The sequence below is a fragment of the Passer montanus genome, unplaced genomic scaffold (genome assembly GCF_014805655.1).
Source record: "Passer montanus isolate IOZ18808 unplaced genomic scaffold, ASM1480565v1 scaffold20, whole genome shotgun sequence".
NCBI lineage: Eukaryota > Metazoa > Chordata > Aves > Passeriformes > Passeridae > Passer > Passer montanus.
The window spans coordinates 12524560-12594852 of NW_024366592.1; the positions used below are offsets into that span (position 1 = coordinate 12524560).

Consider the following 70293-nt stretch of genomic DNA (forward strand, 5'->3'; position numbering starts at 1 on the left):
ATTTATTATTTTCAAACTCTCATTTTACCATTTGGTTTGTTCTTTGTTGTAGTAGCTCCTTGTTAAAATTCATTCTCTCCTTCCATATAATCTTTTTGTTCCTCAGCACTTGCAGCACTGTACATTCACCCTTTTGATTCAAACACAGGCATCTCCATTACAGGCTCACAAGGCTGTCCCTCCTCCCACTGCAGAGACACTTTTCCCAAAAAGCCCTTTTAAGTGAGGGATACCTCAGACCTGGTCACTCCAACATATCTACTTCCAAAGAATTATGGAATGACTTGGGTTGGAAGGGACCTTAAAGATCACCAAATTCTAAGCCCTGCCATGGGCCGGGACCCCTTCCATTATCCCAGGTTGCTCAGGGCCCCATCCAGCCTGGCCTTGGACACTTCCAGGGATGGGGCAGCCACAGCTTCTCTGGGCAACCTGTGCTAGGGTCTCACCACCCTCACAGGGAACAGTTTCTTCCCAATACCCAATCTAACCCTCCTCTCCATGAGTGTGAAAGTTCCTGTCACTGCTGTTCCTACTGAAGAGGTCCCTTCAGACACCAGAAGGTTTCTATGAGGTCTCCACACAACCATCTCATCTCCAGGCTGAACTTTCTCAGCCTGTTTCTATAGGGGAAAGTCCCTGATAAGTCAGCTTTGTGGCCTCCTCTGGCCTGGATCCAGCAGCTTCCTGTCCTTCCTTTGTTGGGCCCCAGAGCTGAACACAGCCCTGCATCAGGGTCTCATCAGAGTGCGGCAGAGTGGCAGAATCCCCTCCTCTCCTGCTGCACTGAAGCCTTGGATGAGATTTCCAGGGTTTTCCAAGGTATTTTCAGGTGTAAGAGTTTAAACAGAACACTGTGAGCCTATCCAACACTGATGGCTGGTTCATTTCAGACCATTAGTGAGACACACAAATGTCCAAGAAATATGTGATTTTGTTTGCTCTCCTCTGACTGCTTAGGAGTTGGTGCCATTCTTTTCAAAGTGCCCTTTGGACCGTGGACTAAGGATGACACCATGTGAAAGCACTCCCAGTCATTGCTCATTTGGCAGGGAACTGTTTCATCTGGTTGTGCATCATGGAACACACCCTTCCCAGCAGCATTCCTTCTTCTGAGGACAGCCCAGCGTAACACAGGGTGCCCCCCCACGCCATGCCATAAGTCCAGTTTCTATCCAAAATACAGCATGGAAGCAATGATGGTGTGGCATGATAGGGTTGGTACATCTTTAGATATCTCCAGGGTAAGTGCATCATGAGGAATAGGCAGCAAGAGGTTCAGAAAACTGGGCTTAACCAGATAAATTTGACTAATTTCTGGATGGATTACACAATTAGGGGGTAGAGGGAATACAAGAGGCTACAATGTGCTTGGATTTTAACAAAATATTTAATCCTGTGTCCTCTGAAACCAACAGTGGAGAAATTTGTCCAAATTGGCTTGAGAAAAAAACCAAAGCAAAACAACTGGCATGTAGGCAGCAAACAGGCTGGAAGAAGAGAAACAAAGGGAAATTACAAAAAAAACCCAACCAAACAAACAAAAAAAACACCCCCACATATAGGAAAGGCTTTTTTAGTTCCATTCCTGAGGTGTGAAAATGATCAGTGTTAGTTCCTGTGTTATTAAATTGCATTCAAGAATGGATGAATGATTTGTGCATGAATGAAAGTTGCAGCTCATAATAAATTGGGAATAAATACAAATACAAATAGAATTAAAAAAAATAAAAAGGCAGAGGTATTTGGGAGTTTCTGGCAGGACCTGGAAAATTTGGGAGAAGAATCAGGTGGGAATCTGGATTAGAGCAGAGAAACTGAAGAAGACAACGGTCTTGAAGTGGGGAGTTAAAAGCAGATCTCATCCCAGGGGTGCAATTCAGAAAAATCCCTGAGCAGGTGCTTAACTTCAGGCATGTAAATTGTTACTGAGTCACTGAGAATGAAACTAGCCCCTTACAAGCTGTGCTGAACTGAGACCAGATTGCTCAGCACCTTGACTGAGCCCATCTATTCCCCAAATCTGACCACAATTTTCCCCCACGATGCATCCTTGATCTACTTTGGACTCATGGATGCTCCAAGGGCTCTTAAGGAAACATCCAGGAGCTGTTTATGGATTCCACTCACACAAAAGTATACAAGCATTTTGGAAGCCCAAATTCAGCTCAGCTTCAAGCAGAAAGGAGACAGAAAATTCCACACTTTTCCACAGAAAAAAATTACATTAGCAAATGTAAAGTTCTTCAGAACAGTCCTGAGCCTTTAGTTTCTGCTCAGATTTTCTTTGACAGATGGGTCACACAAACTGAATACAAACTCTCACTGAAAGAGTTTTTCAAAGACAAAAATGACACTATTTTATTTTTAAAATGATACTGGGCCTTTTCCTGAGTTTTCCTATACAGGATTTCAGAGAAACTGAAACCAGCTTACAAAAGAACTCATCATTTTAAAGGAATGCTATTTTCCAATGAAAACTATCTGATCTGTCCTTCCCTCCTTGTATTCACCCTTTTATCTTTGTGATAACAAATACTGATATGATATTACTGATATGATTGTCTGCATGCCTGTTACAAGAAACTCTCATTTTTTATTCTTGCCAGCAATTCCTGTGCTACTCTGTGGGTCTTTGATGATCCTTGTGGGTCCTTTCTAGCTCAGAATATTCTGATACTCAGTGAATACTATTCCTACTGCTGTCCAAGAAACTTGCAAACAGCCTTTCCCTTTACACCTCACTAGAAACTTCCCCTCCAGCTCTGCTTGGCAGTGAAAACTCTTTATTCACCACCTTTTTCTGAATATTTCTGCTGGGTCAATTGTTTGGGAGAAAAAATAAACCAACAAAACACCACAAAACAACAAACATAACAAAACAAAACAAACCAACAAACCATAAAGTTGGGAAGTTGTTGATGAAGAACCACTTTTAAGGAATAACAATGAAGTAAAACTAACAGTTAGGTCAGCAGGATCTGACCATCTCAGCAAGGTCCTTGATCTATCCACTTGCCCATGACACAGTTCTCCTATGCCTTTTTGGGTAGGTTTTCATGAAGGGTTTTCTTATGGAGTGCTGAAAAATCAACTGAGCTCTGCTGGGTTGTTGGAAATAAATGGTGGATGAACCCCTTTGAGCTCACTACCTTTGCTCAGTAGTCTGTGATTTGCAAAGGACTTGCCTTGGGGATGAGGGTGATTCCTTCTAATCCCATGCTAGTTTTTAGAGCAAAATTTTTGTTTCTATTGTGCACAAAGTACATCCCCATTAATAAGTTTTTATAGATAGTAATAATTCCTCAATGCAAAATATTAAGCCACTGTGTGAGCAATCCTTCCAAGAAACATTTATTTTCTTTAAGTCTTTAGCTAAAAGCCTTTATAGCAGTTGGATTGTCTCTGATACTGTGTTCCTTCACCTCAGCTCCTGGGTTTGCTCAGATTACTGCCAGATTTCTTAATTCCCCCTTGTGTTAGCAGAGATGGTGCAGTATCTCTGGGCCATTACCACGCTGCAGCCTGTCAAAATGTGATGGGAGATGGCCCTGAAGCCTCCCTGACTTAAACTGCAGCTGTCATTTTCCATCAGTCCCCACTGCTGGAGCTTAGCTCCTACTGGCACAGCACTCTAGGCACAGTTTAAGCTCTGCTTTTCCCTGCAGGTCTCCACTTTTCACACAACTGACACATTTTACTCTCTCCCCTTCTCCCCCTGCAAAATGCTTCCCCTTGTTCCTCTGACTTTTCTTCTCTGGCCCTGCTCCTTCTGTGCCTGAAGTCCCATATGCTTGCTTCCCCTCACTCACACCCCATCCATGCTTCCACCACGGTATTAAGACATAATTAGTAGGAATAGAAAACAAAAAGCTTCTAAGTAAGAAGTATTCTCCGTGTCAGATAAAGCATATTTGTAATAAGGGTAGGGTAAGCAACATGCCCCCAGCATGAGACCCCTCTCTTAGGATGACACTTCGTCCACACTGCCTGGAGAGCTCTGTCCCTGAGGGGCTGGAAAGCACAGCCCAGGCTCCCATTGTGTGCCTGGCCACACAGGTAGCAGGACAATGAGGGGCAGCAGGTGGGGCTGCAGTGGAGGGCAGGGAGCCCAGGGAAAAGATGAGCTGGGACATCCAGCATGCTGAGCAGCACTCACAGGACAACCGGGGCATCGCCGCTGCCAAGTCTCTGGAAGGCAGAGGGAGACAAGAGCAGCATGGAAAGGCTTGTGTGGCATGGTGAAGAGGCTCAGCACCTTCCTGTGCAAAGATCAGTACAGGGAAATGTGCACATTTTTTGGGAAGTGCACAATTGTTGGAAGTGCCAAAAGTGGACCAGCTGTATCCCAAATACCACTTAACCCTTCACACTTTTTTTCCTCAACCCACTCAGTTACAGGTGCTGAACTCACTGATGAGATGAAGGCAGGAAATAACTTTTCCAGAGCAGAAGTTGGCACTCTGGCTTTGTTGCAGATCATACGAGAGTTAACTCATGCAGACTACTGCATTTTTACCAGCTGACCACAGCATAAAGCTTCCACAAGCCTGACTCTTCTCTACCAGGCCATAGTGCCCAGAGGCCTGCCCCAACAGAGCAGTGCATCTGGGCAGGCTGACATTTACCCAGGGCAGACTGTGCTGTCTAAAGCTGCTAAAAAACATGTCATGCTTTCACTCTGCCCTTCTACCACCTGTAGGAGGAGAATGCCATGGAAGCCTTCATATATTTCATCACAGGTGTGTAACACTGGGGCTGCCCTAAGAGAAGTGGAGATGAGCCTGGGTCTCCTTGCTGGCACATGGGCAGCGTACCTCAGGTGTCTGACTATACCCAAACACAAATCAATGGCCCAAACTTTAACCTTGCAATCTCCCTTAAGACAAGAGACAGATGAAGCAAAGTGGGAAAACAAATGGACACAACTGAGCCAGTCCAGTCTAAGGATACACCTAACCCCATATTTTGTCTCCAGCTATTCTCAAATTTCTTTATTGCTTTCTTTTCATATTCCAGTGTGAGGCCTGAGTTTGGTGCTTCCCCTCCCTCTCCCCATGTTCACCCCAGAGCCCACCCCTGGCACTGTCCCAAGCAGCTGTGATACAGGAAGGCTGAGCAGAGCTGGCCATAACCCTTCTATCCTCCCTTGTCCATCTGTCTTTATTTGCCTCCCCCATCCTGAGCCCACACTCCACACACAAATGTCCATGCTGGCAAAGCCCCTTGGCAGAGAGGGCAAAGGGTGGCCAGCTCTGTGCCAAAGCCATTATTTAACACCTCTGCCTCTCATTTCCCTCCTCAAAGCACCCTTCTGTACTTTGTTTGGGGTGAGCTGGCCAGAGAATTCCCTGTGGTGCCCTTCCCATTGCACCAGGATCTATCTCTGTCCTTGTCCCACTGTGTGCAAAAGCGGACACGGGATGGTGGCAGCCAAATGGGTCAGTTGCTGCTGATTTGAAAACTTTTTTTTTCATATAAGTGGAACAATTACTACAAGAATGGAAAAAGAAGCTAAGGACACAGGAAAAACAAACAAATAAAGCTGCTGTCCCCAGGGTTCTCAGGCAGATCCCAAAGGAAACATGAGAGAGCTGCAGGAATGGGGCAAATGTCCATCCAACTTCCCCACACACGCTCCTGTTCCCATCTCCTCGGGAGACAATGGCAGCCACTGTGCCTGGCTGGGCCCAGCAGCTGAACAGCTGGCAAAGTGCACAGAGTCCAGCCTCAGAGCTGGACTAAGCTGGACTGTCCATCTCAGGGCTGAGATGGACATCCATCCAGAGAAGTGTATCTGCTTCCCTTGGAGGCACAGGGAAGCTCTGGGACTTGCACATGCCCAGTCTGGAGCTCCCAGGAAAGGCCTGATCCTCCCTGAAGCTCTGAAAACAGGGGCTCCCCTCAGAGGGTCCAAGTCAAATGGAAATAGAAAGGCAAGCATTAGGCTGGGAGATAGCACTTCCCTTTCTGTCACATGAAAGATGAGTCCATTAGGAAACATCCTCTCTGGAGCCTGTAGGGAAAAGCTTGGAAGCTCCCAGATAAAACAGCTTGAGTTATGTCTTCCTTGGCTTTCAGTGAGGACAAGCACAAGGATTTCCATTGTCCACACCATTAGCAACATTGCATCATCCAAAAGACCTTGTTAATTTATCAGCTTCCTTTAAAATCTTTTGTTCACAAGCTTGCTTGTGTGTGAACACAGAAAAAAATCCAGCTCTATCTAGTATCAACCTGCAGCTGTTCACTGACAGAAGGACTCAAAAGCTACAGATATGAACATGGGAAAATCCACCCAAAGCAGAAGGAAGACACAGTAAGCAACAGCTGCATGACAAGAATATGCTGTTTCTGTAGTGGGGGGGGGGGGGGGGGGGGGGGGGGGGGAAGCTACAGTTACAGTAAGCATCAGAAAGTTGTCTGCAAACATTATAACTACTATTCAGCTCGGAAGATAAACCAAATTACCTCTACTTCTAACTTTCTCGGGGAATCTGATGCTTTTCTGGACATATGCTCTAATTTCCAGCAGTGTTTGGAAATTCCAAGCCAACTTTGAACCATCTTCTAAGTGCTGGAGTCAGCAGATTTCAATCTGTCCCTGACCTTCACAGGAAAAAAGAACAAAATGAAAAAAACCCACCCAAACCTCTGTCCCCAAAACCTGCTGAATCCTCTCAAACCCCTACATATAGTATTTTGATTATCCATAACAGGGTTGTGTGTGGGACATAACAGATGGTTTTTATGCTGCTTTAAACCAAACGGATCCCAGGAACAGGAGTTTTCTAAGTGTGTTCTCAGGACACAGCTCCTCCCTGAATCTTCCTTCCTGAGACCCCACAGCCAGAAACAGAGATTAGTACCGGCTTTCCCAGCTCTCCAGGAGTTCCAACTTATATTTTTGTTTGCATCCCACCCTTGCGGGCTCTCTACTTTATAACTTACCACCTCAGGGATAAATAACTATTAAAATACATAGCAAAGCGATTGTGTAATGTTTGTAAAAATAATCACGCTTTACTTGAGATGTGCAAGAAAATCCATAGAGCCAAAGAATGCAACAGCAGGCCCTATCTGCACTTCCCTGCTTCTTGTTCTTTACTGTCCTTTGTCAGCCCTTTCCAAATCCTCTTAGGAGGACCCTTTTTTCACTCCTGGACAGGGTGTTGCAACATCAAATTTAAGCCTTTCTTCTGTATCTCCCCTTCACAGGTACTTGACTCATTAAAAAGGGTTCTCTTCTGCAGAGGTGTGTTTCCTTGATTTTTTACCTTCCCAAGCTTTCTTTGCAAATGGCTTCTTAGCCCTTCTTCTAAGAGAATGTTTATCCCTCAGTTCCCAGAGAATCTGCATAACCTGACCTTCTCCAGGATGGAGCAATTCCTTTGTTATCTGAAGATAACAAGCCCATTCAGGTGCCAACAGTCTCTAATAGTCCATCTATTCATAGACAGAGAAACCAGTTCCCCTCCCTTCTTTCCAGTGCAACATTTGTGAGATAGGGGCACAAGAGAAGGTGGTGGTAGAACACCAATGTGGAAACGATCTGTAAAATGAACCTTCACCTTCCTCTCTGATGAGGGAGGTGTTTCTCTCCAGGAACCGCTGGGACCCTGGAAAGGCAGTGCCTCTCCACGATGTGCCATGGAGCTCATATAAGAAGTTTCTCTACAGAACAGAGCCTCAGATATTTGTGAAACAGAAACGGTACTTTCCTGACCTGTGGGAAGCTTCCCTTCTGAGGATCATGATTGGCACCAATGAGCCTTATTAACAAAAATTTGAAACCCAAAAAAGAAACAGTTCATGTCTGGGCATGAGAACCCACTCAGGCAAAAGGACTTCCAGCCAGCAGACAGTACCTTGGGAAGAACTACAGGAAAGGATGAGGAGCTACCAACATCACTCCAGGAACCTGCTCCAAGAGGTTATTGTAATGTCAGGATGAGGTGAAAGGCCAGGGGAGAGTTTCAGCACACAGAGAAATGAGACAACAGCACAAGAGAGTTTTGCTTGGGTACAGATTTACACCACAAGGGAAGAAGAAGGACCAAGAACGGAGCCAAGGGAGGAGACAGTGCAGGAGATCTGGAGGTTTCAATGAAGGAGAGCAATGTGGGACAAGTGTTAGTGATTTTTTTAATTACTAAGGCAGTTTAATTCCATTCAACAAAAGCCACATTACAGATCCTGTATGCTACACCATAAGCTATGTATATGCAATTATGCCAGTGGCCAGCAAGCACCCACCACTGCTTCCTTCTGCTTCTCAGATAGTCAGGAAGTCAGGAGACTTCAAGAGGATGAACAAGAATTACAGCCAGGCAAACTCTGATCAGGCACAAGGGTTCTTAACAAAGAAACAGAAGTTAAATTCTTAAACTTTCTTAACAAAGTTTATTTACAAGGTTCTTTCACCTGATGCTGGTGTAGCAATGAGGCAGTACCCAGAGACTGGGATCTCCATCCTTGGTTGTTTTGGCTGCACAAGGCCCTGAGCAACCCAATCCAGCTTGAGAGGCGGCCCTGCTGTGAGCAGTGGACTGGACTAGATGAATTCCAACCTAGCTCTTTATAAGAGCAATGTTTCTCTCAGACCTGTGTCTATTTACAGGCAGTAAAACATCTGGAAGGCAGCATAAGGTCGTGCATAGGAAGCTGTGTCTGCCTGTTAACTCCAGCTCCAGATTCAGGGAAAACAGCAGTGGAGTAAGAGGGTGTCTTAGCTGAGAGTAATAAGCCAAATGCTTCTGGGGTGAGGTAGCAGAATGGCAGAGAGGGGAGGACATTTCCTTGGACACCCCTGGGGAGATGCAGCCCTTGAGAAAGCGCTCACCATTGCCCGGCTGCTGAAGTGTTTTGTCCCTGTGGAGTGATGGAGGAGCCTTGGAAGCTCTCCAGGGCAGCAGCAGCAGTGGATTTCACAGACACCTGTGAGAATTTCTTTCCACTTCACCAGGAGGGCAGCTATCACTTCACCAGCCCTCCTGACTCTGCCCAAACAACCTTCTCATCCACATCAGGAGCTTTGCCCAGACCAAACAAGAACCTCCTCAGAGTTTGGATGGAACTTAGACAAAGCAGACATGACTTTGACCATTCTTAACAACACACCTCAGTCAGCCAAAACCTGACTGTGTATAAATCCTGGGAGCTGAGATCTGAAATAGCTGAGGGCTGAGCTTGGAACAAAGATGTTTGTCACCCTCCTGCACAGAGGGACAGTGCCTGAGCTCCCGTTTGTCCATCACTCACTGAAACGTCCAGCAAAGCCTCACCATGGGCAGCAGCACTGACCAGAAGATTTGGGGAAGCCAGGGATGCTGAGGAGCTCATAGGAGACAGGGTTTACTCACTGCCTACACTGCCTGAATTCTCAATAAAGCCATTTACTCAAAAGCCATGTGGCACCTGGACAGTGACTGAGGTCTCTGGCTGTAAATGCCACTTGAAAAGGAGCAACACCTTTCAAAATGCTTCAATGTGACCACTATAAAATGCATAGTTTTGGGGCATACTGGTGCTGGAACATTCCCTGAAGAGAAGCAGAGAAAAAAGACGCAAACGATAGCACTGTATTCAGGTGGTCATTAATATTATATGCAATGTAGCATTTTAGGCTATTAATATTTTAAAAGCAATTAATTTTCCCAGGTGTAGATCTAATCGACACAGAGTAGAGTAGTAAAATATCCTGACTGATGATTCATGGGAATAGCTTTTAATTCAGCAGTTTTGGAGGAGGAAATTACAAGTAAAATAGTTTACCTCAATAGAGAGAATTTATTTACAACATTTTATTTTGTGATACTATTGTTTTGAGGGTTTTATGTGTTTGTCTCTCTGTCAGGCAATAAAGTTTATTCTGTTTGTTTGTCTGATCCTGTTAAGAAGACAAAAATCAGCAGATCTATGGAGTATTTAATTGTCCCTGGAATGCAAAGGGGACATCCAATATACTGGCTGAGAACCTTATATTTCTTCATGGACAATTTTTGATACTTTCACAGAGACAAGACGACAAGCCGTTCTTCCTCTATAAAATACACCTTTTTTTCAGAATTTGGATATGCACTACACATCTGCACACAATGAGAGGTCCACCTCATCCCCATCCCACACTCATTCACGTGGCTTCCAACCCAAAATCCCACCCTGATGAAGCTCTATATAAAATGTCTCATTCTTTGGCAGACAATAAATGTCGCATACGTTTCAGCAAACTATTCAATGTGGGAGTCTGTGTCAGGGTAATTTTGTCACTGCAGATTAACAGAATCATTGCACTTACCTTTCAAATACAGCTGCTCTCCTGGGAGCAAATACCGTGATTATTTACCAGTCCACAGCACTGTTAAGACAACTAAAATATGCCCTTCCCTAATCCCCATAAAAGGAGCAATTTTCTCTTAACATCTTGTTTTCCTATTCCTTGTTTGTATAGAGCTGGGCATGCTACACATGTGTATGTAATGTACAATCTTTGCCTCAGTGTAGACAGAAAGCAAATAAAATGGAACTGAAGGAAGGAAAGAGGGAAGGAGGGAGGGAAGGAGGGAAGGAACAGCAAGATGCTCTAAAAATCGGAGATCAGCTGCAGATTTGGGGACAGAAAGTCTTTTATTGATAAGTCTCAACAGTCTGAAAAAAAAATACTTGTGCATTTTATGTTGAAGCAATTCTTGAACTAAGGATTGATACAAACATGCCAGCAGTTAGGGAATGCAAGAGGTTAACGGCAAAGCCATTTTAAGAAGAAAAGTAAGCTGATTCATATGCAATGAGGAGAAGAGAAATAAAAAAGGGGGGGATTGTCACCTTGAGATTCTGTCATATTATTAGTTATGAAATAGATATCAGTGGTTCATACCTGTAATTTATCAGAACCGTGCTTGCTCTTTCAAGTATCTGCTTGAAAAGCAAAAAAAAAAAAAAAAAAAAAAAAAAAAAAAAAAGAAAAAAAAAAGCCCCAAAAAACCAAATAAAAAACCAAACCAACAAACAAAAAAACCCCAAAACCAAACCCAAGAAAAGAATGACAGCGTTTCTGTACAGTTCTGCATGCCAGGGTAAAAAATGTCACTTTCCATTGACTGCCTGGCGCGTGGGAGGCACCTGTTCCCCGTTCCATGTCCGAGTAAACGAACGCAGCCTTATCACCCTGCCCCCCCAGGAGAGGAGCACGGCGGCTGCAAAGGACGCGGCACTCCTGCCAGATAAGGCTGTAATGTCAGCCTGGGAATTCTTTGGGCTAAATGTGATTAATTTATCGAGTCTTCCAGCATAAAACATCAATCCCAGGTACATGACCATCCTTGAAGCTTTTTTTTGGACTCCTTTCCCATCTCACCTAATAAAGAAATCTGGCTGGAGTAATGCACTCTGCATAAAAACAGTTTCTAATTACTGCTCTGAAAAAGTTTGAACTGGGGAATGAGAAAGGTTAAAGAAGAAACTTTGCACAAAACAGAAAGGAGTAATTAATTAAAAATATATTAACCAATCACACAGAATCCATTAGTTAATGCTGTTAACTATTGAGCCTGCATAAAATCACCCTATAAAGTGAGAACAGTTTTACTACAGGGTATGTTTCACCTGCTCAATACTTACATTGTCTAATGTTAATCATAAAGTTGCCACCACACAGTTATTTAGAGTTGAAAACCACGCTGTATAATTTAAAAACTCCTTGAAAATACATGGATGATACCCAGAAGATCCTGTGCTATTCACATCCTTTCCCAGTCTTTCATCAAAAACTAGAGGAAATAAAAGATAATTTTTTATAATGTTTTTCCTATTGAATGTACAGCATGGAATTATGTGATTTACCTTTCAACAGCTGAAAATCAGATCATTTAACAAAAAAAAACCAAAACCAAAACAAAACAACCAAACAAACCCAAACTAGACTCCTTCCAGGGACTGAAGCTGGAATAATTTTATTTCAAATCTATTGTGCATTTTATTATGCATGGTATTTATTTGTTTTCGGGGCTTTCCTCAATTTGGACAGTGGAAACACGTTCATCTGTTTCTTTTTTGGCTTCCAGTCGGTTTCACTTTCAGATTCTCATGTTTCACACTCCAGCCTTTAGGTTTCAAGCACTGCAAAGGAACACTTATTCCATTTAAACAAACAAAAACCCCGCGGCCGCCGGACGCACTTACACCACGTCTATTGCTCTGCAGAGCTTGAGCCCATCCGGTCCCCTGCAGCATCTTCCTGATGGTTCTCTGAGATTTGCTGGGAAAATATAAATTAAATAAATAGGAATTATGACGAATTCAGGATTTATTAAAAAACCTCAAGAGCTCTGCAGCGCTCTCCAACAGAGGCCAATAAAATATCATTACATATTATCGATTACACGATAACCGCGCGTCAGGTTCGTGATGAGGAGCCGGACTTGGTGCCCCGCAGAAGTGTCCCAAGACGTAAATAATGCCGGCGGTGTTGCCACCCGGCGGCTGCGGTGGGGTTGGGAGCATCACAGCCCCCTTCTCTCGGGGCTGCAGGGATGGAAAGGAGGAGCGGCTGTCCCGGGAGCCCGGCTCCGCCGCGGCCGCGACGGCAGCTCCGCGGGAGCGCCCGCCCGGGGCTGGGCGCACATCCCCGCGACGTTTGATTTAATAATTTATTATTTTAAATAGGCGAGGCAGATCAGTAACAGAAGGGGAGTGAGTGCGAAAATGGTGGCTTTTGCTGCTATACTGTTGCATTATTTTTGGGGGGTATTTTTGCCTTTTTTTAGGGGGGTGGTGTTTTTTGGTGGTTTTGTTATTGTTTTGGGTTTGTTTTTTTTTTCTTTTGTTTGTTTTGTTTTGGTGTTTTTTGCGGAGGAAGGGTGGTATTTAACATATGGCACTCGGTAATCTCTACACGGAGGCTGTTAAAACATCTGCTGCCTCCAAACGCATGCGGCAGCGCCCGTGGGCACGGGGACAAGGCGAAGGGGCAGCTAGGGTACCCTGGCTTCCGAGGCCGCGGGTCCCTGGCTCCCTGCCTGCCGGCCGAGCTTCCCAGGGACGGTGTTTTCCCGCTGGAAACGGGCACCGAGCACATAAAAGCCGTCGCACCGGGAGAAAGTGTTTTGGTTGTTTTGGTAGGTGTGGGTTCTTTTTGGGTTTTTTGGGGGTCTTTTGGGGTTTTTTTTTTTTGGTTTTTTTTTTTTTTTTTTGTGGGGATATTTTTTTGGTTGGTTGGGGTTTTTTGGTTGTTTTTTTTTTTGTTTTTTTTTTGGGTTTTTTTTGCACGACTTTGTGCAGATCAGCCGCACCCCACCTCCGCTTGCAGAGCTGGCTCTCTTCCATTTATTATTGATTTAGGGAGGGAGGGGTTTTTTTTCCCTAACGGGACATCCCCACCAGCACCGTAGCCGGCTCGCGGTGCCCTCGGCTGCTCTCCCGGCTGCCGCCCTATCGCGGGGCACGGGGGACCCCGCATCCCTTCCCCGCCGTGCTCCAGACATCACCCCACTTCGGAAAGTCGCTGCTGGACAATCGGGACACCCGTTGTCCTCCCCCCCGAAACCCACATAAATCACAATCGCTGCATTGTCGGGCTACAAAGCCAGACGGGAGCGCTTATGAATTTAAGTTTGGAGAAGGAAAACGTGCGCTGACACAACACGCTCCCTGTTCGCAGGAGCAGCCAGGAAGGGGAAATGAGGTGGAAGTTAAAGAGCCTTTCATTGCGGAGCGCGCCGTAGCGGGTCCCGCTCGCCGCCCTCGCCGTGCGCCGGGCTGTGCCCCCTCCTCGCCGCCCGTCAAACGCGAGCCTTGCCTGGCACAGCTCTGCCCGGGTCCCGGTAACCCGCGGCTCGGCCGCCGGGGTCACACACTGTGCCCGGCGGCTCCCCACGTCTCGGCTGCGCCCAGGGGCTGCGCGCTCCGCGGACGGGACGAGGGGTGCGCAGGGATGAGTTTGTGGGGAGATGCTGCTCTCGGCTGTCCCCCGCTACAGGGGGATGGGGGCGGGCGACACTCCCGCTGGCTTTTTGCTGCCCAAGGAGCCCTTTGCTCCGACGGGCGGGTTTGCTGCGGGGGCCGTGTTCCAGGCAGCTTTTGCCAGTGCAGCCTTGCTGCTGGACTCCGGCGAGAGTCGGCACAGCTGTTCCCACCGCTCCCATCCGCTCTGATGCAAAGGGCGAGCGCTGGCGTGGGAGGGGGCGCCGGTGCCCACTCGCGGGCAACAACGGCCGCTCGCCCGCCTTGCCCCCGGTGCCGGCAGAGCCCGTGCGGCTGCCGGGTCCGGCGGTGCGCTCCGGTGAGAGGGCTCCCTCTCTCCCATCCCTCCCGGACTGCTCTCGATGCCCGGGCATCATGCGCCCTTAAAATATAATCTGCCCGGTAACAATCAGCGCGCAGCGGCGAGAGCCCCAGAGCTATTGGCTATGCAAATAGCGGGAGGGGAAGCGGCGCCCCAAAGTCCCCGCTCGCACTTTTAAGGCGGTATTTCCGTGCCCGCCGCCCCCAGCCCACCCTCCGCGCTGGCTGCCGCCGGAGAGCTAAGGGGCGGCCGCTGCGGGGACCCCGCTCCCCGCGGGGCTGCGGCCGCTGCGCGCCCGCCCCGGTAGCGCCTTCCCCTGCGGGAGCCTCCGCTCTGCCGCAGCCGGCAGACACTTCGGAAAGTTGTCGCGTTTTGCAGGCGGGGAGCGACTACCGGCGAAGTACGAGCCGAGTGGAAGTCACCCTGTGTGGGACATAACTCCTCTCACCACCCCCCTCCTCCCCAGCCAACCTTTCTCCCTCCTCCCTCCTTCGCTGCATTTCCTAGAAAGTTGTATCAGTGTGGCCATGCAACGCTAAGACGGTTCGCCTTCTCGAACCACGAATGTGTGCCGGAGGAAGTAGCGTGGTGGTTGTGAGATTTCACCTCGAGGACGCCGCGGAACGCCCACCCCTCAAGAGTTCTTGGGGGGTTTGCTGTTAGCGCGGAGCTCTGTCCCCGTCCGGCTGCACGTTTAAGGAGGTGCCGGAGCAGGGAGAGCGAGACATAGATCTGGCGCCCTGCTATGCCAGGGTATTTCATACGTCGCCCCCATCGTCTGGGTGGGTACCGAGGGGCGCCCACAGTTCCTTGCAATAAGAGAAGGGAGAAGGAAATTGATCGGGACGGGCTCCTTCAGAAGGCAAGTGTGGAACGAGTTTAATTTGGTTGCTGGAAGGAAGCAAAAGAGAAGCTGTCATTTGTGTCTGTGTGTCCCTATACGAGGGCCTCCTGGTTCCTTGTTAGCTTATAGAGGGGGAAAAAAAAAAAAAGCGTTTGATGTTACGTCTGACCAGCTGCTGTTCTCCATAATAACGAGAGAACTGCCTGCCCTGGCGAGTTGCGTCACTTCGCTTCAACTTTAGGCTAGAAATCAAGAGAGGGAGAGACAAGTTTCAAGGGAGGCAGGAGCGAGCTGGAAAGCCCTGCCGTCTTCCTCCCACCCACCTACCCCTCCTCCTTTACCCCTCTCCTATCCCCACCCCCTTCCCCCCCCCCAGGCGGCGCCCCCCCCCCCCCCCCCCCCTTTTCCCCCCCCCTTCCCCCCCCCCCCCCCCCCCCCCCCCAAAAAAAAAAAAAAAAAAGCTAAAAAAAAAAGAGGAAAAAACCTTTCCCATCAGAGAAAGAGGGAGATCTCTTTGGAAACATGGAGCTGCTGTGCTGCGAGGTGGATCCCATGAGGAGAGCTCTGCCTGACCCGAACTTGCTCTACGATGACCGCGTTTTGCACAACTTACTAACCATAGAGGAAAGGTATCTGCCCCAGTGCTCCTACTTCAAGTGCGTCCAGAAGGACATCCAGCCCTTCATGAGGAGGATGGTGGCCACTTGGATGCTGGAGGTTCGTACACCCCGGCCCCTCGGAGTGGGGGAGGGAGAGCGGCTGCGGGCAGCACCCCGGCCCCTCTCCCTCTGCAGCCCCATGCTCTTGTGATCACCGGGTGGCTTCTTATTGTCGATCCCCTCTCCTCCTTGTCCCCCTCCGGAGTTCAGCCGGTGCGGAAAGGGGCGCGGGGGACACCGACAGCCCGCGGGGGAAGTCGCCCCTTCCGGGGGGCTCCGGGAGCGGGGTGCAGGAGGGGAGGAAGCGCGGCGTGGTGGTGGGGGGGGAGAGTTGGAAAAGTCATTTGCAATTAAAAGCAAAGAAAATCCGCCTCCGGGAGCGCTTGTGATTGAGGCATTCCTGGGAAAAAGAAGCAGCACGCGAGGCAGGGCGAGGGTCGGGGGGTGCCCCGTGTGCCCCGCGTTCTGCCCGGCGAGGGTTCCGTGCCCACGTATGCAGTGGGGAGGACGTGTCTTCTTCTCGCCATGTTGCGCTGTATGCGGACTCTGCTCGCAGGCGCCGAGCCCGGCTGCCCCCGCTGCTTTCCGGGGGGCTCGGGAGTGCCCCCCGCCGCCGCGGAACGGGACCCCCGGTATGTCGGGGCTGTGGCGCTGAACCCCCTGTTCGCCCCGAGCTTCAGGCGCAGCGGCAGCGGGCCCGGAGCCCCGCGGACTCGCCTGCCTTGCGCTGGCCCCACCAGCCATCCTTTGCCCCTTCGGATCTCCTTTGGGGGGGACCTTTCCCGAGCCAAACTCCGTGGGCTGGAAAGCCCAGACTCCCTGCTTGGTTTTCATGTGCGATTTGTGCTTTTTCTCCGCGGCTCTGATTTTTTGTAAATTTTTAAAAGAATTTTGCTGCTCACTGTCTGCTAAAGGGATCCAGGCGGCTCGGGATCTCTCCACCCTACCTCGCCCTCGCTATGTCTCCCGTCCTTCCCCCATAACGCGGGATTGGGGGCGCAGGGCTGGGGGACACCCGGCGGGGGAATTTTTACTATTGTCGGAAACGATAGGGGAGCGTCCCATGATGCCATCAACCCCAAAATCGGGACCGCCGGGGAAGTTTTTATATTTTTTATCGATTTTTTGAAAATATGACGAAATAAAAAAAGAAAAATTGGGTCGCAAAGGGAAAAAAAAAAGTCTGAGGCTGCTCGCTTGCTGCTGGATGGGGCTTTTCGGCTCTCCCACATAGTGTCTTGAATTCATTTCTTACTGAATGAACTAAAGGAATGTGAAAGCCGATTGACAGCCTTCCCAGATCTCCCCCTCCCCCAAAATTTAGCTCCCCGGGAAACAAAAATAGGAGCAAAAGCAAGGGAAGTAGTGGTCTGTTTGGTGGGTTCACTAATTTATTTATTTTTTCCTTGTCTTCTTCTCGCTTCCCACCCCTGTTTCCCCCCGACCGCCCCATCGTTCCCTCCCCACGCTCCTCACTTGCAGGTCTGCGAAGAGCAGAAGTGCGAAGAAGAAGTTTTCCCTCTGGCCATGAATTACTTGGACAGATTCTTAGCTGTGGTGCCCACTCGGAAGTGCCATCTGCAGCTGCTGGGGGCGGTGTGCATGTTTTTGGCCTCCAAGCTGAAAGAGACAATCCCCCTCACAGCCGAGAAGCTGTGCATATACACGGACAATTCCATCAAACCCCAAGAGCTGCTGGTAAGCAGCCCCGTTCCTCCCTCCTCTCCGGGACAGCACTTTTCTCTATCTGGCACAGCACTCAGCACTTTGCCACCCAGCCCCCGCCTTTTAGAAAAACCCACGCTTTTCCCGCCTTTCTGAATGGCCAGAAAGTGTCGGGGGCCAACGCTGAGGGTGGGGGACACCCGCGGGGACATCCCTGTCCTCCGAAGCCGCCTGGCAGTGCCATGCGGCGCTCGGGCCGCTGCCCTCCTCGGGCGCTGCCGGGGGCTCTGGGCTGGCGGGGCTGGGGAGGCTCCGTCCCCGCCGTGTCCCCGCGGGGGACCTCGCGGCACCGACTGATGCCCAGGGAGTTCCACCTGAGCGCGAGGAACTTCTTCCCTGGGCAGTGACCGAGTCCTGAACAGATTGTCCAGAGCGGGTGTGGAGTATCCCTCACTGGGGTATTCCAGAATGGACACAATCTTGTGCCCTGTGCCCTAGGATGGCCCTGCTGGAGTGGGAGGTGACACCAGGTCCCACTGTGATGCCTTCCAGCCTGACCCATCCTGCGTGATAAGACTGAGTTAAATTACCTCGTGTCTGCTGCTTCTCTCAGTTCAGATGCAGTGGAAGCAAAGCAAATTTATAATTACTGAAGGAAATAAATTATGTATACATCACAATGTGGAGCACTGGACGTACACCAGGTCCCTTGGTGACATGGATGCTAGGTCAGAGAGAAGGCCATAGCCATCTGAGTTGTTGAAAAATTTTTCCTGTGAATCACTGGGAATTCCCCCTGGGGAGGGGCTGGGGTTGATAATCAAGCTCATGCTTCCACAGAGTTAAAGAGCCTTGCCCTCAAACCCTGCCCGGCTGTCAGGGCCACAAAGTGTCCCCTTGGTGGCACAGATGGGCAGGGGAAGTGCCGTACGGGGTCCCCAAGTGCAAATATGCAGAGCAGTGTCCCTACCTTCTTGTGCCATGTGGATTTAAGCATGTGTTTAAAGTGCTTCTTTGTATTTGGTCCTCTGGGTTGACTGTTGTCTCTCAAAACCTGTCACATCAGTAATGCTGGGAAGAGCAGGCCTTGAGTTCACATAATCGCCGTTATGTTCCAACATTTTACAGGATTTCTGGAGAAATTAAAAAATCCCGTCTGGTTTCTGTGGCCTTTTGCATATATGTGAGATTTTTCAGACCATGGAGGGCTCTGTCATAATCCAGCAGGAATGTCTGTAGGAAAGTAACTTGCTGTTAAAGTGGGCATCTATTCAGGGAAACGACTGCAGAAATGGCATTGTGGGGTCCATGTTTATGGTTTCTCAGCAACGCTGGTTGACGTCTCCGTGGCTGCAAAATTAAAGGACTTTTTTTTTTTTTTTTCTGACTTGCCAGCTCTGTCAGCTCAACTGGGGCTCCCCATCATACTGAGCTCCATCAGGCATCATCAGGACTCTGGAATCAGTGCATGGAATTTATTTAATAGCTAATAATTGATGCATGATACAAATGTGAGCTGGAGGGTTGAGCTTTGCTCGCTCTGTGGGGCACTGTAAGGTGTTCAGAACTCGATTTAAATGTTGAAACATGCAGGTCATGCACCCCATGGCTGGATCTGGCCATTGGGCGCTGTTTGCGCATGGAATCCCATTTCAGGGAATGGCTGGTAGTTATGTACACGCCCAAGCTTTCCTTTGATTGCAGTGGGAGTTTTGGGCGTGCAAAGAATCTGGGAACGGCTCCTACATGATTTACTGGCAGATAATTTACACAGGTTACTTCTTGGCTGTGTTGTGTGTGTTTCCTTTCTGCAGAGCCTCTCTTGGAGTAGTTTAAGCACCATCAGATTTATTTGCAGGACCATTGGAGTACAGTTTTGGGAGGCAGTGCCATCAAGCCAACTTCCCCAGTTTTGAAAAAATGGAATGTATATCTAAGTTATTTTTGTGCATGGCTGTCCATAGGGCTTTAAATGGCTATAAAGTAAAGACTATGGCCATTTAAAAGAAGTTACTAGGAAAGGACCACAGTGACCTTGGCAATATCTAATTGCAGTCTAAACTTTCTGGGTGGGCATTCAGCACTGGATTAAAAAAAAATAAAAATAGAACCTTGGCAGGAGCTGCCAGGTCTCATTATTTTCAGTAGAGCCTGATATTTCTGGTGTTCAAAAAAAAATCAAGTCAACAACTTCAAGCAGTAGAGGCATATGGAAAAAAGGGTTTGAACAAAACAAATTTAGCAGTGATAAAGTTATAATAAGAAATAAACAGAGGTTTTGCATAGGCTTGCTTATGGCTTTTCTTCTCTTTTGCTCTCCCTGTCCACCCTCTGCAGGAATGGGAGCTGGTGGTGCTGGGGAAGTTGAAGTGGAACCTTGCAGCCATCACCCCACATGATTTCATTGAACACATCCTAAGGAAGGTGCCTCTCCCTAAAGACAAGTTGCTTTTGATCCGGAAGCATGCACAAACCTTCATCGCCCTTTGTGCCACAGGTAGGCTCAGCTGCTCTGACTGCTGCTGCTGCTCACAGTGTGGTTGGAAGGGCAGATTTGTTTCTGATGGTGCTTCATCTCCTCCATCCTTACATAATGTGGGAAGGGGAGCTATATCCCATGGGTCTGTTTGCAAAGGGTGTTGTGAATCAGGCCAAAACTGTGCATTGGGCAGAATTCTTGTAGTAGTGATCCGTAGTGCAGCTGACATGTGTGGTGCTTTTGCAGTGAAGTCTTGTAAGACTGGATTAGAGAATCCTGGGTTTTATTTTTGCCCAGTCACTGTTTCTTTTAGAGGGCCACAGATAATTTGTAAGGACAGCTCCAAATACAGAAGCTGTTTTGGTACATTAGCCCAAAATGTCTTGAGCTAATGCATTGCATAAATGTGTTCATAAACTTTTCATTAACTGGATTATTTTCATTATTTGGATCCAGATAAAAGGCAAAATTGTGTATTTTAGCATTTATGTGATACTACCACATCCCTGAAGCACTGGGAATGATAGTTTAAAAGGTAATTACTCTTTAAAAATAATTGGATTTTTTTCCTAGCTTCATCCCAAGAAAGCAGTAAAACTACCGTGTTTCATAGGGAACCATTGCACTCCCTTTTTGTCACATGGCTGAATGCAGTTTCTGAAGATTTCTGTGAGAATAATTGCCTCTGTGGAAGAGAGGCTTTTTAATTTTGACCTGTCTGTAGAACTCTGGGTTTTTTTTTTTTGTGTGTGTTACTTTGTTCTTTGGATTTTTCTCCCTTCAGTTACTTGTACAAAATAGGTGTACTCTGAATTTTCATCCTTAGAAGCTAGACCTGGACTAAATAAACAGCATGCAGTGTTTTCCAGTCATTATCAAGTAGTGGATGGCTCAGTGTTTGAATTCACCAGTTTGATATACCTAGTCCTTTGTGGTAGGAACTGTTCTGCCTGTGTGTTTGCAGAGGGGAAGGGAAGACAGGGTGCAACTTCTGGGTTTGAATGCCTGCTTCTTATATATAAGATGTAGTGACTGCTTTTACAGTGTTGGCCAATTTTTCCTACCTCAGTTGATCTGTTTTAGAGACTTGTATATGGGCTGTGTTAGGGTTATTCTCATTGTAATTCTCAATCAAAACTCATGACTTTTTGGTTGCCATGATGCTCAGACCTTCCCTTCTTTTCCCACTGCTGCGTGATCCTTTTCAGACCAAAGACCACAGGACTCAATAGAAATTTTGCTCAAATTCTGCAGATCACTCTTGGTGATTTCTTTGCCTTCTCCCCTTACTTAGGATGCATTCACTGTTCTGCCTTGTGTGATATGAAAAAAATGGTCTTTCCCATGGACATTTCCCTGCATCTTCACACCATCAGCCATCAAACTCAAATACAGCTTCGTGGTGCCTTCCAAACAAGACAATCTTCCCACTCTTTTGTTGTTTTCACTTCCTCCAATAGTGTTTTGGTTTGTTTTCTTTTTTATCCAGTACATCATTTTCTTGAGAGCTCTAGAATTTCATTATGATTTGGCGTCTCAAATTCTGGTCCATAATCCTTTGCCTTTAAAGTTTTCCATATAACCAAAGCATTGCAAGATGGTGGTCCAAAGTCCATGGAGTTTCCAAAGTCCATGGTTTCTTTCCACTCCATGAATTCTTTGGTGGTTAGCTTCATGCTCTAGAAGTCCTTTTACTGAGATCCAGAGCAGTGCCCCCTTTGCAGCCTTCAGCCCAGTCATGCAGTTCCCTGGTGTGTGGCCTCCATGTGATCTGCTTCTCATGTTATATGTCTCCAATGCATGAAATGAGGTCCTTTGTGTAGAGTTTAAAGAGACAACAAATCAAGAATTTCTTCCCTTAAAATGAAAGCACAATTGCTGAGTACAGAGCTTTCCACAAATGGGGGCACTGTAGTGCTAGCTGGAGATTTCCTTTTCTTCTCATGCCATTGTCCACAGACCACTGTTTAGTTTTGAGGAGGACCCACAACACTTTTTCCTTTTTCCTTTTAAAAGCAGAGATCTTACCCAGGCACTCAATACCACATTCCCACATTACCTGTGAACTGCTACCTCAATTTCCATTGTGGAAATGTTGTTCGTACTACAGAATTTCCCTTTCAGTGCTACTCTTTGAAGAAAAGCCCCTTCTCATCAGACTTCCCTTCCAGATCCAGTTGTCATTTCCTTTTCTTGTCCTGTTTGTTGCTGAGCTCTCATCAGCCGCTCTGTTTCTTCTTTCTCTTTTTCCTTCAGAGCTGCTGCTGTCTGCCAGCTCGGGCTAAGCCTGGTGTTTTATTTCCCTGTTTGCCTCCTTTCAGCAACAGGCCTCCTCTGACATGTGGCTCCCTCTTCCCTTGCTCCCCATGTGTGCTTTTAGCCTGGGTTTGACTCTTTACTATTCCCAAAGCTGACCTGGCTGCCTGGCTAATAGCTCTGATCTGGAGCACAGCAGTGAATCTCTTTCTATTTCCTGATTCATCTCAGCACAGCTTTCTCTGCTTTCAAGTACTTTTCTTCTTGAAAGTATCATCCAAAATCTGGCATATTTTGAACTTCTTTCCCCCAGCCTTAGATCTTCTTCAGCAACTGCTCCATTTAATTTCCCAGCAAAAATGTTTTACCAGAAATTCCCAGGTGTTCCCTGCCTGTACAGAGCTGGCTTTTATCTCAGTCCTGCAGCACTTAGTGTCAGCAAATGAAGAGGGAAGCAGCCATGAACAATTACTGGGTGTTGTGCTGGATGTGTAGGATCATGGTGATACTCATCACTGTTCTCCTTTCCATCTGAACATTCCTCAAAAGGAGGTGATATTCCATTTTTCTACATATTCCTTTCAGTCGTGTTTGCTCACTTTGGCACGCTCTCTGTTTCTCGGCCTTTATTTTGAGCCCAGTTCCTGAATCTAGCTGCGTGGATATAAACCCACGGCCTCTCCCTAGTCCTTGCAGTGATTAATGATTCACATGAGCATGACTGGAACTTTAATGTTTCCCTCTTTGCCCTTGGTCCCATTGGAACATACAGCTGCGGAGCAGGACAGAAGCTTGTGTGTCTCCCTGAATAAAGTTTTCTCTTTCATTGCTCTGCACTCACAAAGGTTTCAGGAGTCTCCAGTTCCATTAGGAGGGCATGGAAGAGGCATTTTCCTCCAGCTGCCTTGTTCACTGTACAGTAAGAGTGCGTAAGAGGACACTATGGACTAGCATGGCCTGATCTGTCACCATGTCATTGTTTTCTCATTCCGCTGGTGGCTCCCTGTGCAAGCCAAAATATCCTTCAGAACACTTCTGGATTTTCAAGCCACCAAGAGGATGCATTTAAGGCCTGTAAGTGGTGCTTATGGCTTCTCTCGTATGAAGAGAGACTGAGGGAGCTGGGGTTGGTTAGTCTGGAGAAGAGAAGGCTGAGAGAGGGTGTCATTAATGCATAGAAATATCTTAAAGAGGGTGTCAGAGGATGGTGCCAGGCTCTTTTTAGTGATGGCCAGTGACAGGATGAGGAGCAGTGGCCATAAACTGAAGCACAAGTTCCACCTCAGCTTGAGGAAGAATTTCTGTATATTAAGAGTGGCAGCTGCCCAGGGAGGGCCTGGAGCCTCCTTCTCTGGAGAGATTCCAAACCCACCTGGACATGCTCCTGTGTCACCTGCTCCAGGGGACCCTGCCCTGGCAGGGGTGTGGACTGGGTGATCTCCAGAGGTCCCTTTCAGCCCTAATGATTCTGGGATTCTTCAGCATGGGACATTCCTGTTCAGCTGTGAGCCCAGTAGAGACCATCCTTGTTTTGCTCTTTGGGTTTGTGTTGCTTTTCAACCCTCCATCTCTTTACTGCTCTGCACCCTTTTTCCTCTGTCTCTTTGCACAGTGCTGCAGAGCTTGGAAATGTTCTGTCAGGGGTTGGCCATTTGCCTGTGCTGAGCTCCAAGCCAGGGAATCACTGCTGGAAGGACTGGGAGAGGACAGTGGTTACAGAGGTGTGTGCAGAGCCTGCCACGCTGCTGCTGGAAAGAGATCTGTGCATTATTTCCTTACACTTGGGTGTGCCCATCATTTTTTCTTGCAGCCTGTTCAGTGTCCCAGATGCACTTGTGTTACACTCTCCTCTCAGAGCCTGTATATGCCACAGTTTTGGTGCAGGATACCCCTTTTTATGTGAGAGCCTGTAAGGGAATGATTTTTGAGAGAGGGTGGCCTGTGCATGACAGGTTTTCAGAAAGAGGAGCTGTAATGGAGATACTCATCTCTGTGAGGAGCTTCACAGGATTTTAGTTGAGTGGCAACCAAAATTTGGAAGCAGAAGCTTTTGCAGACTTGCAGAGATAGAAGGCAGCTTGTGTGAAACCCTGGAAATCCTTTGCATGGTCTTTTCGATGCCTCAGCTGAGTCCGGTGGCAGGTAGGATGTGTCCATGGTGGATCCAGCATCTCAGGCCTCAGCGCCTGTGTCAGCGCAGAGGCCGAGAAAGAGCAGCAAAATGTCAGCTTTAAGTCAATCTCATACAGTGTGCCAAACCTCTGCCCACTGTTTCTGGGGCATTAATCATCTACACTTGAAAGCTGAGAAGGCTTTTTTTAACTTCTGGGCCAAATCCTGCATCCTTCTTCGGACAGACGTTCTGTGGAAGTCAATGGGAGTGTTGTCTGAGTGAGGACTGCAAGATGAGGTCTGCAACCCTGGTAGAGGTCTACAGGGTGACCACACAGAATGAGGCCTGTTTGCTCCTCAGCATTCCTGCTGGGCAATTCTACTCTGCATCCTCTTTTCATCCAGTGTAGGTTACTGGAGCCTGGAAAGTGTGATACAAGTTTTATTTGGGACCTGTTCTTTGCAGAGGGGAAGTATGAAGCCTGTAAAGGCTTCTTTATGTAGATGTCTTAAGAAAGAAAATACATATAAAGTGGCAGTGTTTGCAGGAACTTTGCATAGCAAAAGAAAGAATAATTTGCACTAATTTATTGATAGACAAAAGAAGAAGCTCTTGCGTATTCCAGCTCATATCAGTATATTGAGCTTTCCAGCCAATGGAGGAGCCACAAGAACCGAGTGCCATCAGCAAGTAGTCAGGGCCTCGGGAATGTTTCATGGCCAGTCAAGTCTGGCAAGAGGAGGTGGAAAGAAATAAAGAGAGCACGTGCTGATGCAAGCTGGCATCACTCTGGAGCTGCCAGAGGAACTGCCCTCCTTTCTACCAGCTGCAGGTCTGACGTTTTGGTGGTCCAGACATTAACATCATCCTAATCTTTGGTTAGGAAGGTGTAAAATAAGTGCAAATAAAAACCAGTGCAAACAGTTGTTCAGAAATAGTATTTACCATCAACTAATGAGCATGTTGTTGTGAGTGCTCCTACTTCGCATAGGTTGTTTAGCTTGTTTCCCTGTCTTTACCTCTCTTGGATGGTTGTGATGAAGCATTAACATTTAGGAGAATTCAGACCCATTTATATAAAGGCCAAAAGCTCTTTGCTTTACAAGAGAAACAGAATTAGATGTCTGCCCTCCCACCTATTCAAAGGATGAAAGCACTTCTGCATCCTGGTTTACTTGAAAGTTTTGTGTCTTTGGAGGGCTGAAGAGTCATCTGGTTTTGCCTTTAAAAGTAAAAATAGTTAATGTGGGGAAAATTTGCAGTGTCTTGGAGAAATACAAGAGGAAGAGAAAAAAATGGCCACTGCAGATACAACCAAACATATTAGAAAAAAAAAATAGTACCATACTGACTCTGGAATTGCATTTGAATCAAAGCAGACAAGAATTAAATTCACTACTTCCATTGTTTATCTTAGACTTTTCTTTTAAACTTAGATGGTTAAATATAGATCCATGCTTGTCTTCATAGTACAGGCATTGGCTGGGTGAAGTCTGAGGCTGGCTGTGACCATTATCTACATAATTTTAATGTATCATTACCTGCTTTTCTGATGGAGGTAACATACCTTTTTTTCCTCTCTTTTTCCCTCCTGCCATGGGAAGAATTACCTTCCTTATGACAGCAGTTTCCAACTCTGTAAATAAATATCTATCAAATTACAGAGATGAAAACTGGCTGCTGAAAAAAAGCCCAACCAGCAGCCAGATCAGTAAAATGGGTTGTTTTAAGTAAGTAGAGTTCCCCCCATCTGACTTTGACACACTGAGCATGTTCAGCCTGGGTATTTGTCAGTGCTCTTCTCCTTCCGACGGTTTTATTTGTTGGCTGCAAGTTAAGGCTTCCCCTTGCAGGACCTCTCTCGGTTCCTTCCTCCAGTTCCCTTCTGCTTTGGCCTGACTGTCAGCCTTGCATTTTCCTGGCTTGAAGGCAGTGAAGACCACTGGACTGGGAGAGAGCCAGCAAAACAGCTCAGCCGCGGTGCTCGCAGTCGTGGAACCTCGGCATGGATTACGTGTGTTCCACTGGCAGATAAACCTCCTCATGCCCTGGCTGTATCAGTTCCGGGCTGAAAGTGGGGGACAGGTTCAGGGTACCCTGAATTTGCTTGATGACTCTGGCTGGCTGGTCCACAGGTGGCTGTGTTTCAAAGGGTGCTCTTTCTTGCATTGCCTTTTTTTATTTCCAGCGCTGAAGTCAGTAGGGTTGTGCAGGGCTGGTCACTTGTTTTTGAGGTAATTTGGGAAATACGTGATATTAAAATGGGGATGGGGTGGTTTCTTGTGTATATTGCCTGGGAATAGAAAGTAAAACAAGTTTTGCTTTTTAACAACCCAGTGTCTCCCCTTGAAGTGTTCATGTGCTCAGATTCTCATGGACACGCGCTGTGGCCCTGCTTCTCTTAACTTATAATGAGACTCCTTTGTACTTTTCCCATGGAATGGCATAATCACAGAATCAATTAGGTTGGAAAAGACCTCTGAGATCATCGAGCTCAACTATAAACCTATAAATCACAACAAAGTTAGAGTCAGAGCCATGCTTTAGATGCAGGCTCTGGGTGTGTGTTAGTCACATTTGCACAGAGAAGGATTTAGCCCATAGCCTTGCTTCAGATGGGAAGTGCTATTTATATAATTCCAAGTGCCCAAGTGCACTTTATAGAAGTGCTTTCTATAAAATTTCCCCTGTAGTTCAGATTTTATCATCTCCTACAAGAATTTGCAGTAAATGCATATGTTTCAGCTCACATTTTTAGGTTCTCTCTCTGTGCCCCCAACCTTTTTTTTTTTTTTTTATCTTTTTTATCTCCGGGCAAATTTTTGACCTAATTTGGAGGGGGGACAGTTTTACCTGGGTGAAAACTGAGTGAGGATGGCAAGGCTTGTCTTGTTGTCAAGGTAGAAGCAGAGATAGAGGTTTATAATTGAAAATAACATGTAAAAACTTGTTTTGAATTTCTCAGTGGAATCTAAGAGACTGGGGGGGACTGTTCTGCATCCCCTCAGATACGGTACTTAATATTTATGCTTTCATTGCACCTTGACAAACATTCCACGTAGTTATTGCTTTGCTTGAATATGGAAATATGTTAATTATGGCTTTTATTGCGCTGCCTGCTCTTTTCCTCAGCCTTTTCTATTCAACCCTCTAGGTGGCCCAGCACAATGTGGCTTCTTTTCTTTCAATGAGCTCTTTCCACACTAATAGGGTCCAGGGTGATCTGGAGAACCATGTGCACAAAATTGGTGCACCACCCCCTATTCCTTTGTGGGCATGTCAGGTTAAATTCATATCAGCAGGGGGGTCACTGCCATGATTTTCAATAGCTCGAGATGAGGTGATGACTTCAGACAATGGTGCCACACTCTCCAGTTGGAGACACTTGCCTCACCAGTTGCAGTAGTTAATTAATATGCTAAAAATAGAAGCCAGTGATACAAATCGCTGCCTGTTGTACAACAAAGAGTGGGCATGTGTAGCTTTGATAGCCAAGTTTATGGTGCTTGTTATGGAGGGAAGTTAGTTTAGAGCTAGAGGCAATGTAAGACTTTCTGGATGCTGAGCTTTAGTCACTCTGGGCCTCTGGCCATTCGCTCGCTGTCTCATTTGCATTATGAATGACATTAAGGGAGCTAACAAGGTTATTGGGCATAGAAATGTTCGCATGTGACCCCACGTGGAAGCAGACCTACAGCAGTGCTAGCTGGCAGGGACACTGTGCCTCTTTATTCAGCTTCCTAGGAAGACAGTTTCTGGGAGTGGATCTAAAATCAGCCACGAGAACACCGGCGTTCGGGTAACGTGAAGATCGTGATGTGAGGCAAGGAATTTCAGAGAGCAGGTGGAGCTGTGTCTTTTGCTCAGCCGATTCTGCCTGGACATGGCACCTCCCTGCACCTTCTTTTTACTACATCCTACCTGAAACTCAGGACAAGTAGGGAAAATGATGGAAAATCAATTGCTACCTGTAGTTCCCATGCATAAGTAAGAGACGGTTTGGTACGTCCAAGTCAAACATGGAAGTTGCTTCCCAGCTTAGTGTGTGGTTATCCCTTATGTGTGTTTATATAAATCCATGTGAGGTAAACATGAACATGGTTTTGATCATCGAATTTCTAAGCTTGGAAAAGATCTCTAAGATAATGGGCTCCAACCCTAACCCAGCACTGCCGTGTTCACGGCTAAACCATGACTCCCAAGTGCCACACCTGCATGTTTTTTGAACTTTTCTGGGGATGGTGACTCCACCATTTCCTTGGGCAGCTGGTCCAGTGCCTGATCACCCTGAAGAAATCTTTCCTAATCTCCAATCTAAACCTCTTCTGGCACAACTTGAGGCTGCTTTATCTTGTGCTGTCCCTTGCTCCCTGGGAGCAGAGCCTGACCCACCTCTGGCTGCACCCTCCTGTCAGGGAGCAATAGTGAGCAATAAGGTCCCCCCGAGCCTCTTTTCCTCCGGGTTAAACACGCCCAGCTCCCTCAGCTGCTCCTCATGAGAATTTTGCTCCAGCCCCTTGCCCAGCTCCATTCCCTCCTCTAGACACACCCAGCCCCTCAATGTCCATCTTGCTGTGCCAGGCCCAGAACTGGACACAGCACTTGGGGTGAGGCCTCCCCAGTGCCCACGACAGGGGGACAGTCACTGCCCTGCTCCTGCTGGCCTCACCATTGCTGACCCAGCCCAGCAGCCATTGGCCTTCTTGCCCACCTGGGCACGCACCGTGGAGCAGCAGGCCCAGGCCCTTTCCTGCTGGGCTCTTCCCAGCTGCTCTTCCCCAGCCTGGAGCTGCTGGGGGTTGTTGTGATCCAAGGGCAGGACCCAGCACTTGGCCTTGTTGAGCCTTATCTCTCTGGCCTGTCCAGCCTGTCCAGATCTCTCTGCAGAGCCTTCCTGTCCTCAAGCAAATCAACACTCCTTCGCTCATCCAGGTCATTTATCAAAGAGAACTGGCCCCAGCCCTGAGCCCTGGGGAACACCACTGGTGACTGGCAGAAAGTGAAATCATGGAAGTGTAATTCCCATTCTCTTGCCATGTGCTGAGATCAGCATACTCAGGGCTGTGTCCTGCACTGAGAATTTGGGAGTCAAGGTTCTCCTGTTGTCTCACTCGTTAGTGGGGGGCCATATAATTTAATTTCCAAAAGTCAACTTTCCTATCTACAGCGGGTTCTTACTATTACAATAGTGCATAAATTACTATTTTTATAATAATGACATTCCATATTCCTTACTTCAGCCAGTGAGAATTTGCCCTTCCAAAGTGTCTGTCTGAGTGTGATGTCTGATAGGAAGCAGCATGTAGTGTTGGGCTTGCAGGTGGGAACCTCCTGGTGGCTTTGTGAGACAGAGAAATCCATGTCAGGGTTTCAACCCCTTCTTTTGTCTCCCCACTTCTAACACCCCCATTCTGGTCCACCTGGGTGAATGTTATGTCCCAAGTGCCTTCTTACTGACTGCTTCAGTCCCAGGGATATATTCCAGCCTGGAGAAGAACATGCTGTCTCCACAGCTATTGAAGTATGTGCCAGCTCTGAGTTTGGGAGGCTGAGAATCCATGTGTCTAAAACCTCACTGGTTACACAGACATCAGCAAGGTTACAGAATTTGTGAACAGAGGGGATTTGGAATCTGCAGCAGGACACTTTTCTGTAATCTGTTTCTATTGATGTAATGTATTGCTTGTAATTTGTTTTTTATTATGTATTACTTTGGTTTACTCTTCCTTCTGCTCCACTTCCCCCAGCTGAAAACTGGCAGAGAAAGGTTTGCTAATACTGAAAATTGGTAGAGAAAGGTTTGTCAATGAGTTATTGTTGAACCAAAGAACTTGCAAATCAAGTTTTGGGAACATATCAAGATGTGGGAGATCTGATATTTAGCAGGATAAACTAGTGCTGATAAACCAGTGTCTGTGGCAGTATCATAAACCATTAAATAGCATTATAAAGATGACAGGATTTTATTTTAATTTCTCTTCTGATCTGACAGATGTGTGAGAGGAAGTTCTGAAGTGTTTTTTCAGCTTGTTTATTAAGAAGTAGTAGTAATGACAAAAGCAATGTTTGTTCTTCGATTTCGTAGCTATGGGCTGTAAGTGTTCTCACTTCCTAATTGCTAAGGTAGTAAAGATGAACCGTTTACTAAAATCTCTTTCCCAGACAGGTCTTTAAATGCCCGAATTAATTTATTCTTTAAAAATTGACGTGACTAAAAAATCTCATTTTGGTCCTTTGTGATACCTTATTCCAGTTTTCTAGTTATACAGAGAGGTCTAATGTGACCAAGACCCAAATTTCTGACTTAAATTACAGGAAGTCTCCTTCTTCTCTTTCCTTTTCTTTAAAACTAAGGAAAGACTATTAAAAATTGTCCAGGTTTACTTTATGCATAAGTGAGAATAAAAGACTGCACCACATTTCCATTTTAATTTGCAGGTCTCTTTCCCCTCCTTTGACTGCTTGTGATGAGCAGTGTGACTAATGAGCTCCATGGGACCAAAAAGAGTGGCACTTTTCCCTTTCTTCTACTTCCCCGGGTTTTATTCTTGGGTGTGGTTTTTTTATGTTGCTTGCCTCTGATGTTTTGCAGCTTTTCTGGTCTGGGCTTGGACTAATTCCCAGATCTGTTCTTGCAGATTTTAACTTTGCCATGTACCCACCATCAATGATAGCAACTGGAAGTGTGGGAGCAGCCATCTGTGGCCTTCAGCTAGATGATGGGGACAGTCTCACGGACCTCCTGGCCAAGATCACAAACACAGATGTGGTAAGTGTTCCACATTCCTCTTCTCCTTTCACTTCCCAAGGTGTACTGGAGAACTGGGTCTGATCTTGAAGACTCAGTGGAGCAAAGGAAGGGTTTGCTTCTGCAGGGAGTGAGTTGCAGGTGTGGACCCACCACTTTGGTTTGAGTCTCCAAAGCTCATTGATTTCCTGATATTCAGTTTTTATTTAGGCTTGGTGGGGAGAGCCTGCTTTGCCTGCCCAGGCTGATGGTCCAGCAGGCTGAGCCTCCTCAGGAGCTCTGGGTGATAGGGTGAGCAGGCAGCATTCCCTGGGGCATAAAGCAAATCAGGAGGTGTTGTACTGCTGTTGGTCCTGTGCTTGCAACCTTGAAATGGCTCTTCTGGCTTCTCTCAGGAATCACCTAAAAATTCTTGGCTTGGAAGAAATGAATAATGAGCTAATTTCAAGACAGGATGTGAGACAAGCACAATTCCAGCTGTCCTTAACATGTACTAATTTATTGGTTTTGATTCACAGAGTAAATATATGGCATTATTGCATCTGTGATAGCACTGTTAAATTAAGATTTGGGTTTGTGATTTGGTTGAAAAGGAGTAAGTAGTCCAGGTTGCTTAAAAGGGGAGAATTTTGATATTTCTTTTTTTTTTTCCTTACAATCAGATTGATCCTAATTTTCACATGCAATTCTGGGGTTTCCCATTTATTTTAATTTGAATTGGATTTGCACAGAAAAAGGAATATTGCTAATTCAGAGTGCTTGAAGTCTAAACTGTAGAATGGCCTGGGTTGGAAGGGACATCTCATTCCAACCCTCCTGCCACAGGCAGGGACACCTGCCACTATCCCAGGTTGCTCAGAGCCCCATCCAGCCTGGCATTGGACACTTCCGGGGATGGGGCAGCCACAGCTTCCCTGGGCAGCCTGTGCCAGGGCCTTAGCACCCTCACAGGAAACAATTTCTTCTTCATATCCAGTCTGAATCTCCTCTCTGTCAGAGGGAAGCCATTCCCCCTTGTCCTGTCACTCCAGGCGCTTGTCAAGCATCTCTCTCCATCTTTCCTGTGGGTTCACTTCAGGCACTGGAAAGGCACAGTGAGGTGATCCCAAAGCCTTCTCTTCTCCAGGCTGAGCAGTCCCACTTCCCTCAGCCTTTCCTCCCAGCAGAGCTGCTCCATCCCTCTGATCCTCTGTATCCATCTGAGAGGAGGGAAACCTGTGCCTGAGAGAAATGTGTGTAAGCCCTATAAGGCCCTTTTGCTGCAATTTGGAAAGATTGCACTTTGGAAAGATTTTATCTACTGTGCTTTTCTATCCAGGTTATTTTAAGTTTGAAAGAAAATACTTACAAAAACATCTTAGTAGTTCTTAAGTGGTTAGAAGATGGGGTTTTAATTTTGCAATGAAAATGCCTTCACACCTTTTCTTTTAAATTTAGCAGGATTTTTTTGTCAAAAGCGTGCTTTTTGCCATCCTGATAAAAATCTTCCCAGATCTGACTGAGTCTACATTTCTTCAGAAGAAAATATTAATACTCTTCCCAAATAACAAAGAACTAGCAGTTTACTCTTCCTATCTTCTCTCCAAGAGTCTGTCAGCATTGGGTAGAGACCAGCTTCCTTCTCTTTGCTCCTGGTCTCAGCCCACAGCAGCACAAACTATAGAGAAGGGTTTCACTCATCCCCCAAATCAAAGCAAACTCACGACAAGAGGAGATTCAGGATAATTTAATTGCTAAAAAATATAAGCCTTTGCAGAAATTAGAGGTGCTTTTATTTTTTTCAAGGTGTTGTCCTTTGTGAGGAAGAAGTAGCCTTAACTCCCTGCAAGCTTTGAACCCTTAGCCTAACCAAAGGTTGCCACAATTTTTGAGTTTGGGCAAAATAGTGTATTTTTCATTAGCCTGCTGTTTGAGTTCGGGAGAAATATTTTGCTAGGTGTTTTCTCTGTGAGTTTTGCATTGGAAAAATACAAAAGGGGCCAGGACTGGGAACTTTCATCCCACATGAAAAAGCTTAAAAGAGAGAAAAGCAACTGAAAATGGGGCTGAGAGAAATATGGGGCAGGCTTAGCAATAGGTAGTACCAGCCTCATATGTAAAATGTATTGTTGGAAAAAACCTACTGTCTGGATTGTGTAAGAGTTGGCCCAAGGCTGTGTTAATAAAGAGTAAAGACTGTTGCAATACATTTTACACTGGGACTTAATTGAAGTTGAATGAAGAGCTTCAGTTCTCTCACTTCCGAATTTCTGATGCCTGAGAGCTGTTCCTGCAGTGGCGCAATTAATTCATTGTCACTGTGTGAATGATTTTGTTTTCCAGTGGGGGCTTTGGGAAGAAGGAAAAATGAGAGTTCCTGGTCTTTAGGACCATCATGCGGGAGAAAAGTGGGGAAGTCACAGAAATTAACAGTTCTGCAGAGGAAAACCTTCTGGCCTCCTGTGCCTTGTGGTAGCCCACAGGAACCATCAGGCAGCTGGGGAAGAGTCCTTCCCAGCCAGAGGGTGCCAGGGCTTCTGCTTCATTTTTGTTTTGGAGCATGTAATTGCTTAGCATGGAAACAGATGATAGGACTTTCCCATTGGCATTTCTCAAAAAATGTTACTGTCTGAGGTGAAGCATGAAAAATCTCAGCTTCAAAGCTGCAAGCAGATGAAAAGGAAGAATGGTAATGAAACCCTGATGCAACTTAAATGCAATGAGCTTTTCTGAACTTTCACTGTTTTATAGTGATAACTTAAGGGTGCAGTTTATTTGCTGGGAAATAGCAGCATTAACCAGGAGGCTGAAATCAATGGTGTTATTTTAGATAAACATTAGTGTAACTGAGACTGGAGTTTGGCATTTACAACTAAAATGAATGTTTTTAATGGATGTTTCATAAAGAATTAGACCAAAAATACATTATTGATAAACAACATGCAATTTAGAAACCAGCTGTTGGGTCAGCAGACAATCAGCACGAGTGTTTCTTTCAAAAACATGTTGGTGTTGGATATCCTTGCATGAATCCAGAGCAGTGCCCTAGACTTGAGATGGGGCTGTCCAAGGCATCCTGGACTGTTAATTTAGGGATAACAGTTAGTTCTGGTAAACAGCTGCCCTGGGCTGTTTGGTGAGGGTTGAATCACAGGCTGGAGAAGGTGTGACAACAGGGCCAGGCAAAGCCTGGTTTCATTACTCCTTCCACCGACCAAAATAAACAGCAGGGAGCTGCTCTTGGAGAAGCTCAGCAGCCTGAAGGGTAGTGAAAGTAGCTCTGTGTGCTGCATCTGAGCTGCCTTCTCTGATTGCTGCTGTCCCTAAGAGCCACTAAGAGCTAATCCCACACAACTGAGGGTGATGTTTCTCCCCCTCTACTCTGTTCTTGTGAGGCTCCACCTGAAATACTGCATGCAGTCCTGGTGCCCCCAACATAAGGAACTGTTGGAGCAAGTTCAGAGCAGGCCACAGAACTGATAAGGGGAACTGGAGCAGCTTCCCTGTGGGGGCAGGACAGGAGAGTTGAGGCTGTTCAGCTTGGAAAAGAGAAAGTTGTGTGGAGACCTCAGAGCATCCATTCCAGTATGAATGGACTACAGAAAAGCTGGAGAGGGACTTCTCATCAGGAACTGTAGTAACAGGACAAGGGGGAATGGCTTCAAATGGAAAGGGAGTAGGTTTACATAGGATATTAGGAAGGAATTAGAATTAGAATTAGAATTAGAATTAGAGAGGGTGTTGATGCCTTGGCACAGGTTTCCCAGAGAAACTGTGTCCTCTGCATCCTTGCATCAATGCCAGGCTGGATGAGACTCTGAGCAGCCTGGTCTAGAGCATGGTGTCCCTGTCCATGGCAGGGGGCTGGAACAAGATCACCTTTAAGGTGTGTTTGAACCCAAACCATTCTGTGCCTCTGATTCTAACTTCACACAGCTCTGAAGGATGGGGATTGCATGTTCCAGTTTGTTCCGTTGTCAGTGGCTGGGAACATTTCCTTTGTGGTTGCTTGCAGAGAGGCTGGTGAACAAAGAGTTAACAGATCTACTGGCAGGAAGCCTCAGAGCTCCCTGTGCATCTCTTGGTGGGTCATTGCAAAGGAAAAACAAACAACTCAGGAAGTCAGGAATTCCCATAGCATCCCAGACCAGCACTCCAGTTCGAGCAGTATCCTGTCCCTGGTGGAGCCAGGTGCTTTGGAGGAAGATACGAGCATCCCCGCTGTGCACAATTATGGGATGTGAGGAAGGATAGCTGCATGGGTAGGGCATGTTTTAAGACCTTGCAATCAATATTGTGCTTTGCTTGAGACCTTTCTTGGGTAAATCTATTCCCTCACCTCCTGGAAGAGCAGCCATCCAGGTTGCATCTGGATGACACATGGAGTTGGTCTCTCCAGCATCAGCAGCCAGGGAGAGTTTTTCAGGCAGAGCCAATGCCTGTATGTGGGCAGAAGTCATCTCTAAAAGTCTGCTCCCAGATGGTAACTGGTGTATATTGAACGGTTTGGAAAATCTAAAGCATACTTAAGGGCCTGAAGTAAAAAAAAAGCAAGGAACCAAGAATTTTTTAAAGGCTTGTCGAAGCAGCTGGCCTTGAGCCCTTAAAAATGTGGAGTGGGGCTGGTTTTGTAAATGGCATTTAAAATATCTCCACGTACACGTGCCACATATGTCAGTGCTGGAATTTTTTTTTTTATTCCCAAGATCAGAGACATCCCTTCATAAAGATCTGCAGATTTCTGCACAGAAATGGAAGTGAAGAACCACCATGCTCAAGAATTCAGAGCTGTAGTAAAAAAATTATGGAAATCTATCTTGAATGGATTGCATTTGAACATTGTCCCTAGAGCACATACACCATTTATCCTCTCTTTTGTAGTGTCTAGGGCCTGTGGTTTTGGAAGCAAGAAACAGGACTCGCTGTATCTTACCCTGCCTTATTTGTTGCAGACCGCATTTTGTATGCAAGGAAACAACAGGCGAAATAGCCTCCCAGAGAAAGGAAGAATGAGATAGTTTCCTAAGTTGTCTTTGCCTGAGTTGGCAGCTGCTCCATTTCATTCAGCTTTTTGTTCCCCAGTGAGTGCTGTGCGTGTGTAGCAACAATGGGGTGATGCAGTGACACTGCGGGCTCATGGCGGAGTTCCGTCAGGTCCATTGGCAGGCGCAGACACGGCCAGCGCGCCAAGGGGAGCCAGGCCCCCGAGGAACGGCTCTGCAGCCCCCAGAGCGGCTCCCGTGGATCAGCCACTCAGGCAGGGAATCCTTGCTTGGCTCCTGCAGCTCTGTGTAGTGCAGGCAGGTCCTCCCAGCTTTTTGAAAATCCCCTTTTTCACTAAACACTCAGAGCGTTTGTTACGACAGCATAAATCCCACACCTTTTCACGTTTTCAGCTTTCCACCTTTTCACCTTTTCACGTCTTCAAAGTATTACTTGGTAGAGATTGCCAGAAATCCCAAGTCACACTGAGCAAGGAGTATCATGGTTCTGCCCCTGCATCGCCCTGCTGGTGTGTTGGCTTTACTCTCTTTTCCCAGTTCTGAAAACATTGTTCTCTCCTGTTTGCAATGAGAAATACCAACAGCAGCAACAGGAAACCAGCAAACTGAGTGGTGAAGCAAACAGTGGAACTGAATCGAGAACGGACGCTGTTGAAACTGCTGAAATGACCAAAAAGTTGCAGAGAAAAATGCCCTATATTTCAGATTCTTAATGTTAGTCACCTTATTTATTGCATTATTGCAATAATGTGGCAACAGTAAGTGGAGAAGGTCTGGCATGAATTAGTTTCTTGCAGGTTTTTTTTGTTTGTCTTGTTTTTGAATGAGATGTCCTTGTTAGTCCACATGAGGTGTTCTTTGGAACAGCAAATTATTATTTTCTCTACTTCCAGTTGGAAAAAGAGACATAGACACATGTGATTGATGCTCTTTGTTACAGTAGCAAAAACATACATTCAGGAGGGAAAATAGTTCAGTTTTTTAACTGCATCCATGAAATGTGAGATCACTGGAAATACAGTAAATGGATAAGATATTCTCACAGCAGCTTTCCAGGCTCTTGCTTTGGAGAAGGTCAGTGAGGTAAAGGCCAGTGCTCAGCACACAAAGGCCCCACTTTGGGAAGGAATCCCTGTTTATGTCAACAATGAAGCATGTGCTTTGGAGAGGTCTGAATTGGGCTTAAATGTGAACCAGTGGAGAAATCCAGCTAGCTTTTGTGTGTAGGAGTACAGATGACATGTTCCACACTGGAATTTATGTAAATCCCAGCTCTTTAATGCATGTCTGATTGCTGCTTTCTTAGATTATCCAAGCAATGAACAGTACTGTAATTTTGGGTATTTCCAGCATCCTTTCCATTTATCAAACCAGATCCTGCACCTAAAAAAAGTCCTTTTCTGATTTTCCTTTTGCAATTAGTTTTAAGGAAGAAGAAGACATTTGGAGCCTTAACACTTACTTGTGAAGTAATTAATATATATGTGGAAAATTGGCCATTCTTCAACACAAAAATACCAGAAGGCTTTTTCAGTATTCCCAGCTTTGGGATTTTGGGCAGTGCAAAGCAAGAGCCTGGTGGTTGACTTGAGTTGGGTTGAGTGGCAGGCCTTCCCTCATAGTTTGCCAATGAACCATAAATGCCAGTTTAACACTGGAAGCTGGAGGCCAGTATAGGACGTACATATACCACAGAAATGTTGAAAAGTTCAATAAAGTGAAGTATGTGTAATATTCTGCAGAATCTTCCCTAGGGCTTGTGCTTTCTTTCAAGATTGTCATGAGTGGAAATTGAAATCTTTGGTGATTATTGACTTGAATAAGTAGCTCATGCCATAGAGCTGCTGATTCCTCCTTCCAGTTATTTTTACTGCCAGCATTTCTACCATAGACATGAGGCTGCCCCTCATCAGACACAGGAGAGTTTTCTTTTCCTTCAAATGCTTTTCAAATGTGCTAGTAAAACCACCTAGGGATGCAAGAGTTTCAGAATGAAAAAAAAAAAAAGAAACAAAGTTAATTGCCTTTTTAGTTCTGTACATGCTGAAGTATAAATAAAACTATGAAATGGAAAGTACCAGAACTATTTTAATCATTAAAACTACTAGACCGTATAGAAGAATGGGGAAGTTAATCCATGTGACACACACTTTAAAAAGTTTTTTATAAAAAAAACAAAGGCAAACCCTGCAGTATTCTGAGGGAATGGCTAGTCCTTGTATTGCAAAATCTGGAGTCATACTGCAGTGCATTATAGTGTTCTTTCAAGGAAGATCTGTTGAAAATAATGCAATTCATGGGGTTTTTTTTCTTTGATACATTCTTAAAACTTAATTCTCTGTCATCAGAGCCATCTAGAACTTGCAAAATGGAAGTCCACCAATAAAATATGTACACATGCAGCAAATCCCCATGAAACTTGGAGGGGTTAAAAATACTGTGTCATGGGAAGGCTGGGCTGTTTGTCCTGATGGGTTTTTAGTAATTTTTTTGTATCTTGTCCCTTAACTTTGTATTGACAGAAAGTTCCAATGATGCCATCATCTTTACTGACCTATCACACTGTGACAGTTGGGCTGATAAGATACTCTAAATTAGGTTTTTTTCCCTTTCACCTTTGAGATTTGACATCCAAGGAGGTTTAATATGCAAGTAGCAACACTTTTTTGGCAAACTGTTTCATGCTGAATGCAGTGGTCTGGTCATTTGTAGGTTTCTTTGTTTTAAAGAATTCAGTGTTTTTAAGCTCAAAAAGTCTTTCTCAAAAAGACCAGAGAAATAATACACAGTAGCCTGTGGATTCCCATATGAAATAAAATCCATGTGACAATTCCAGTCGAGGCCACATTATAGATTTTATGTACAAAATGAAGACACCAGAAATGACCCATTTCTCTATAGGGTTACCTGGAGATCTCAGCCTCTTCATACCTGAAATGAATCATCACACTACCCATCAGAAGTTTGCACAGTGATGGTGTAAATGACCATACATGAGGGTGTTTAGGAACAGACAAAGCTGACTCCAAATGCTTGAGCCACATGTTCCGCATGTCACCACCCTTCCTTCCCCAAGCCTGCCTGCAAGGAAATTGCCTCATTAAGCTTTTCAGACTGAAGCTGCTTAAAAAAAAAATCTGGCTTATTTTCAGAAGGACACAGTACTTTGAAACTGTGCTTTAAAACAGAAGGTTCTTACACCCAAAAAAGCACATTACAAGTGTTGTCTGTTACAAGAGTCTCCAAACTGGTGCCCCCACACCTGAAAATGCCTTGACCCACACAGTGATTTGTTGTCATTGCCCTCTTACACACAGGTGAATGCTTACAATGGACCTAAAGCCCTCCCTAGCTGATAATGGGGGATTTTTTTTTATCTGAGGACAGGATTTTGTAGCCAGCAGCTGCTGGCTAGTAGCCAAGAAAAGTGGGTGTTCATTACCTACCAGAGCCAATTGTGCCCATCACAAACATCAGCGTCACCAGCGGAACAGATCCTCTTCACCGGATGTGTTTTTCCCAGACCAGCTGGGATGACAAATCAGTCTTCCACGTATGAATATTTCAAACTCTCCCCAATAACCAGGTACTGTGTAGAAAAAGGAGGTGTGTTGGTCAGGGCCCAGCTCCTCAGTGTTACAGTCACATCCTTTAATGGGTTGACAAGTGCCTGTGGAACCCTGTGGAGGTCAGTGCCCCATTCTGGTCTTCAGCTCCCCTGCCTGACAGTAGGGATGGTGATGCTCAGTCTCACCACCCCAGCCAGATGGGGGCTCTGGTTAAAACACTGTGCTGTGAAAATCCTCCTGCCAAATCCTGTGTTGCTCTATTCCCTGAAGACTTCTGGAGACAGCCAGCTCTTAGGCAGGCTGAGGCCACAGGAAGTTTAGTTTTAGTGCCTTTTCCAGGACTCCTCAGGGCTGCCTTTAGAAAATGCCATCTCTTGTAGCACCACGTGTCCCCATGCACAGTGTCGGTTTGATACTCCCAATGCCAGCGCACTGAACGTGGTTGGCACTGTGTTCATACAGTCTCAGCTTGGATTTTATTTCTAAGTTTCTCCTATAACTCAGGGTTTGTCAAGGTTTTCTCACAATTTTTTTTCCTGGTTAAATAACCACATTATTTGGTCTTCCAGTGTATTATCAAGAGTGTGGAACATCCTGTAAGTATTTTAATAGTCTTCTTCATTGCTGTGTCTGGTTTAAATGGTGGTGAATCCTTCATATTTATTTCTGTATTTATACTTCATGTTTACTGTGGGACTCCTGCTGGACAGGCTCCCATATTTATGTTGCTGTACTGTACCCTGCTGTTTCCCTGAATGTTGTTAGTTTGTAATGCGGTGGTCTCTGCAAACCGGTTTTGTGTTCAGAAAATTATGGGACATGGCACTCATTGCTCTGGTTGTCAAGGTGGTATTTGCTCAAAGGTTGGACTCGATGATCTCAGAGGTCTTTTACAGCCTAAATGATTCTACAAAGATCAGTAAAATATTAAGATTTAGAGCCTTATCAATACAGCATGAACAACGTTTGACCCAGGGAGTTTGTACACTGTGATGATCTCTCAGAATTCAAGGTTGATTTGTGTCAGAGCAGGCACTTCTTAGAAACACCTGACTGATGCCCTTCCGACTTCTGCTAGCTCAGTGAGGAAAAAATAACCACCTTTTTCTTTACTAACAGATAAATTTGCTTTCTTTTCTGTAGGACTGCCTTAAAGCTTGTCAGGAACAGATCGAGGCGGTGCTTGTGAATAGCCTGCAGCAAGTCCGGCAGCAGCAGCAGCAGAGCAGCCCCTCCAAGACAGTGGATGAACTGGACCAGGCCAGCACTCCCACAGATGTGAGAGACATCAACCTGTGAGGACATCGGCACACAAAGTCACGCTTGCTCCCCCAGACCCTTTATTTTTGTTATTATTTTTAGAGTGAAATTTTTTTTAAACTGCTCCCACATAGAACATATTTAAAGCTCTTTTAGGTATAAAGAAAAACAAAAAAAAGTACAAAAACTGAATAATGAAAAAAAAAAAGCGTTTGGTACCTGTGATGTTCTACAGAAGGGAATCCCACGATATATTTGGTAATTGCTATTTGATTATGTATCAGTGATATTAAATGCTTATAAAAGCATATAAAGTAGCTAGATCAATGTAAGCCTGCATTTGTGGGAACAAAGTAGAGTATACCTGTCTGTGTATTACGAACTAGTGCATACACCCCTTTTTTAGATAAAAGAAAGGAATCGTGTGTGCGATTTTATGGCTTGACTAGATTGCAAAGCAATAGAATAAGGGGTTTAGGGCAAAGTGGGAAAAGATCCCTGAAGCAATTGAACCATTTTGAATGCAGAAGAGATTTGCTGATCTGTCACCTCTGTTATTAGTCAGAAGTGTTTGTTGGATCTCTGTATGTTAGTTTTGTTTACTCTTGCTGTCTGTGGTAGCTGCTACCTAAGAAAGAAGATGCTTTATTTTACCAGCCAGAAGAGCAGGTGTCTTTTGGGCTTTTTTTTTAGTTGATTTATTTTTCTTTTTTTCCCCCCCAACTTCCTCCTCTGCCCCTCTTGACTTTCTATCTACTTTTCCTTCCGAAATGGTTAATTCTAAACACAGCAGCATCTTTGGCATGAGGGCAATTCCTTTTATCCAGCCGTGGGCCAAGCCAAAGTTCCCAAGTGTTCACGGTCAGTGGGGGGAATGCACACATTAATGCCGACCTGTTGGCTGGGCAGACCACCTCCAACCTTTGGATTGCAAGGTGTGGTGGATCAGCTAGGAAAAGCATTATATTCCTTTACAGTGCTAATGCTTCACCTCCATGTTAATGTCTGGCAGTTTCTTTGCTTGGCCACAAAGACATTTAAATGATGCTCTGTCCATCTTCCCTTATAATAGCCCCTCACTGTGTTAAAGAAGATGGGGTTTGGTTTGCTCCCTCGTCTCTCTTTCCCCCCACTCCCCCTGCACACTTTTTCAGCATTTCATTAACTTTATTGATCCACAGTGAGCGTTTTTGTAAACCATTTCATTCGAAAAGCACTTTGAAAATTGTTCCTAAGGGATTAAATGAGATGGTTTATGACAATTTTGCCAAGGAAAGAAAAACAAAAAAACAAAAAAAAAAGAAAAAAAGGAAAAAAAAAGTCACAAAAGCAAGGCTTTGTATAACTTTTTATAGTCAATATTTTCCAGTATTTGTGTACTCGGTTAGCTGTGGTGTTGCTGGAAATACCAACACCTGCTTCAGATGACATTCCTGTCATGACATTCCGGATAAAAGCCTGACCATCTGTATTGTTCAGTGTCACAGAAGGATCTTAATACCACCTGTGTGTTTATCTATGGACAAGGAAAGAAAACTGCTGGTGCAACAGCCATGGTGTTAAACATCGAGGTGTGTGACTTGGAGTTTTATCACAAAGGTGTATTCAGTGTACTTGAATTTATTTTCCTGCTCCACCTGTAACGAAGAGGCATTTAGATGGCAAAGGAGTTGGAGCAACTTTGGGTTTTTTGGTTCTGTTTTTCTGGGGGTTTGTGTTGTTTGTTTTTTTGGTTTTTTTTTTTTTTTGCACAATTGTATTAACAGTTTGCAGACATCCAGTATGAAGCTGTTGGTTGAAATGTTAATGTTCGTATTTTTAACACAAAAATCCAGAAAGAACATGCTACTTCGAAGAACATTATATATATGGACTCAGCCTATTTGGCTAGATGAGGGTAGAAAATGGAGTAAGATTCTAAGGTTTTGTTGTTTTTTTTGTTTTGGGGGGGGTTTTTTGGTTGTTTTTTTTTTTTTTTTGCGCTGCTAAGAAGCTATGATTTGTTTCATTCTTATTCACATTAACAGTACTTAGCTGTATTGTTTCACTGAGTGTGCTGCTATTTTATAAACATTTTTATAATATATTATTTTACTGCTTAAATTTCAAATCCTGAAGTAGATGGTTAAGTGGAGATATGATGAGTTCTTTGATTTACTGGAAATGCCCTGTACAGGTTTTTTTCCCCTAATAGTGTGTTCATGATTTTTTTTTAAATTTTATTTTTTCCTTCTTTCTTCTTCCTTTTTTTTTTGTTTTAATCTTCTTCCTTCCTGATCACATCCTGCAAAGATGGTATACTTACCTCAGGTTTGCTGGACAAGAAATGGTTCCCATTTTCACAATACCTCACACAGTGACAGTTTGGTTGCCCCGGGGCCCACCCGGGAGAGGTTGCAAGCAGCCGAGGCGGGGCACTGGCTCCTTTTTGGTCTCTGGTATCCTTTTCATAGTGGAAAAAATGCATTGACTCTCCACTGGTGAGCAGGTCTCTTCTTTTCAAAGCTGCTGCTGGGCACAGCCTTGGCCTCACCTCCTGCCTCAATGTCCTGCATTGGGAGCACCCAGAATTCTGCAGCAGTGTCTCTGTCCTAGAGGAAAAAAATAGCTGGTATTGTTGAAGCAAGACTGCAGAGCCACAAGCAGATCTCCTTGGCAGCCCTGCCCCATGGCTTCATGGGGAGCTCTACCAGAAGGTCCGGAAGGTGGGGTGACCTCTCTGACCACTGGCACCATGTCCACCATGCTGGCATGACTTGCTCTGTGCCATAGGCAGGACCTGTGTTTAGGGTGCCCGCCCCTGCTCTTCATCCAGCCTCCTTCACACCCCAGTCCTGTTGTCATAATATCGCAAAAGTTCCATATTGTTGTCTCTTTATCACAGAAGTTTCGTACCTTCTTGGTGTGGTTTCATGGGCAGCTCTTCAGAGCACTGACTGTTCTTCAGAGTAGCCAACTGACTCCAGTTCCTCACAAAGTAGCCAACCCACTCTTTTATAACACTCTTCTTATTGGTTACAGCCGTGGCCTGTTAAAGTCAGGCCTGCTCCTAAATCTTTGATAATTGACCCTGCAACTCCTTAGGAGTGAGATTACTTTCTGCACTACCTTTTATTTTCTTATATTCTATCCCCCCACAATTCCCCCTTTTTTCTTTTAATTACAGAGTTGCAACATTTCTAGAAAGACATGTTCAAGTAAATTAACATTATGACAAATTCATATATTTCATTTAGAACTAATAGTTATACAAATGTTCAAACAACATATTACAGTACAAATATATATATATTTCTACATGTTGGTTTGGTTTTGCAGCTTTTCTCAGTTTACAAAGTACTTCAAAATCTTTTATACTCATACTTAACAAACATTAATAGCTGCAATTGATACATTTCACTAATCAATAAACACACTGTACTGAATAATAGAACTATTCTTTTTCCAGTTCTTACAGTTACTTTAGTAAATTCTCCCATCCTTCTTCCAGTTTTGTTGCTTTTCCTCATGCCCTTCTTTCTCATTTCCCTTTTGCGATGGTTCTCAGCTTCTTTTACTTGATATAGGAGTCCCATTTTTTTCCTCAAGCCACTTTTTCCTATCAGTTTGACACTTTGCCTCATTTTTCCTCCAGTTAGTATTTAAGTCCTTTTTCTGAATCCACAGGGCTATATAGTTTGGTATTTAAGTCCTTTTTCCCCAAATCCACAGGGTCACATAGTTTAGTATTTGAGTCCTTTTTCCCAAATCCATGGGGTCGTATAGTTTAGTATTTAAGTCCTTTTTCCCAAATCACATCAGGGTCACCAATTGTTGTCATAATATTGCAAAAGTTCTGTATTGTTGTCTCTATCACAAATGTTTCATACCTTCTTGGTGTGGTTTCATGGGCAGCTCTTCAGAGCACTGACTCTCTTCTTCACAGTAGCCAGCCAACTCCCAATTCCTCACAAAGTAGCCAACCCACTCTTTTATAACACTCTTCTTCTTATTGGTTACAGCTGTGGCCTGTTAAAGTCAGGCCTGCTTCTAGTCTTTAATAATTGGCCCAGCTGAAACTCCTTAGGGGTGATATTACTTTCTGCACTATCTTTTATTTTCTTATATTCTATCCCCCCACACAGTCCTACAGCAGCCATGGGATCACAGGGATGATCTCTGCTGTGGAACACCGGGGTGATTCCTGCTGTGGATCACAGGGCTGATCCCAGTGTCACCCCTCTGCAGAACTGAAGGGACAGGGGCTGAGGGCCACCTCCATGGTGGCTGCTCTGCAGCAGGGTGGAGGCGAGCTGTGCTGGAAGGGGCAGCACTATTCAGCATTCCCAGTCTCCGCAGGGTCCTGGTGGGTCTGTGTGTGTCCCCACCAGGGTGAGGAGTGTCCTTGGCTGTAGTGACATGCTCAACAAGTGCCAACCCTCTGGTTACAGCATACTGTATGTTTGAAGGCTGCCAGCCCTAAAATTTGAGAGCTTTCACAGTAGCTTTCTGAATAAAATGACTGCCTTGTACTCTCTTTTAACAGATGTTAAAGGAAGTGTGTTACTGCAAATGAGGTGTGAGATTTTCTCTCCCTGAATTGCAGAAATTGTAAGTCTCCCAGATGATTGATGAAAAAAGAATAGAAAATGTGTTGCTGATTCTGCCTTCCCAAGTGCCAAAGGATTGGTACAGTTGCTAAAAGCAGCTTCTTATTGATGGTACTTCGATGGTCTTCTCCTCCTTCCTGTTACTGTAGTGTAGGAGCACCTCAGAATGTATTTATTTGTATTTCCAACGTGCTTGTGAAAGAGAAAAATACCAATTAATCCCATGTCCAATTAATTCAATGTCTACGATTTATGCTTGAGTAATCGGACAGCTCTTAATTACTCAGCAAACTACCTGGCCACTGGATTTTTTCCACTATGTTTATTACCATGTTCTCATGTACCTCAGAAATCACTCTTAGTTGCACAGTTTCTGTTCTCAAACTTTTTTGGGTTTTTTTTTGTTTTGGTTTGGGTTTTTTTTTGTTTTTTTGTTTTGTTTTAGGTTTGTTTTTTTTTTTGCTTTATTGAGTGTGATGCCATATCAAGTCAACGTTATTCTCTCACAAATGTGCTCTTTAAGAGGTGTGGATGTTTATGTGGTCAGGGGATGCTAGAAAGTGTGGTAGTAGACATCAGTGTAAACAAAAGTATTTAGAAAGTACATGAGGTTGTTTCTGATGGATAAGACTCTGATACGGTGTAGGTATGATTGCCTTTTAAAAGGTCTTTGTTCAGTATTGTCATTTTTATTAATAACATATTGTTTTGACTAGTTTAAAGATGGTTCTAAGAAAAGTGTTTTGGCGGGATTAGGTATGCTGTATGGACAATAAACTCACCTTGACCTAAATTTACTTGCCTTGCTTTTATTCCTTTAGTGAATTCGGTTGTGTCACTTCACTCCATGGTGGTGTTTCCTTAGTGGGATGTGATTCTAAAACCTCTGATCTGGATAGATGGTGCTAGCAGGCATATAAAATGAAGTCTGCTGTCACAGAATGAGCCTGCCTCTAAAATGTATCTGCCTTCCCACTGCATAGGCAAATTCTGGCATGTAATCCCCTGAGATTCAAGGAGAACAAAGTCCTAAAAAATTGGTAAATTGCAGGATCAAAATTTTTTGTGGGAATCAAATTGAACTGGTGAAAAGCCAAATGGAGTGCACATTTTTGCAATGAATTGAAATATGATTTAAATCTTCACTCAATTGCTTGTTGCACTGGAATGCTACTGAGAAAATCAGATTGTTTTTCTTTCTATAAACCTGGGGAAACTGTGAGTAGAAGGAGTGGGATTGTGTGTGATGAGGCCATTGTCCCAAGTCTGTTTCCTCAGTCTGTGGCCAGGAGGGCAGGATGCTCAGACTCTCCCCTTGTGGATACCTGCTGTGAAGTGACCAAGCTCCTGTGGGATGTGTTTGGCATGACCTCCCCTCCACTGCCATCCAGTAGCAGTTTTCTCCTGACTTTCCAGCCCTTTTTCATCCTGGGGAGAGCAAAGAGACCCTGAAGAATGAAGAAGAGGTATTTTGGCAGCCATACTGGAAAACCATCATCATAAAGTGAATTATACTGCCAAACCCAAAGGTAATGGAAAAGACCCCAAATGACAAACTTCAAGATAAAATGAACAGGGAGAAGGAAAGAAAACTCAAAAGGGAAAAACAAGTGTTGCAAAAATGAAGAAACACACAAGCAAAAATAGAAGCAAATAGAAAAATAATGGATGGAAATTATGAATTAATTATGAATTATGGAATGAATATAAATTAATTAAAAATTATAGGAAATAGGGATTAAATCTGAAGGCTGGGGGTCAGGAGATCGAGATCTTTCTAGCCATAATCAGACAATCTTGGGACCTGTGGTTTTAGGGAAAGTCTGAAGACTTCCCTGCCAAATGTCTTGTGCGCCTCACATCTCTCAGCTTATCTGCCCCAAGAGGTAGAGATTCTAAAACAAGTCCAGGGTTTTCTCTGACCACCACTGAACAACACAACCAGCAATTTCTGGTATTTACTAGGCTCATCTTGGAGCCTGTGAAGGACTGGAGTTGTGCAGTGACCGGGCCCTGAACAGATTTGTCCAGAGAGGGTGTGGAGTCTTCCCTCTCTGGGGATATTCGAGAGCTGTCTGGAGACAATCCTGCACTCTGGGATAACCCTGCTGGAGCAGGGAGACTGTACCAGATACCCTACTGTGGTCCCTTCCAACCTGACCCATCCTGTGTTTCTGTGATTGTGGTTCTATTTAAAAGGGTTCTCAAAGGTGATTTGCATTCCAGCTGGACTGCTGATATCCCTGCTGATGCAGCAAGAGACAACACTGAAACTTCTGGGACTCTCAGTGAGGACACTTGCCAGGGAGAACATCAAGTCAGTGCTCTGCTGGGCTCCAGGGGCACTGTGAGGAAGGTACTTCAGCAGCACCTCAGCAGCAGTGGCATTCAATCAAGACCTGTTAGGATTACAAATTAAGATGAGTAAAGCTGAGGTATTTACACTGAGGTAAGAAAAAACACTGAGTTTTGCTGCACCCTGCTAGAACAGAGAGAGAGAAAGGAGCTGATGCAAAGAAGAAAACAAGTAAAAGGGAAAATATCTGTGTCCTTAAATGCCTGTCATTCTGTGGAAATTATGTGGTGCTAGCTTGGTCTTGACATTGAGTTTTCTCTAAAAATAAACTGGGTAGTTATTTGAGCTCTTCCAAAATGCAAAGTGCAGAAACTGCAAGAATTAGGCCCTAGCAGTAAAGGAGAGAGGGAAAGGTCAGCAGACTGGCTGTGTTTGGCTCCTCAGATTACTCAGGAACCCTTCTTAGAGCAAAAGCTCTGGTTCATCTGACAGGACTTGTAAGCATCCATGAAGAGCAGTAGATTGACCTTTCTGATGAGTTCTGAAAGTTCCTCAGAAAGGAACTTTCTGAGTTCCTTTTCAGAACTTGAGCAAAGCTGTGAGTGGGACATAACTAGCTGGAGGATGAGGGATGAAATCAGCATTGTCATCCAGCACACTCAAAAATTTACCTCAATTTTTCCAGTTTCTTCATGTTGTCTCTCAGGGGAGAACTCATCACACTGCAGCCTCCTCATGAGGGGAAGAGGAGGGGCAGGCCCTGATCTCTGCTCTGTGTGACCAGGGACAGGATCCGGGGAATGGGGACACAGCTGGAGCTGGGTCAGGGGAGGGTTAGGGTGGATATGAGGAAAAGGTTCTTCCCCCAGAGGGTGCTGGGTCTCTGAACAGGCTCCCCAGGGAATGGGGATGTCCCCGAGGCTGCCAGAGCTCCAGGGGTGTTTGAACAGTGCTCTCAGGGATGCACAGGGTGGGATTGCTGGGATATCTGTGCACAGCCAGGGGCTGGACTGGATGATCCTTGTGAGTTTCTTCCAAGGCAGGATATTCTGTGATTCCATGGTTGCAAATTCAACTTGTTTGTTTCTCAGAGAAACGTTTTATTCTGGTTACTTTGGATCTGCTTCTTAGACACAACCAAGTATTGATCCTTCTGGTATGCGCTGATGGTGATGTTTAACCTCCCAGGTTTAGGTATTAGGGCTTGGCCTAAGGCTACAGAGCTTTTCAGCAGGAGCGCCCAAACCGCAGGTGTGAGTCTCCTCGGCGTGCAGCGGCGCCCGGGCGAAGGATGGGATCTGTGATCCCGGGATCGGCGAGAGCTGTGGAACAGGAAGGGGCCGCGGCGGGCGCTGCAGGGCGCGGAGGGAGCCGCCAGGGGGAGCCCGCGCACCGCGCACGGCCCTCAGGGCCCCGGGCAAGGCCGGGCGCCCCGCGCTCGGAAAGGAACATCCCCGGCGGCCCCGAGGCTCGCCTGAGCCCGCCTCCGCCGTACGGCCCGCAGCCACAGCTCCGGCAGCAGGGCTGCCCCTGCTCCCTGCTCGCAGCCCGTATACCGCACTGAGACGAGCTTAAAAACAATTAAAAACATTCCCGAAGTCACTCTGCCACGAATGAAATTCTAAGAACTCTGTTCTCCAGCAGACCCAATTTGAGGCCTGTCCACAGCACAATCTCTGTGTAGGATTTGCCAGGGTTATGCCTCTCTTCAGGCCAGCACATCCTTCAGAGGAGCATTAACGCAGGCAGAGAAGTGCAATGGCACAGAACGGAAGAAATTCAGCAAAGGTTTCTGCTGGGTGTATTTGTAAGCACAACGAGCAACATCAGATCCCAAATGACAATTGAAAAAGGAAACCTAATCTAGCAGCTAAGCCATGAGGCTCTAAGTCAGAAGGTACAGGCTTTCCAAGCTGTTTTCTTGCAAAGCCAAAGTGGCTTCTGTGTCACCCAAAGTGGGTGACTTCAGACAAAGTCTGTCTCGAACTTTGCCTGAAGGGCTGTCACTTTTGCAAAAGGACCTGTATGAAAGCATGCACTTAGAAGAGACGTTAACAGTGTAGGCTCATGTTTGAGACTTGATCCTCTAAACCACACATGAGACACAGCTGGGGTTTTATCACCGCAGCAAAACACAGTTGTTTTTAATGGTGATGCAACAGAAATAGAGCTGATTCAGTTGGCACTTGCTCATTTACAGGCGAGACTGTCACTGGTGTCACCCCTTGAAATTGTCAGTTCTGAAATCTGTGGAGGAGAGGCACTGCAGAAATTTGAGGCTAACATCACACTGAGGAAGGAAGATAAAAAGGAAATTAAAAAGACACAACTCTTGCATTAAATATTTAATTTTTGCATCTGCTTTAAACAGCTACTGAAACAATGTTTCAGTCTTCATTTAGAATGTATTTGTTGTTAAAGCACAAATCACTTTCAAACTGAGATCAGACCTCCAGGCAACCCAGAAGAACTTCTTGGATTTTTAGATAGCATTTATTCAATCTGGTTGAGAAATCCTGAAGGAAATACACTCAGCTGACCAACTAATATTTTGGTTAATCACACTGTCTGTAAGCCGTAAAACTTCAGCTTTCTGAGAGGAAAAGGATGAGTTCCAATGACTTCTTGTGTTACTTTGTCCATTTTACCACCAGGAATTTCTAGGCTGACCAGAGAAGCTGTGGCTGCCCCTGGATCTCTGGAAGTGTCCAAGGCCAAGTTAGATAGGGCTTGGAGCAACCTGGGACAGTGGAAGATGTCCCTGCTCATGGCAGGGGGTTGTAACAGGATCATATTTAAGGTCCCTTCCAAGCCAGGCCATTCTGTGATTCTATGGGTTCTTCAGGACAAGACCAGTGTCGTCCCAGCTGGATGTGGGTGCTGACATCTCACACTGCTCTGCCTTGGAAAGTGCTGCTTTAAACTATTCCTTGGAACCAGCTCCCCTTTGCTGCTGGTTACTCCAGGGTGTGACTTGGCTGCCCTGGCTTCTAAGTGACTTGTGAGTAATGTCTTTTACGCATCTATATACAAATGTATTGATATTATTCTGAGCAAAGTGCTGCTGCCAGTCAGTGTTAACCGAGCTGACATAACCAGAGTGAACATCACCAAGCATTCTCTGTTCTGCAAAGGGGTGAACTTGCTCTGTCCCCTGTTCCCGGTGTGGGAGGAACACAGTGCAGGGAGCTGGGGTGCAGCTGCAGTGGAGCTGCAGGCTGACTCTGGAGCAGCCCAGCTGAGACAAGACAATTACCAGCCCTTCGCCCAGCACAGCGCCCTGTGGCACCGGGCAGGGGATGGACACTCAGAGACACGGCAGGAGATGAAAACCCAGACTTTCCTACCCTTAATCTGTGAGGGTGTAAAAGCGCAGGGGTTCCATTGTGCTGCGTCCTTCCTGGAAGGCCACTAGCTCGGGCTGCTGTTTTGTCATTTAGTAATTGCACCGCGACTGAAGTATGTTACAGAACTGGACATCCGAGACTCTGGTAAGGGAAACCTGGAATTGAGCCAGTCAGGAAACACGGTCCGACTGTGAGTGCGGGGGACGCAGCTGGGAAGGGACTTCAGTCCCAGCTTAGGCGCGGCGAGTGTCACTCAAAGCGGCTTCAGGCTGCTTAGACCACGACGCTTCCTTAACACCAGCGTCATGAGACGCTGCGAAACCCGAAGTTTTATGGCGAAAGCCTCCTGACTGCAACTGCAGAGTGAGAATGCGGAACCATTCAGAGCGCAGCAGTCCAGGTGTAAACCTCACACTGCCACGGCCACCACTGAGTCCCGTCCGCAGGCGCCGCATCCACGGGGCGCTGAAATGCCACCAGGGCGGTGACTCCACCGCTGCCCTGCAGCCTGTCTGAATGCTGATTAACCCCTTGGGAGAAGAACTTCTTGTCCAACGCCAGCCTCCCGTGAGGACGTTCCCTCTCGCCGTGTCGCTTGTGGCGTGGGAGCAGGGCCGGCCGCCTCGGACCATCCCAGAGCCGCAAACCCTTCCCGGATCCTCCTTTTCAGCCGGGGGCCGCCTCCGGTGACGTCAGGGCGGGACGCGGGGCGGGGGCATGACGTCACGGCGCGGCGCCGCAGTGCGGGCGGTGGGAGGTGCGCTCACCTGCGCGCATCTGGGCGAGTCTGTGCTCACCTGCGCGCACATTTGGGCACACGTCTGCGTCCACCTGCGCTCACCTGGGCTGCCGTGCGCCATGGTTCGGTTCGGGCTGACGGTCGTGCGGCAGTGAGTACCGCCCGCGCATCCCCGGCGGTGGCCGTGCCCTGGCGGCCGCGTGCCCTCCTCGGTCCCGGGCAGCGGAAGGGGGAAGCTGAGCAAAAGCGCTCAGGCGGGGCAAGGGTAGCGTGAACCTTTTTCCCGTGAAACGTTAAAGTGGTTGTGACTCGGGTGGAATTCCTAAGGTGACTTTTTTTCTCCCACTCTGTTGACAGAGGTTTGTAGCTGCCTGAACCAAGTAGCTCCAGCTTTCCACAGCTATCAGGAGAAAACTCTTTAATTTGTAGGAAGGCTGAGCTTTTTTTCTCCTTTACTGTAAAGCCCGAGGGCAGCAGTGGGCGGGGAGGATTCTGCCCCTCTGCCCCACTCTGCTGAGACCCCCCTGCAGGGCTGCATCCAGCCCTGGAGCCAGCACAGGAAGGAGAGGGAGCTGCCGGAGCCAGGCCAGAGCAGGGACACCAAGGGGCTCAGAGGGATCGAGTAGGTCTGCTGGGAGGAAAGGCTGAGGGAAGTGGGAGTGTTCAGCCTGGAGAAGAGAAGGCTTTGGGGTCATCTCAGAGATGGAGAGAGACACATAACAAGGGGCCTGGAGTGACAGAACAAGGGGGAATGACTTCACACTGACAGAGGGTAGACTTAGATTGGCTATCAGGTACAAGAAGTTCTCTGTGAGGGTGGTGAGGCCCTGGCACAGGTTGCCCAGAGAAGCTGTGCCTACCCCATCCCAGGAAGGCCAGGCTGGATGGGGCTCTGAGCAAGCTGGGATAGTGGCAGATATCCATGCCCATGGCAGGGGGGTGGAACTGGGTGATCTTTAAGTCTTTTCCAACCCATTCCATGAGTCTATGATTTCTTCTGCTCTGACTTCCTAGGCTCTATTTCTTCCAGGTGTGCAGCTCTGCTGCTAGCCTTGATAATCTTTGGAGCTGCTTCCCTGTGAAGTTCAGAGAACCAGCTGCAACGCATGCTTGTCACAAGAAGACTCCAGAGTCTTCCTGCAGCTTTGTTCTCTCTAGCATGGAGGTGTAGCTGTTACAGATAAATTGTGCTGCATTTATGATATATTTAAGAAATCACTTCTCTTACTTTTATTCCAGATGGCTTTGTCTCATTAAAAGCTGGCAGCATGATTGTAATTTATTTGAAAATGGTTTTTTTTGTTTGTTTGTTTTTGTTTGTTTTTTATTGTTATAAAATCTTTGTGTGCATTGTTTTGAAAAGGGTTTGTACTGCATTGTTTCTCATTTTTTTTACATTCAGGTGCTGCTGCCTCTTGTTGGTATTTAATACAAAAATGTTTTTGTAAATCCACTTAAATGATGACATTTAAGTTTTTGTTGTTGTTTACAATCTCTTTCAGTGGAGAAACAAGATACAACAAAGACAAGATACTGCAAGGTTAGTAAGAGTTATTCTGTTAGCTGGTTAGAGATGGAAAATAATGGTGAAATCCTGTCACCAAGTGCTCAGATGTCATTAAGCAATAATACTGTATACCTTTAGAGACCTTATGTGTAAACCAGGACATGGCTTTCATAATGTTACAGAAGATTTTAAGTCTCCCTCCACAGAATATCAGCAGATGCTGATGCACATTGTGTTTTAACAGGAGTATTAGAAGAGTTCCTTTTTCTACACAGGTAAAAAATATGTTGCATGTAATCAAATAAAATGGTAGCAGCACCTTTTACTGAGGACTCCATCGCACTGGGTTAAATCCCAGTAACAGGAAGTTTGGCAAAAGGGCTTCTGGGAAAAGGAGCTGCAGAAGGATGGGTAAAGATCCTGATGTGAAGGGGGCTGTTGCCTCAAGAAGGGAATCTGTTACTTGCAGTAAAACCTGCAGGAGGGCAAGGGAGAATGAAAAGTAAATGTTGTTTAAATGCTTGAATTGTTCAATCCCAGCTCTTTCTAGGAAGGTTGTCTTGATTAGACGCCTTTAAAACTAGATTTCACCCTTGTGGCTGCTGGCTTGTACACCCAGAACTGAGCACACTGAGCTGCCTGGATGTCTGCTGTAGGAAAATCATGGCTGGGGTTGTACTCTGAGTAAATGAGATTCCTACAGTACTTCATGTTGTGAAGGAGAATTGTGCTTCCAGATTTTCCTCTCTCTGGCATTGCCATTTACAGTTCTTGCAACATGGATTTGTGCTCATAATAAAATAAGAAATGAATATTCCCCTGCTTTACTTGCTTAAAAATGCTGATTATGTCTTTTGATTTCCTAGCTCCTTGGGTCAAATGTTGTGTAGAGGACTCCTCTCCAGTGTAGAGAGAACATAGCTTCTGGTTTTGAGCAAGTCTTTTCTGAATTGAGAAGTGTAAGCCTTTATCAGCACACTGGGGTCAGACATCTCACATGTCTGAATTACAGATGAGGTGCTCGGAACTCAGGTTCTGGACTTCCGGTGTCCCGTCTTTTGCTGGTGGATTGTGCATTTTCTGTGTGAAAGTAGTTTATTTTCTTTGTTCTGAATCTGATGGGAATTTCACTCTCTCTGCTCTGGCTCCTTGCAGGACTAGAGAGGGTGAAAGGTGTCAATGTAGCAATTTGTTACATGCTTGTCCCCCCACCACAGTTCTGGGTTCTCCTGCAGACTCTCAACTGTGACAGGAGCACACCTCTTCAGCTCAGGCTGGATTTCCAAAGTGCTGCTTCTCTCAACACTGTCCAAGAACTCTGTGACCAGTTACTCTCACAGACTTCCTGGCTGGAAACAATTTTTGGGAGGTTTGCTGCTTTGCAGCTGGGTTTGCTCCAGCTTGCGTGAGCATTACTGTCAGTGTGTGAGGTGGAGAGGAAGAGACCACAACAGATTGTGTTTGCATCTCATTCTCTCAGCAGTATTGTCGTCTTTCTTATTTACATTTAACAAATCTGTTTGTGAAATTTCAGCTGTGAGATACCTCTTGCAGGGACTAGTGACCCTTCTAAAAATGGTCACATTTATTAAATGTAGGTCTCTGTTTTATGTTTGAATTTGTCAAAGGCATAGATTAATGTAATTATCATTGATAACTATCCTTCTGTCTTCCTAGGCTTTACTCATTTTTAACATTAAATATGTATGACTGAGTTTAGGGAAGACCTGAAAAGCAGTGACTTTTCCTAAGGATTGGCTTTGCTAAAGAAGAAAGAAACTGCCCAGTCATAAGAAAATCTTTCTTGCTGACATGCCTGGTTGGTCAGCTGCTAAATGGTCTAAAATTTGCATGTTTTAATGTTTTGGGGTTTTTATTTTGTAGGTCAAGGAGTGGATGAGCCACTCTCTGCAACTGGTTTCAGGCAAGCAGATGCTGCTGGTTTATTTCTCAGTAATGTGAAGTTTACCCATGTCTTTTCAAGTGACCTCCTTCGAGCAAAGCAGGTAAGTGCTTCTTGAGGCAACAGCTGGCTCCCAAATCTGGCAGTTTTTGCTGTTGGTGATGGAAAAATAATGCAGAGACAGAGCCAAAAGCTGCCCCTGGATCCCTGGAAGTCTCCAGGGCTAGATTGGATGGGGCTCTGAGCAACCTGGGATAGTAGAAGGTGTTCCTGCCTGTGGCAAGGGGTTGGAACTGTGTGATCTCTAAGATCCCCTCCAACCCAAACCAGTCCATGGTTCCATGATTTGCTGTTATTTAAATGGGCATTGTTCTTGCTGAAGGAGTAATGGGGACTTTGAGGTCCCCATCATCACAGACAGAAATGAGTTTTTCTCTGAAGAAGCAAACCAGATTGGCTGTGACACTGTTGTGCTGTCCCAGGCACTGTGGCTGCATGCTGTGTTCTTTTGAGGAATGCAGACCAATGCAGGCAAGATCGAGTTTTGCTGTGAAATCAGTACAAGGGTATTAAATGGGCAGAAATGTTGGATTTTGTCAGGCATCTCACACCTCTTGCTTTGATGCAGCAAATATACACTTCAGATTAAATAAAGAGGAAAAGTTACTACATAGGATTATATGTGACCTGGTGTGCAGAATGGTGAAGTACTCAAAATTAGGCAACCAAAATTTTTAAAGTTAGAGGTTGGCTGTTCTAGGAAGATCATGTCTCCTGTGGAGGCTCTATCTTTAATTCTCTCTTCTGTTACTGATTCTGTATTTTCAAGAGACATGTAGGGGGTTGAAACTCCTAAGCAATTCTTGTTCGCTTGCTTTTTGCTGTGTTGTCCTGCTATGAGGCTGTGTTGTAAACCAGATCAACCAAATGTAGTATAAATCTCCTTTTTTTTCCCCCTCAAAACATACTCCATCAACATTGCTCATCAGCTTTGCAGCACAGGTCCAGAAACTGCTCCAGCAGCACAACTTAAGCAGAAGACAAAAGAGACAAGGAGGGAAGAGTGCAATAGCTGGATATTTTAAATATGCGGAATAGCTGCCTGAGTCACTTCCTTTATATGTGTGAATGGCAGTGGTGATATTTTAAAACATTAAGAGTGCTTTCTAACTTTCATAAAGCTGTCTGTGCTGTGTTCCTGCTTTATGGGAATTGATTTGGGATATTTTTTCTTATATTACAGACAGCCTTTTCCATGAAGAGCACTTTCAGAATTGCACTCTCCTAATGGGAAAGATCAGAATTTTTCCTTTGCATATAGGAAAGGAAAAATGCAGGTCTTTCTTTGTTTTGCCATTTGTTTGACAAGCTGTCCAGTTGTTGGGAAAGCTTTCCCAAAGATGTGTAAAGCTGAAGTTTCCATGTGGTCCATGTGTAGTTTTCTTGGCAGCTGCAGTCCTATGAAGGGCCTGTTACTACACTGTCACTTCACAGCTCAAGTGACAGTGCAGTAACATGAGAGGAATGTACAAGTTCAGTTGCAAAAGAGGAAATTCCTGCATATAATCATACAAATAACTGTGCTATGCATATACACAAGGGAGTGGATTCAACCCTGTCTTTATTTCTGCCTTGTTCTTTGACAGAAGGTTTAAGTTCCAAGAACAAATTTGTCCTAAGCACTATGTTAAATGTGCCAGTCTTACAACAAGGCTGCTTATTTTTGCCAGAATCCAAGGAGTGTTTTCAAAATGAGTTCTTTAAATGTCAGATTGATTGGATGTGGATGTTTGCACAGCCCAAACTGTCTGTGAAGCCAGTGCAGCCTTCACACTTGGGTGCATGTAAGAACCAGGAGCTGCTGTCCTCTGGTTCCCAAGAAGGACAAGGAGAGGACCCAGTGGAGGCCATAGAGGTGATGATGGGTTTGGAGCGTCTCTCTTATGAGGGGAGCCTGAGGGAGCTGGGCCTGGTTAGGGAGATCTCATGGGAGGGGATATCATGAGAGGGGATCTCATTAATGCATAGAAATATCTCCAAGGGGTGTCAGAGGATGGTGCCAGGATCTTTCCATTGGTGCCCAGTGGCAGGATGAGGGACAATGGACACAAACCAAAACACAAAAAGTTCCACCTTCCAACATGAGGAAGAATTTCTGTACATTGAAGGTGGCAGAGCCCTGAAACAACCTGCCCAGGGAGGGCTTGGAGTTTCCCTCTCTGGAGATATTCCAAACCCACCTGGATATGCTCCTGTGTCACCTGCTCGAGGTGATCCTGCCTGGACAGGATGATCTCCAGAGGTCCCTTCCAGCCCTAAGGATTGGCTGTGGCAGCCAGACAGTGTTAGATGTTTTTTCAGTTGGATTAACTGAGCTGTTCCGGGGAACACAGCTGTGAGTCTGGCCCATGTACCACATGTAAAGAATGTGTGGACATGATTGCTCTGTGTTCAGTTCAAGAGAAGATGTGTCTCTTATCCCAGTAAACCCTGCTGGCCACCTCTCATGGGTGCTGTTTCTTCAGCTGTTCTGGACTTTGAATTGGGAAGGAACTGCCAGAAGATTGCAGGTTTTCTATTTTTATGGCCTGGCCTGGGCCATCTATCCAATTCTGCCAGACTGGTAGTTGAAAAACTTTCTGTTTTGTTGATTTGGGTTGTTAAATGCTGCTGTTGGGATTCACCTTGGCTCTGGTGGTGTAAGGTGGTGTGTCTATGTTCTGTCCAGTTCATGTGACTGTATATTCACTTTTTAGACTGCTGCTGCCATTCTAGGGAAAAACAGGTTTTGCAAAGATTTGGAAATCAAGTACGATGCAAGACTGCGAGAGAGAGTAAGTGCCAAAATAATTTGTTATCAAATATTGAACAATTTGAAAGTGTAGCTTCCTGCTGATGGGTATCTTGGCTTATTGAATGGTAGATTTAACAGTGGAGAGCACTATTTGATGTGGTTTTAATCGCTGGAAACTGAATAAATCAAATCAGGACAATAAATTGTTTGCAGAAGGGTGAAGCAGAGCCAAAATAAATGAATGAATGTTGTAACTATGATGCTTTAATGATTTAAATAAGGTAAGGTTTAGTGTTTAAGGAGCAGCACATGATTGTAGCATTTCCTGTTTGAATCTTTTTTCTCTCAGAAATTCTAGTTCTTCACTTGAAATCAGCATTATTTGCTTTTAATTGCAATGGTACTTGTGTGTGGTTTTGTTTCCTTTATTTTTGTCTTTTTCAAAAATTCTGAATTGAAGATGTATCCATCTTCTGTTGTGAAAACTTCACAGGTCATTAGAGAAAATGAATGGTTTCTTACATGTGAAAAATACCCTGTAGCCTTTTTGCAAGCAACAGGAAAATGGAATTTACCCTCATGTGAAGGGCTTCATACAGAAGCATTTGTGACCTCAGTCACAAAGACACTTGAATTTTGTAAGCTGGGGATGAGTGTCAGTAGGAGAAAAAACTCTCCATACAAAGATCAGGCTGAGGGTCATGTTTTGAATGTAGATGCTTTAAATGAGATACTGCTCTTAGTGTATTTGTCTACTGAACATATATATATATGTATATATGTATGTATGTATATATGTATATATCTGCTGTTTAAAAGGGTACCTATAAAGATATTTCCACACTCAATACTGGGATAAAATGTAAAAGGTAGCTATGCCTTGGGAATACAAGAAAACAAAGCTGAAGCTTCACAAAGTGAAGAGCTGTTTGCAGCCTCTGGAAAGGGTACAGGAGACCTGACACATCCTGCCAAACTCCATTTTTCCTTTACAGAAATATGGTGTTGCAGAAGGAAGGCCTTTGGCTGACCTCAAGGCTATGGCAAAGGATGCTGGAGAGCAATGTCCTTCATTCACACCTTCTGGAGGAGAAACATTGGATGAAGTATGGTATTTATTTATTTATTTATGCTCTGCTTTCTAGGCTTTTTTAGCAGTGCAGTTGCAGCTATTGGGGGCTTCCCACTGAGAGCTCAGCTGAACCAGAGATGTTCTCTAAGCTGAAAAATACTGCTTGGTCTGATAACAGTGGCTGCCAAGTGGGGAATCTCTTTATAACTAAAATATTGATTTTGAGACTGACTCCTCGTGAAGCTCTGGCTCACAGGAGGATGATAACAATTGTTCTCTGGAGGGCAGAGGAGTTTGCACAGCAGTCAGTAACTTACAGTGGCTTCTGAGCCTTGTCTGTGAGAAATCTGTGGCTTTTACCTGAAGTAGTTTTGTGTCAGATTTCTGAAAGGCCAAATCTGTGCTTGCTTCACAACGATCTCTTCATTCTTCACAACGTTCCCTTCTGGCCTGTCCCTGCAGGTGAGAGAGCGTGTGAGGGATTTTTTTGAATTCCTCTGCCAGCTGGCTGTTGAGTTGGAGCAGAAGGAGCATGGCAAGCCCGGTGCCCCAGGCAGGAGCTCTGGAACGTCTGGAGAACAGTTTGTTTTCCCTTGGACAGACCACTGCAGTGAGGCGGAGCTGAGCTCTGCAGGCAGCGGATCTTCCACGGTATTAGATGCCAATATTTTGGTGGTGAGTCATGGAGCCTACATGAGGAACTGGATTGGCTATATGGTTTCAGATCTCAACTGTACCTTACCAGCAAATTTAACCAAGACCCAGCTGTCTTCTGTCAGTCCCAATACTGGAGTCAGTCATTTTATTATAAAACTTGAAAACGGGAGTTTGTTGAAGCCCAATATCATGTGTGTCTGTCTTAACCAAGACTCTCACTTAGTGGATGTGGGAGCAGAATGTGTAGCTTCAAAAGTGTTTTAAGACTCTCTGTGGGGGGAAAGTGGAATTAGATCACAATTTTGCTAAACTTGGGAAAAGTATCTGTAGTAATTACTGGGATTGACTGGAATTGCTGACACTAAACTGCAAAAAGGGAGACATGCAACTGCTTGCCATCTTAAAAACCACAATTTGCATGGTCCTAGAGCCCAGTATAAGTTGGCAGTAGTAAAATAAAACAACTATTCTCTGTTCTCAGAAACATAGTACTTGCAGTCACTTGCATATCTGCTCCTGCAGCACATATTTCAAACAACTCCTTTGCATTACTTCATAATTATTTTGGTTACCTCCAAGTGAAAGGGTTGGGGAGAGGAGAGGAGTGGTACCTCAGAGCTGAGCTATACTGTATTCTTGTTTTATTATAAAATGCTATATTGTAATATGAAACATACATGTTGTCTTAAAATAATTTTTTGAATGCAATAGTAGAACCTAGGAAGGAGCATTGCCCAGTGGGACAGGTTTGGTGCAGAGCCAAGGGATGTGACTCTGACACTGAATATCTGTGAGACTCTGGGCAAGTCTCCTTTCAATTTGTAATGTGGGAATAAACCTACCTCACCAGAAGTATTTCCTAAGAAATTGTTCAGGTTGTCAAGATCTCTGTTGAAGAGCATTGTATAAAAACACAGAGTATTTATTTTTAGCTGTGAACAGGATGAGGAACCTTGTGTGCACATAGTAATGGTCTCTTTTCTGGAAAAGGGACCTTCTCTCTGGGGTGAGTTGTACCTGACTGGAATCTTTCTGTCAACTGCAGTCATGCACTTGATTCTATGAATATTTTTGCCTAGAATGAGGCAAGTTTGATTGTTTGGTGACTGTTGGTGTTAATACTGCATTCTTTCCCCACTGGGGTATTTGTGGTGTTACAGTGTGAGCTTATCTGATTTATGTTATTTATAAGATTCACGTATTTTTCCTTCATTTGCATATTTTAGGCCTGTTAAAAAAATAAAGGCTCCTGAATAGAACTCCCATTTCATCTGTATTTCTTTTGAGGTAAAAATATTTCTTAATATTGCCCTGTGAAGCTTTGCTCAGATCACGTAACTTTTTTTTCCTTCCTGGCCTTATACTGTGAAAAAGACTCTTAGGGCTGATGCTGTTTAAAAGTTTCCATAGCTCTTTTTCAGTAAAAAAATAATTCCTTCTCAATATACTGAAGGAAATAAGTCTTCACAGGAAGCTAAAATGGGAATATGACTTCTGCATGGACTCTTCAAGCTCTTTGTGAAATGCATCTTCCTGGAAGGCTCCTCAATACTAAATTGATGGTCAGAGCCAATGAAGATAGAAAAGCTTTAATTATGACTTCTAACAGAGTTAATGGTAGGAGAATGGGGTAGGAGTTCATCTGAATTTGCCTGTCCCTGGTGGTGCCAGTTTATTTCAGGCACGCCACTTACATAGCAGGGAATTCTCCTGCCAGTGCTTTAAACTGCTGAAACTCCCCTGGAACTGCCAAGTCCTGAATTTTGCCAGTCGTTCCATCAATTCTTCTTGGAACCAATCATCAATTCTTAATGGAGTTGAAAATGTGAGAGGATGAGTGGAGATGTTACACAGTTTTCTCCCTAAGTCTGTCATTTCATCAAATATTTCAAAACACACTAGTGATTGGGGTGCTTCTCACTTTAAAAGGTTTCTTTATCTTTCTTGCCTGCTCTCAAGCAGGTGATTAATATTTTGTTCTTGTTACTGATGCCATAACTTAAGAGAACATCTACTTTAAGTGCTTTGCCACTGCTTGGGTCACACTATTCCCAGAGGGATTTTTGACTCTTGTTCTATAATATGCTTTCCCTTCCTTTTTTTTTATTTATAGGTCATTAAAATTTAAATCCAGCCTAAGAAACCTGTGTGATTGTTTTCTTTCACTTACTGTTACCAAGTTCTTTCCTCTTTTAAGTCTCACACAGGGCAAGTAGATGGTACCATGGTGCCTAACAAGGAAAAATATGAAAGGGTGAAACCACTCAGGTTTTCTGAACAGCTCCTATCTTAATGAAGTCACATTTTTCAGTGAAAATGCATCAGAATCTCCCAATTCAGACTTTGTAAAACACAATAAAATGCTGCAAACACATCTGCCAGTGGCCAAGGCAGTACAAGCAGTCAAGAGTGTCCTACAGTTGCCCAGATGTGCTTTTTCACTCAGTATCTGCTATTGAGATTGCTGGAGACAGGACACCAGCCTAGGTGGGTTTATAGCCTGGCCTAAAATAGTTGCATTTGTTACTTCTCCTTTGTTATGTCACATGTCAGGTTCTCTCTGCATTAAAAAGTCACTAATTTTGGAAGTTTCTGAAGCTAATTCTAAAAGCTGTTTTCTTTCAGTCTGTGTGTAGTACTCCTCTTTTTAAGTTTCTACATCAACCCTGAGACTAAATCTTTTTTTGGTCAAGTGACTCTTGTGCATGTGTACAGTAAATCTGTACAGTTTATTGGGATCATGGAAAAGGAGAGCTGCAGCAATAGATGGGTCTGTTAGGAATAGTAACAGAACGTAAATATTTGAGGGACTACTCAGTAGTGGCAATAGATGCTGGCTCCATCTCACAGGTCTGCCTCTCCTCAAGCAGCTATTAGGCAGAGGGCTCTGGTAGTATCAGTTTCCTTCCTCTAAAGCAAAGATATTTTCTCTATTCCCACAGTTCTCTGTTGAAGAGTGTTGTGTAGACATAGCCACACCTTTGCAAAAGGAGGAGGTTTTTCCCTTTAAAGAAAAAAATTTAGAACATAATTTAAATAGATTATATATCCAAGCTTTTGGCTACCTCAGATCCACAACCCACATGCCTGGACTTAAAATATGTCAGATTTCCCCCAGATGTGTCCTGCTTTTGAGGGCTTTGGCTATGAGCTGGAGGTTTTTAGATCTTGGTAGTCCCAGGCAAATGCCAGCTACATGGCACAAATGAACTGCACAGTGATTTGTGAGCTGCTTCTCGGTGTCCGTGGATATGGCAGAGCCACTGTGGGGCATCTGTGTGTGTGTGGTGACTCCAGTGCCATTCCGGAGGGTCTCATGTGGCAGACAGCTCTGCTGTCACCTGCAAACAGCTTTGGGGTTCCCAGGTTGCAGGGACCCCATGTGGCAGTGCATTACTTACCTGAGTGCCAGAGCCTGGCAGCAGTGCTCTGAGGTCACAGAGCATAAGGCACAGGAGAATACTGGGATAAAACCCAGGAATCTTGAGCAGGCTGGTACTGGTCACCAAAGGAATGCTCCAGGCAGAACTCTCCTTCTGATGCCCAGTTGGGTCATCCAGCCATAGCTGAATGGGAGCAGGGTGGTGCAGCACACTTGACTGTAGTAAATCCTGAATGTGTTTTGGAACAGCTGGCCATTGAAAAGTGAATTTACTGAATTTAAAACCTGAGGTGAAAAAAGTTTTTTGATTTCAGAGGGCAGGAATCACAAACTTAGTTTTAGAATAGTGAAATATCCTGAGTTGTAAGGTACTCACAAGAATCACTGAGTCCAGCTCCTGGCCCTACATGAGACAGTCCCGAGAATCACACAACTTAATTCTACTTCTCCAAAGAAATTTAAATAACAGTTAATGCAACAAATTCTGAAGGAGAGAGTAATTACAGACAAGAGAGGTAAGTGAAACTTAGAATCTAATTATATGAGTTTTTACTGTAAGTGGTTCACACTCGACTAAATGGGTAGTTCTTTGATGAAGTAACTAATGTATAGGCAAGGGAAAAATTAAATATGATCTAGGTGAATTTTAATTGAATGCTTAATGCCACAATAGAAACCATCAGCTCAGCTGGTAAAGATAAATGTTGCTCAGGAGAAAAAACATGGTGAAGAAGGTATGCAAGGAATTAGTGGGCATAGATGTAGTAATGTTCAAGGTCAACCACTGAGCTGGAGTAAAGCTGTTATTTAAGGCCCTTAGGGGGCAATTTTTTTTGTAATGACTTCAAATAAAAATTCAGGAATGTGAAGTATTAGTGAGAAGGCATCATCAATAACTATGTGCGGCAGAATACCATGCAGAGGAGGAAATTATGAACTTCCAATCTTACAACTGCTTGAGTCTTCACAGAATGGGTCTGGCTGGACCCTGACAGTGGCTCATGTGGTGCCTCCCTGCTCCTGCAGAGCCATCCTAGAGCATGGGGCACAGGACTGTGTCCAGGTGGGTTTGGAATATCCCCAGTGAGGAGACTCCACACCCTCTCTGGGCAACCTGTTCGGGGCTCAGTCACTGCACAGTTCTGCCTCATGTCCAGATGGAGCTTCCTGGGATCAGTCCCTGCCCCTTCCTCTGGTGCCATTGCTGGGCCCCCTGGAGCAGAGCCTGGGCCCTGCTCAGAGCCCTCCCTGCAGAAGCTTTTAATTTACCAAGTATCTTTTATCCCAAGATCTTTGAGCCAGGATCACAAACAATTTCCAGCAGGACTGAGCTGACAGACCAGTGATTTGCAATTGCTTGTATAAGACATTTCCCAACAGAGGTTCAAATCCCTTCATAGTCAGTCTAGACCTACTAAGACGCTGTTTTTCTCATAATCTTTCACATAACTGTTATATTTGGGGTGCATGAGACACTTAGGAATCTGAAACCTGTGAGGCTGGAAGTCACAGGGGACAGCAGGGCACAAAAATTTTCTGACACTGCTGCTACCTACCATTTATTTGTTCACTCAAGTACTTCTGGAAGGGGGAGCTTGAATAGACACTGCAGAATCCACCATTTGGAGATAATGGAAAAGTTTATTGGTACTTTTTAAAAAAGGAGATAGTCTCTGTAATACATTATTGTAAATACTTATAAATATTCTGCAGGATTTAAGACCTGCTCAAATAAATAAATAAATACCATGACATAAATAAGTAATGCTTTCTTATTAGCTGGTGATTGCCAGCATCTCCATTGAAGAATAAATTCTTTTAAGTTTTGATACAGTTGCCTATAGTTACAAATATGTTTTTTTAATGGAAATCCACTGTATATTCAGTCTTAGCTTACTTATCCACCATGTATTCAGTCTTAGCTTACTTATCCCCTGGCTACTGATAGAGTGAGAAAACTTTCTTACTCTGTTCTAGTGTAAGAATTTAGAGATGGTCTATAGATTTAACCCCACCAATATTTCCCATCAAAATTTAATGTGGACAGAGCTTTTAATGGTTCCAGTTGTAGGGCAGTTGTCTCAGTCCTAGAGAGGAGCTTCCAACAATTGATGCAAAATGCAAACTTTGCTGGTATACTTGAAGTCCAGAACTCTCAAAGAGCAAAAGCCAAGAATAATGGTATAGGAATCAAGTAAAAAGATCAAAATAGAACATAAATAAAATCACACCTCTCCACTGTATAGACAGCAAGTTAAAAAGTCTTGCTGTATTTTGAATAAGCAAGAACAAGCACAACTGTCTGCCTGCCTGCAATTCCCTTAATTCCTTAGAATCACTCTTTTCCTTCAGAAATTAATTAAAAAACAGAATAACTTTAGAAAAACAAATTCCAGGAGATGGAACTCTTGCACTAATCCTGATCATTTGGCTTGTCCTGTGCTCCTAAGTATTTATACTAATTAGGAATCTCTCCATCTAGGAAAACTATTCTAAGAGCAGAATCAGGAACCTCTGACTTTTCCAACATAATGAGCTGGGTGTGGTAGATAAAGAGATATTGTGTATATATATAAATATGGGGGAAAAAAGAGATTATTTTAAAAGCTGGCAGCAGTCCTGCTGCTATGATAAATCCAGAAAAAAATTAAATTAAAGCAAGAAGCACAGGGGGTTCTTATTTTGATTTTGTTGCACTGATGTAACTCCAGTGGCTTCAGTGAACTACTTCATGAGAAAGAGAAAAAGAACAGCATCCAACCTAAATTTTTTTTGTATGTTGCTATGAGCACACCGAGGAGCAGTGTATCACTTCAAATTGTTGTCAGGCTGATAAATACTCTAAATAAACACAGCGGAACAATCTGTGTTTTGACATGCAAACAAATCCTGCAAAATAAAAACAAATCTCTGCCACACTGGATTTTGTGCTGCTCATCAGTGACTTGCACCTGATTTCTGCAGAGTTCATCAAGAAGAGCTTTTTCAAAGTGAACTTACCCAAAGCATAAACCATATGGGAAAAGGGTTTTGTCACCATTAGAGATCTCCTGATTAACAGTAATTTCACTCCTACAAGTATAAATCATCTGATACCTGCTCAGAGCTGAATACAAACATAGATGCTAACTGGACATTCCTTTTCTAAATACAAACCTAATTTTGACTCATTAGATGAGAGTCTTCATTATAGTCTAAATATTAATGCTTTGATCCTTATAAAATGTAAAAATTTTTTCCCCCTGTAGAGTTCAGTATTATGCAAAACAAATTGTCCTGTTTAACACACTACTGATTATTATTAATCCTGGTACTTCTCTCTGAGTTGGAAATATGCAAAATTAATGATCTTTATTTCCATATTGGGATTCTAGAATTTAGTAAATGTTGAAAAGTGATAGAGAACCACTTGAGAGAGAGTGAGACTCTCCTCTTTTTTTCAAAACCTCAGCTTAGATTCAGTGTCAGAATTGCTCTTTTTCCACAGGACCCTTTAATTCTGTCCTTTGTCCTGTCAATTCCTCCAGTTTTCCATGTCTGGTGCTCCTATAACAGCAGAGTGCCGTTTTTTGATTCATATGGGTGAAGAGAGAATGAAACTTCAACTTAAAAGCTAAAAACAAAGAATCACAGGTTGGAAGGGACCTTAAGGCTCATCCATTCCACCCCCGTGCCATGGGCAAGGACACCTGCCACTATCCCAGGTTGCTCAGAGCCCCATCCAACCTGGCCTTGGACACTTCCATGGGGCACCCACAGTTTCTCTGGGCCAAGGCCTCACCACTCTCACAGGAAACAATTTTTTCCTGATATCCAATCTAAACCTACTCCTGTCAGAGTGCAGCCATTCCCCCTTATTCTGTCTCTGCAGTTTCTGATGAAGGGTCCCTCTCCAGCTTGTTACCACTTCAGATTTTAGATATATGACATGATAATCTTTATATAATAAAATAACACACCACCTGGCAGTTTGTCTGCTGAGCTTGGGCAGGATGGTGCTAATAAGAGATTCCCTGTCTCTGCTGGCATCTTGGATGCTCCAGGTCTCTACATCCGTAACATTATATCAGTTTCCCATTTCATACAAGGGATTCCTTTCTTTTGTTTGTTTTCATCATTAATGCAAACTTAAAGACCCCAAAAGGTTTGGTTTGTGTTATTGTTTTCAAAAATGGATCTTCTTTTGTGTAGAGCTTGAGCTGGAAAAATCTGACTTGTACTTACAGACAGCACTTTACTGACAAAACAAGGTTTGAAGCTAAGGAACTTTTCCCAATGTCTCCCAGGTTTCTAAGAGCCGCTTTGGCATTCAAGCTGAGTGTGACAGACAGTTCCCTTTGCCCCTGTCTTCACCTGGTGAGCACAGGGGCCGTGGTTATCTCGTGATATAGAAGCGGGGGCTTGGGTACCTCCTGGCCTCCATCATAGCATGGGGATCATCGGGGTTCACCACATCATTCTGGTTGATCCTCATTGGCTCCCTGGGCATGTGGGGAAAGTCTGCTGGCTGCTGATGCAGGGAGCCAAACACCGGCGTCTTCCTTTGTGGGACCAGGATCTGGTGAGGATCTACGGGATCAACATCTGCGCTCCTGGTGTGTCTGTGGGGCTCGGGGGTGTTGAATCGGAACAGAGGGATCTCATTCTTCCTGGACAAAAACTGGGAGTATGGTGGTGGATTCATACCAGGGGAGAAGACTTGTTTAACTCTGCCTAAGCTCACCAAGAAGTGGTGTTTGGGGGATTGGTACACATCGTACCCATTTTCCAGCGTCCTGTGGTTGAACACACAGTCCTCTTGGCTGAAGTAATGCTGAGGGGAAAAAAAAAGGACACTTGTGAGTAGAGGAGTCTGGTGAATTGCAAACACTGGTTAAAGAGGGAAAGAAGGGTGAGATCTTGCAGCAGGTGTTTTTCTAATCTCTCAGGTCTGTGTCTGACCCAAATGCAGATCAGAGTTGCATTTCCATGCTTTCAGCAAGGGAATTTTAATGATAAACCCTGTTTTCTTTCAGAGGGTCCCCACCCATGGCTCTGTGCTACAGATTGGTTCCTTTCTGCAATATGGAAAAGCAGGGGTTTTGGTGGTGGTGGTGGTGGTGGTTTTTTTGTTTGTTGGTTTTGTGGGTTTTTTTGTGTTAGTTTGTTTTTTGGTTTGGTTGTTTTGTTGTTTTTTTGATGTGTTTTTTTTTTTTTTGTCCTCATTTACCCAGACAGGATCTCAGATGATTTTTGTCAGTTCTACAACTTAATACAATCAAAGGAGGAGCAAAGTTTGACCTAAGTGTCAGATCTTCTCTAACACTTCTCCCTCCACCTGCAGCTACCCAGGCTTGCCCTGGCTGGGGAAATGGGCACCACAGCAGCAGAATGCACTGGCCATTCAGCCTCAAGGCTTAGGAGAGGTCACTCACCGAGCCAAATATGTTTCCTTTCATGTCCATACACAGGTAGCGTCCACTCTTCACACCTGTGATTATTACTAAGCCAGCATCCTCAGACTTGATCATGAGGGCACCTGTTCAGAACAACAAAAACATCAAATCCATGTCAACAATGCCTTTACAGACCCATGGATGCTCTGGCTGGAAGTGACTTCTGGGAGTTCAAACCAACCTCCCACATGGCCTGGGACTGTTGCCCACCCTAAATCAGGTTTGCTGGGGCTTTGGAAAACTCCCAGGATGGAGGGCACCTCTTCGGGTGCCCTGTTCCAATGTGGCACTAACCTCCCAAAGACAACTTTTTTTTCCCTCTGGAGTCCCAAACTGTGGTCTGAGGACATTGCCCTCAGTTTTGCCATTACCCACATCCAGAAGGAGTTTGTCCCACTCATCTTTGTGACCTGTGGTATTTTTTTAGTGGTGCCCTGCAGTGGCACCAGTGGAATGGGCAGGAACTGATACCTAGGTGGAAGTTCCACCTGGACAGGAGGCAGAACTTCTGTTCCATGCAGTGACTGAGCCCTGAACAGATTGTCCAGAGAGGGTGTGCAGTCTCCTCACTGGGGATATTCTAGAACCATGTGGACACAATCCTGTGCCCTGTGCTCCAGGATGGCCTTGCTGGAGCAGGGAGGTGGGACCAGGTGACCCCCTGTGGTGCCTTCCAACCTCAGTCAGTCTGTGATTCTGTCATTACATTGCCCTTAACATCCTTTTTGTTGTACTAAAACCGCAACAGATCATGATCAAGGCCCCCTGAAAACCCTGTGCCAGACCAAGTCTACCTTCTACTCATCCAACGTGACCCGGGGTTGCTGTAGTGCTCCAAGACCATTGTCACTGGTACCAGGTAAGGTGGGAATAACTACTTTCCTTGATCTCATCCTTGCATCTGACTGTTGCCTTGTCCCACCCAGGAGATCTGTGTACACCCAGGCCATGCTACCCTGGTGCAGAACTAGGCACTTTGCATTGTCTGGTAGCAGCAAATCAGTCACCTTCCCTCTCAATATCCCTTTTGTTGTCTGATTTCCATCTTTCCTGCTCCACCATTCCAAATCCTGCTATGCTTGTTTCATGGCATATATGGAAAAATTTGATATTTTGCTGTCTGTTGTTCTCTAAAATCCTGCAATGGTTCTTGACCAACATACCTAAAATGAGTTTCATAAAGTCTTTTAATATGTAGGAAGAATAACAAGAGAGTGCCAGCATTTCTGTGAGTGTTGCATTATCAATTCCTTTAAAAAATAGCAGAATGTGATACTTTTTTCCTCATTAATTAAATTATAACTTTAAAAACCGTCTTTATTTACTTATGTAAAAGCTTCATTACCTAGGCTTAGATTTTTAACTGAGTGTATAAAATAGATGTAGTAATAGTAGTAATAATAATAATAAAAACCTGATTTTGTGATGCATAGCGTGATTTGAAAGCTGCTAAGAGAGAAGTATTTTCTTTTATAAAAAGAAAATATTTCTATTTGTAGAAGAAATGCCGTAAAAGAACCCTAAGTCTTAAACCCCTCCCCCATTTGTCCACTAACTAAAGAGTTTGGGCCAAGTATTTAGCAAAGGGAGAAGGATAAACTATTCTGTGTTGAAATAGAATAATAAAATATATAATTAAATAGACTCTAAAGACATAATTTGAGAACCTTTTAGTGATACTAGTGTATAGTTTCTTCTTATGAACCCCGAAGGCTC

At 44.9% G+C, this 70293-nt stretch overlaps 3 protein-coding genes across 3 annotated transcripts in view; 2 read left to right on the plus strand and 1 right to left on the minus strand.

The window, feature by feature from the left end:
- The first annotated feature begins 15566 nt into the window (after positions 1–15566).
- Positions 15567–46237, plus strand: CCND2 (cyclin D2). Its single transcript, XM_039708228.1, has 5 exons — positions 15567–15842; positions 17267–17482; positions 19787–19946; positions 30936–31066; positions 40740–46237. Exons 1-5 carry the CDS (start codon positions 15648–15650, stop codon positions 40893–40895), a joined length of 858 nt encoding a protein of 285 aa, XP_039564162.1. The 5' UTR covers positions 15567–15647; the 3' UTR covers positions 40896–46237.
- Positions 46238–51787: 5550 nt separating this feature from the next.
- Positions 51788–61019, plus strand: TIGAR (TP53 induced glycolysis regulatory phosphatase). Its single transcript, XM_039708134.1, has 6 exons — positions 51788–51978; positions 53330–53367; positions 55219–55340; positions 57994–58071; positions 59027–59137; positions 59566–61019. The coding sequence occupies exons 1-6, from the start codon at positions 51806–51808 to the stop codon at positions 60022–60024; spliced, it is 981 nt and encodes a 326-aa protein (XP_039564068.1). The 5' UTR covers positions 51788–51805; the 3' UTR covers positions 60025–61019.
- A 3785-nt stretch (positions 61020–64804) lies between these two features.
- The window catches only part of FGF23 (fibroblast growth factor 23), a 6602-nt gene continuing 1113 nt past the window's right edge, over positions 64805–70293 (minus strand). Inside the window, exons 2-3 of the mRNA XM_039708135.1 lie at positions 68557–68660; positions 64805–67955 (exon numbers count right to left, since the gene is read on the minus strand). Of these exons, the coding sequence (XP_039564069.1) occupies positions 67518–67955; positions 68557–68660 (542 nt within the window). The 3' untranslated portion in view covers positions 64805–67517. The remainder of the gene's footprint in view (positions 67956–68556; positions 68661–70293) is intronic.

Excerpts from the sequence above, each read along its gene's own strand:
- TIGAR (XM_039708134.1), top strand. The coding sequence starts at position 51,806 with ATGACGTCACGGCGCGGCGCCGCAGTGCGGGCGGTGGGAGGTGCGCTC. Across the intron at positions 58,072-59,026 it reads ATGCAAGACTGCGAGAGAGA|AAATATGGTGTTGCAGAAGG; the intron begins GTAAGTGCCAAA and ends TTTCCTTTACAG. Across the intron at positions 59,138-59,565 it reads GAGGAGAAACATTGGATGAA|GTGAGAGAGCGTGTGAGGGA; the intron begins GTATGGTATTTA and ends CTGTCCCTGCAG.
- CCND2 (XM_039708228.1), top strand. The coding sequence starts at position 15,648 with ATGGAGCTGCTGTGCTGCGAGGTGGATCCCATGAGGAGAGCTCTGCCT. Across the intron at positions 17,483-19,786 it reads TCAAACCCCAAGAGCTGCTG|GAATGGGAGCTGGTGGTGCT; the intron begins GTAAGCAGCCCC and ends CACCCTCTGCAG. Across the intron at positions 31,067-40,739 it reads AGATCACAAACACAGATGTG|GACTGCCTTAAAGCTTGTCA; the intron begins GTAAGTGTTCCA and ends TCTTTTCTGTAG.